Consider the following 50,955-nt stretch of genomic DNA (forward strand, 5'->3'; position numbering starts at 1 on the left):
GAAAGAAATCTTAGCTCACCCAATCAATTACACACGCACAAAACAAAAAAGAGAACGGGAAGAGAAGTTGAACATACTTGAGGTAGTGACAGAGGAGGAGGAACGATGGTGAACACGAGGAAGAACTCATAGCTGTGGAGGAAGGAAACAGCAATAGGCACACCAACGACGGCGATGACAACTCACACGAGCAATGGACAACTAGTGGTTGAGAAGGAGGATAGCAGAGATCAATGAGAGACAGGGCAAACGTTTGGTGCAAAACTCTTAGCTCTCTCTCAGCTCCAGAAAACTCAAAGAAGACAAGAATAAAAGAGAGGAAAAAAATTTGATTGGGATAAGGGTAATTTAATAATTTCATAAAAAGGCATAAAAGTAAAAACTCCCTATGGCCCTATCCAGATTCAAACTTGGGCTTGATGGTTGGGTTACATGCATTTTCCACTACACCAACACTCCATATTATCACATTTAACCTAAGAATTAATATAATTACTATTAAACACAAACTTATAATTTTTTATTTTATTTAAAATTTTGGGTCTCTCTCTCTCTCTCCCCAAGAGACATAAAGTTAACCATGTAAGCGAGTCGAAAATGACGTGGTCATTTTGGGCTTCGTGTAAAATGCATGGAGCGATGTCATATAGAAATTAAGGGACTAATATAAAAAGGAATAAACTTAAATATATGCCAGTTTTTTGAGTTTTTCTCATGCAGAAAAAATTGAAGGTTAATAGATTTTGAAGTTGCTCAATTTGACATAATTGATCATTTTTGCTTGTTGCAGATTCAGATTGAAGGATCATTTTCCAACGATTATGGGTTTTTTCATGCTTGAAGAGTATGAAACAAATCCTGAAGGACTAATCTTACAAGATGGAACATGGAATTACAAAATCCCTTCATTAGACACTATACCAAAACAGCTTAATGTTGAAATTGTCAATAGCGGACATCACAAGCATCGTGTTCTCTCTTCGAAAGGTATGATAGTTTTATGTTTTGTAGATTAGTTATTAACACCAAGGTTCGTAGTGGAAAATGGGGTAAAATGGATATACAAATTATTTTACCTTTTAATTTGTTTCTTTACTTAGAATTTTTGCTAACGTATGCTGAACCATGTATGAACGAATATATCGTGGTGTTGGATTTGACACTTGAATTTTGCTTTAGAATTTGATTCCTGGACACATGAATGCTAAAATGGTAGAGAAAAGTTCCTCTAAGTTGAAGTTTTGTGAAATTAAACATAAATTGACAGTAAAAAATAGATAGCATATTCAATTCATTATATCAACTTTAGTTTCACACTACCAATAGGCATTGATCTTAGTGAAATGGGTTGTGGTGTTTTTTAAGCACAAGGTCTCAAATTTGAGCCCGTGTAAAATGTAGAAAATGCTTTTAGAAAAAGCACCCCTAATTAGGTAACCATATTAAAAAAGAAAAACATTCAGCTTCATGGATTCTATACTTAAAGGATTCGAGTTCAAGTTGTTTGTCATCAATTGTTAAATGAACAAATTATTATCAGAAAATGTATACATTAAGATTAAATGATGAACACCATAGTTCCATAGAATATACCCCCTCTGATTTATTTATAGAGTAGAGAGAAAAAAAAGTTTTTGTCCTATTTTTAGACATGTGATAAATTTTCATCATAAATTTTTTTCTTTTACCTTTCATTGAATGTTAGAAAGAGAAAATATATTATTAAAAATATATATATATATATATATATATTTAATAAAGGTAAGGTTGATAACTTATTAAATTTTTAGATAAAGTTAATAATTTTAAAATTTTTTTAATACTGCTAAAATATATTATAAATAATTTATAAATAAATTAAGAGAGGTGAGATGTCTAGTGATTTGACAGTGCATATTGTAAAGTGGCCTGACTGCCGTGAGACTTCCTTAACAGTGTTTTTAATAAGCCGCTCGTGCCTTGTCATTTCGGGAAAATAAAAATAATCTGTTAAGAAAAATAATGCTTCTCTCTTCCAAGGGTGAGACCATAAAATTGATTGTAACAGAGTTAGTTATGCCATGCACATAATGTCTTTTAGTTCTCTCTCTCTAGTTTTTGATGAGTTTTGAATAGTGAACATTGTAATCAAACTCTCTTCAAGAATTTAATTAATAAAACAAGACCTGAGTCAAGCTTCTCTTCAAGTTTTTGGGTCTAGGCTTGTTGTTCAAGTAAATACAATGTTGTCCTCCTCTGTGTGTGCTTGACATGTCTAGATCATTTCACCTGGACTCCAAACCTGAGAGGTACTTAATGGTTGATATACAAGGATTTACTTTACTTTCCTAGTTATCATTGCAATTTTATCATTTTCTCTTTAACCCTAAATTCTAGCAAAGGAGAATTCTTATATTAAAAGACACTTCAAATCTTGTTTTTGCAGCTTCCGGTGAGCCGCCGCTGCTTCTAGCAACTACGGTTCATTGTGCCATTAGAGCAGCTATCAAGGAAGCCAGAAAACAGCTTCATTCATGGAGAAACTCAAAAGAAATTGATAAACCATTCCAATTGGATGTGCCAGCAACCATGCCTGTTGTAAAGGAACTTTGTGGATTTGACATTGTGGAAACATACTTGAAATGGAAAATGGGCCAAGTGTGAAGGTTCTCAAAATATTGGGAAATAAATTAGTGTGCATTCTTGTTTGGATATGAGGAGGAATATGTACTGGTTTTTCGAAGTGTTTTTATATTTTATATTCCTTTTTAATTATATTGGAAACAATATTTTGCTCTCCATGTGTTTTCAAATTGTTTTCATATCTACAAATATTAATTTAGTAGAACTATCAAAGGGAGATAATGAAAGTAATATGGGTAGGCTAACTCCCAACTAAATTAGAACATACATAAATATTGAAATTCGAACATCTAATAACTTATTTAAGTGATAAGTGTATCTATGACTCATGCTTAGAAGAAAACTTCCCTCCCAAGTTAAAAGGGCCAATTTTTAAAAATTAATTAAATTTTAAAATATTTTTATAACAAATAATTTATAGAATAAAAATAAATTAAATAATAAATTATGTATAATTACATAAAATGTTAAAAAACTAAAAACCTAAAAACCTTAGAAAAAAATAATTCGTCTTGGTCCTTCATAACACGCTCTCTCTCACGCTAACTTCTCGGTGAAGAGGGCAAGGTTGGCCCCCCTCTCTGGTTAATATTATTTTTTATTATATATTATTTTGTCTAAAAATTAAACATTCATTTTTATTATTATACAAATTTATTTATTTTAAAATATAATTATTCATGATCGGTTGCACCACAATCCAGGATCACAGTTCACTGCTATAATCAAGAGTCCTATTGCAATACAATGAAAATTGTGAAAACCATATTTTTTGGTTTATTTGAATAGAAATAAAGATAAAATAATAACAATAACAAAAAAAAAAAGTAAGCGATGAAAAAATTTAGAGGGTCAAAACTTCTTTAAAGATTATTCTGCACGCTTAAATTTTTAAGTGGATAAAACAAAATCTATATATCTGTAATAAATTATCCTCTGAAAAATTCAAAAGAAATTAAAGGAGTTAGGAAAATGATAAAAATCACTATATCATTGAATTATCTTAAAATATCTCCACCGCTGATGAACTAAAGAAATAAACAATATCCCAATTAATATTATCTCAAGATATTAAATAAATAATATCTTTATTAAGATCAAGATTTCTGGTTAAAAAAATCAAGATCAAGATTTAACTATTCTCATTGTTAGATTTTCGAAATACCTTATCTCAAAAGTCAAAAAAACCCTCTAGCTTCTATAAATAGAGGTCAAGAAAGCGATGAAAGGCAAGGAGTACGTGAACAATTGAAAGAAGATCGGTTTGACGAAGATATCATTATTAGATGCAAATGGCTCTGAACAAGAAGAATCTTGATGGTGCTGATGCTGTAATTGTGAGTGGTCTTCCTGACTACATTACAGAAACACAGATGAGGGAATTTCTTGAGACTTTTGGTCCAATTCGGGGCTTTGAATTGGTGAAAGCTAGAGATACTCGAAATTCAGAAAGTTATGCATGCTGTATATATCAAGATCCTGCAGTTACAGATATTGTTTGTGCTGCTCTGAATGGAATAAAATCTGGAGATAAGACTCTTACTGTTAGACGACCTAATCAAGGTGAAAACCAGACAAAACCTGCACTAAAGGTATTCGATGATATTCTCTTATCAAATATATTATTGGTTTGTGTTTTTTTATCATATCCTAACTGATTGATGTTCATTGAATTCCTTAGAGAGTTATGTTTCAGCAAGAATTAGCAGCAACGAAGTCGAAGATCGCCAGTTCAAGCCTGGCTATATCTGCTGCTGATGGACTTGATGGTCCTGATTGTTTATTTGTGGGTGGTCTTCCTGATTACTTGAGAGAAACAGAGGTCAGGGCACTTGTAGAGACTTTTGGTCAACTTCGGGGCTTTGAATTGGTGAAAGATAGAGATACAGGAATTTCAAAGGGCTATGCATTCTGTGCTTATCAACATCCTGTGGTAACAGATATTGCTTGTGCTGCTTTGAATGGAATAAAATCTGGAGATAAGACTCTTATACTTAGAAGAGCGCCAAAACCTAAGCAAGAAAGCAGATTAACTCATGGACTTCAGGTACGTATTTGATGTTATTGAATTTACTGCTATAAGTATATCCATTATCAAATATTGTATTTGCTTGTACTTTTTCATATTCTAAACTGATTGGTGTTTATTAAATTCCACAGAGGGCAACGAAGGTTGTTTGTCTAAGTCAGGCTATATCTGCTGCTGATCTGAAAGATGATAAGGACTATGAAGAGATTGTAGATGATATGAGAAGAGAGGGATCCAAATATGGTAACGTCTGGTTTAGTTTGCTTGTCTCTCTTTAATTCTGCAGGCTATCATATTCATATATAGTAATATTTTTATTTTCTATTTCTTTGTTTTACAGCTACAATTGTATTCACGCATCATGACATCAGGCCTCACACATAAAGACAGAAGCCTCCATCTTCCACCAATAATCTTCAATCTTACTTGATTTCACGGGATATATTTAGTAATTTTTTTTTCTCTGTACGTAATTAACCACTTCTTATTTATCATCTGCAGGTACATTGGTTAATGTTGTGATACCTCGGCCCCGACCAAATTGGGAACCATCACCACTTGGCGTTGGAAAGGTATGTTCAATAGATCTATTCATTATTCAATGCGTTATTCTATAAGCAGATGGACTTAAGTTTTGTCTGTTTTATTAACAATGGTAGTCTATTGGTACTGATTAGTACTAATTCTAGCATTTGAATGTCCTTCACATCACATATATATCTATAAAATGTTTGCATGATATAATTATATCAACACTATGCAAATCAATGTTACGTGCTGCCTTTTAGAAACTCAGCTTTACAATGCATAAACTCAAGGACAGATCTGCGTACCTAAAAATTTTCAATTGCCCCCATCCTAAAAAAGTCATTTGTCTCCCTAAAATTTTCCACTCCTTAAAATTCATCTGAGAACTTATCTATTTTATAATAAACTTAATAAAATAGTTTAGAATCTACGGGAACATAATTTAAAAAATATCTTTCTCTAATTGTTTGAATAAAAAATTTTATCTAAAAAAATTATATATTATACAAAGGCAAGTAGATAAATTTTATTTAATAAAAAATAAAATTAAAGGCAGTATTATTTTCTAATATTTATGAAAAGTTTGGTTGTATAAAGACATTAATATTTTTATAATTTTATGTTTTATGAATTTCTAATAAATTTTATCTATAATTTAATTGAATACATATTTAAAATATTATTTTAAAAATATATTAATATTTATTTTAAGTACAGATTTTGCCCCCACTGACTGCATAAACTTCTTGGGTGTGTTTGTTTTTATTGGTGTTGTGAGTTATGATACACATTAATTAATGGCAAAGCACGTGTCTAGATGGATTGGTTCAAACATATATAAGCTTGAGTTTTTCAAATGTGAAACCAAACAAGCACTATAAGATGTGCCTTCCTGGTTGGCAAATGTAGAAACCCCAAGATATTAATAGAGTTTGATTATTGGTGTTTTGGTTTTTCCTTCTTTTTCGTATCGCCTGTAAATTATTAACGCAGCCTATATATTTATATATGTACATGCAGGTGTTTTTGGAGTATGCTGACATGGATGGTGCAACAATAGCACGAGCTCAGTTGAGTGGACGAACTTATGGTGGGAATCCAACAGTGGCAGCATTTTATGCTGAGAATGAATTTGCTGACTTGATTATAAAGCCTGGCTGTTTGTCATTGCCACTTAGCTTGGATTGATATCTCTTCCATTTTTGTAATTTCTAGGCTTAGTTGAACAGTAGAATATGAATATACATTTTATTAGGTGGGACCTTCTAGCTAGCCTAATGTTATAGAGCTAGCCGGTTCATAGTTTTTTTTTTCCCCATTGTCATCACATGGATCCATCAATTTCCAGTTGAGTGATTTTTTTGATTAATTCTCTCAGTACAGTGTGATTGGGTTTTAAATTTATTATCGATGTGTGCAATAATCAATTAAACCACAAGTGTTCAATTAAATAACCTATTTTATTTTTTGAGTTCTTAATATTTATTATCAACTTAATAAGCTATTAACTATATACCGACACGAAAGATCATTGTCAGGTAGCATAGTTCTTTTAAGCTTGGTATCTCTCCATTCATTTTAGACTCGTAAGAATATTTAAACTTGGTTGTGTTTTTTAACTAAAGATGGGTCAAACCTGTGAGACTAGAGAGCTACTCACCTCCGCCACCATTCTTTTGGTTAGTTTTTAGAGAACCACTATACTCGAGAATAAGCTTTTCCAAATTTGAAAGGTTGCCAAATGGACAAGGTATTTCTCCTATAAAAATATTCCATGAGAGGTCAAGATGTTGCAATTGTAAGAGACTTTTAAGTTGGTAAGGTAATCACCCCTACAAGTTGATTAGATGAGAGATCAAGATGTTGCAAGCGTGGGAGATACTTAAGTTGATGAGGTATTTTTCTTCTAGCATAATTTTTGAGAGATCAAGATACTGCAATCACGAAGATTTCTGAGTTGACTTGGAATATTTCCATTCCAAATATAGTAGTTTCTTTTGATTTTAATATCATTGTGATATAATTATTCTATTATAGAATTTCAAATATATGTAAAACTATTTCAATTAAACTTATGGCAAATTTCTCCTAGAATCGAATTATTATCACAAATTTGCTAACATTTTAAAAATTTGTTTATTTTATTTTATGATTTTATCAAATTATCTTGCCATGTAAAAAAAAATATGACTGTATATTTCAATTTTTTATGCTTGTTCTAATGTAAACTTATTAGTCAAAGTCATGTCCCTCTAAACAAGGCAAAGAAAAGTACAGTGTTTCACTTCTGCCCCCAAGTTTTATGAAAAATTATTATTTTCATTTTAATTTATAAGATGATCAATGATGAGCATGCGATACTCATCCAAAGTATTGAAAACTAAATTAATCATGAAATCGATTGAAGTGGTAATTAAAAGTTAGTAGTCCAATCAAGGCCGTTAACCTTGAATCAGATCGTTCATAATCAAAATAATAAAATTTAATTTAAATATATAAAATATTCATATTTTCCTAAGAAAAGTAGTAATATGTAAGTAAAAAAGTCTTTAATTTCTGAAAAAAAAATAAAAAAATTCTTTAATTCTTAAGTAAATGAAAAAAACCATCCATAAAATCTTATACATGTCCTATACAAATATTAATTATAAGTTTTTCACAATAATAAAATACAACAATATTAAAAATATTAATTAAGGAATTTAAATTAGATTTAGAGTTCAATATTAAAAAAGAAAGGTGCAAAAAAAAAAACCAGGTCAAACATAAGTTGATCAGGTTTTCTTGAGTTGAAGCTAAGTTGACTAGGCTAAAATTAGGCCACAAAGTGACTGGTTTGGTCAATCAATCAGATCAACCAGGTGATCGGCTCACTAGCCAACTCGGCAGTTATTAGTGGAGGTCCATTAGGTGGTTTTCTCATTAAATGGCAACAACTTGTTTCTGTTACGAAAAAAGTAAAAGTCCCAGCACGGCCAAATTTTTCAAACACTAAGGCAGCACCCTACATTACGAGGAGATCACAGGTGGTAATTAATTATTTGATTACAAGGGGAAAAGTCCATGGAGATGCTCAAACCATTCTATTACGAACTAGGTTGCTGCTTGCGTGGCAAATTAACCATATCTAGAGGTGAGTTGTTTAATTATTTAATCCCAATTCGGGCCTCTTCTCATTTTGTCCAATTCATCAAGGGTGTAATCCAACATTAAGAAATGATCTCCATTGTCTATGATTTATAAATAGTCCAATTCGTGTTATATGTTTTGTTATATAAATTGATATAATGATATCATTCTAATGTTCTACAAAATCGTAAAATTAAAATTAAGAACATCTTTCACACACACACAAACACACACACAGAGGGAGGGAGGGAGGGAGGGAGGGATCAACCTATATGCAAATAGGGTTTGTTTGTTTGTTTCAAGGAACAAAATGGTTGGCATTTATTCTGATGCAACTATTTGTGAGAAGAAAAAATTTGCTTCTTGAGAACATACTCAAAATGGCAAAACACACACACACACACACACACAATGATTGCAATATCACAATGAAAGAAATAGCAAAGAACAGGACATATATAGAATTTCAAAGCTCAGCAACATGCAAGCTTTATTGTGCGGTTCATGTCATATATCTAGCACGTCATGTATTCCATCCCACCTTAATCTTTGAGGTCTTCACCCTAGTTTCTCCTGCAAAATGAAAGGGGGAAAATAGTAATTGTATTTTTTTAAAAACATATATAGATAAACATTAAGTGTGTATTTAATTTTCAGTTTATCAAAAGTTAGTTTGATGAAAGCTCATTTGACAAAAGTCAGTTGTTGTAACGAAATTTATATTTAGATACATTTTTTAAAAAGTCAGTTTGGCAAACTAAAAGTCATTTGGATTAATAAAAATTTGTGTCTTTAAAATGTACTTTTTAATATGCAATGACAAAAAAGGACATTGATTTGTGATAATTTATAATTTTTATTATACAAATATAATATATTAGAAATGTTCACAAAATGGATTTATTCTTGTTTTTATAGATAATACAATTGTTAAAAAATTTATATTGTTTAAAATTAAACACATAAAATCAAAATTCAATTTAAAACAATTATAAAAATGAATGGTTAAATGACTGTATAGTTAATTATTGGGAGTATTGAAAATAAAAAAATAATTCATTTTATTAGAAAAAAGTAGTCATCCCATACTGGCCTCAACTGCTTCAGCTCTTGCCATGACAAATTGTTTGACCCTCTTCCGTCGCCTGCGCCAACTTCCCCTCTGATGAGCCCCAGGCTTTTTCTTATCTCAACTTGCTGAGTCAATCTTTCCCTTGCATCCCCGATATCTTCCAAAATTTAGTGCACCGATACTATCCTTCTCGTGAACCCTCCAACTCAGTGAACTTGACCAACAAAGTCACAAGGCCCTGTACGGTGGCGAGCCACCTTGTACCTGTAATCGTTGACCATGTTTTCACCATGTTGCTCGTGTTTTTATGAGCGATGGAGGAAAGATGGTGGAGTGACGAAGGAGCGATGGACAAGCGACAGAGGAGTGACGGATGATAGTGATGAGAAGCAGCAAAATAAGAGAGAGGCCAGCTTCGATTGCACGAGAAAAAGGAAAAATATGAGGGTATCATGGTTATTTATAATATTAGGTACCAATCACCATGCCAGATTTGCGTTTGAAAAGCTACCAAAAGGAGCTTTCCGTTTTTCCCGTTTTAGACCCATTTAAAAGTCCTTTTCTAAATCACATTCCACCTAAAAAAACATCTCAAATAACATTTCACATTTCAAAAGTTAAAAGGCATATTTAAAATGTGAAACGTGAGCCACCCAAACGCAAAGATGATGAAACTTTTAAACCCTTAAATTTGTTTTATAATTTGATCCCTCAAATTTAATTTTTATCAATTTAATTCTTTATATCTTCATAAATTATCATGTTAGTTATTTAAATTTAAAAAAAACATGATAATTTAGTATTTTTTGAAAACCAAATACTTGTATATATAAAATTTGTTTGATTTATGACAATTCTTTTGTTTGCTAGTGTGTGTGTGTGTATATTTAGTACAAATATTCTGATTGGAATCGAATTATTATCTCAATTTGGTTGACATTGAAGAAAATTGTTTATAATATTTTTATGATTTTATGAAGTTATCTTGTAATGGAAAAACCTTAAAAGTATGACTGTATATTTCATCATATATTTTATTTATGCTTGTTCTAATGTGAACTAACTAGTCAAAAGTCATGTCCCTTAAAACAAGGCAAAGAAAAGTGCAGTGCTTCACTTTTGGACCAAGTTTCACGGCCCATTATCATTTTGATTCTAATTTCTGAGAAGATAATCAAGGATGAGCATGTGGCACTAATCAGTCATCAATGGAGTCCCTTTGGTAGTTTTCTCAATAGATAGCATAAATTTAAGATGTTGTATGAACAGTAAATGAACAGAGTTCTACCCAAAATGCCCCCAATTTTTCCCTATTTTTTGTCTTGTAAGCACAGATCGGGATCCAATTTTTCATTTTTTTAAAATTTGTTACGGATGGGTAACGTTATCTTCTTTCTTTGTTTTTTTTTTTTCAAATTTTATGGATGGGTACGGTACATTCGACTTTTTTTCTTTTTTCTTTTTATTTGTTAATTTTTTTAATATGGTATAATAAATAAAAAAAGAATTATGTAGTTCATGTAATAAAAGATGTATATGTGGGATTTGTAAAAAAATAAATTGTTGATACAAAACTTATACTTAAAAATGAGAAAAATATTTTGTATATTTTTATCTTAATTAATGATACATCTCTTCTATTTTTTAAAATTTATATAAACATTTTTTTAGTATGGATTGTTATAAAATAGAAGCTATTTTTTTAAAATTTTATTTTCATCCACCTGACTATTAATTAACCGTTAAGTCACATATACTAAACTAAAATACCCCTGTTTAAATATAAATGTTATCCAAAAATTATTTAAATTACCAAAATTAACTTTTATTATTTAAATGTATTTATTTTGTAACTTTTTAAAAAATTAAATATATAAACTGGCCAAAAAAAGGTATTCAAAGATGCAGTATATGGATTCAATAAAGAGAAAAGTAAAATAAAATAATTTTTAATAAAGATAAGTAACTTCTTTATTGAGGTGAGATTCAGTTAAAAATGACTTATATTTTTTAAAAAATAAGTATGTATTTAATTTTAAAAAATACTAAATAACTTAATTTGTGTGACTAATAAATTTAAAATATAAATAAAAATTTAAAAAATATATCAAGAATAGTAACTGTTAGTTAATGATTACATGAGTGAAAATGAAAACTTCAAAATATAAAGCATATTTGTATTTTGTAACCCTTAATTATTGATTTTAAAAAGGATTCATATAAATTTTAAAAATAAAAAAAATTTATAATTAAAGATAAAATAAATAAAAATATATTTTACTTTAAAGATATTAACAATATTTTTTTATTGTTTATTTTTTTTTATTCTTAAAAAATTAAATTATTTTCGTGCATTGTATGGAGCATAAATCTAGTTTTGATTCTAATTTTTGAGAAGATAATAAAGGATGAGCATGTGGCACTAATCAATCATCAATGGAGTCCCTTGGGTAGTTTTCTCAATAAATAGCAGCAATTTGTTTGCGTTATAGGAAAAGTAAGATTCCAGCCGATTCAGACTAGGAGCTTTTAATATACCAAGATTCCGGCGGATTCAGACTAGGAGCTTTTAATATATCTTTTTTTAATATTCCTTATAATGTCTCAATTTCCCAATTTCTTTTTTTTTATTTTTTTAAATTATTGATTTCTATATAAAATAAAATATATTATTGAAAAATTAAATTCTTGAAATGGTGAATTTTTATATTTTTTTATGATTTTTAAAGATAAAAGGGTGTAGTTATGATTGTCGCACCCGGAAATGCGACGCGAACGGTGCGAGAGCGGAGGTTCCGGCCTTCGGAAGGGAGACTGGAGAAATGGAAGCCACCACCAAAATTTTGAGAAAAATCTCAAAAAACCGTTTGAAAGTGAATAAGGGTGGTCTGTGAAAACAGAAAATAGGTTCGGGAGTCGGTTGAGTGTGGGAAAGGTGTTAGGCATCCCACAACACCCATTCGCGAAAGTTTGTTGTGCTATATTAATATGGTTTTAAACTTATTTTAATTATCCCTTTTATATTCATGTGTTTGATATAAAAATGATAATAATTAAGCGAGAAATATTTATTTATTTACGGGGAGGACTTGATTCAGAATCTGGCTTTGAGGCCTACGTACCTTGTGATAAGGATCAAAGTCCACGTAGTTCGGGCTTTATAAGTTGTTGGTAAAAATATTTTTGAAGAGAAATTAATTAGAAATAATTTACCATTTTGCAAACAAAACAATTTCTGAAATTTTGGTATGTGTGTTTTAAATTGTAAAAAGTGATTTAATTTCAATCATTTTCTCAATTTTTGATTTTTTTGAAATAAAGAAAAGAGTTTTAAAATTATTTTTTATTTCTATTTTTTGATTAAACATTTAATTATTATATCTGCAGAGCCTTATTGGCTCACACAATAATACAATTATTTTAAATATCTGCGGAGATTTTAAAGTCTCTCACAATAAAAGAATTAAATTTATTTATATGTTAGTAATAATTTATTCAAGCATGCATATATATGTTTTTAGAGAATTTTAATCATCATACCTGTAAAGCCTTATTGACTTTTACGGTAATACGATTATTCTAAATATCTGCTGAGATTCAAGATCCTCACACCATAAAAGATTAAATATTATATATTTTATTAAAAATATTTTAATATGTAATTATATAATTTTCATTTTTAAACATAGCAATCTTAATCGCTATGCCTGCGAAGTCATATTGACTTTCACGGTAAGATGATTATTTTAGAGGTCTATAGACATTTAAAAATATCATATGATCAAATGATATAATTGGTAAATATAATTATGATCTAAATTCATTAATTTAATTAATTAAAATTATAAAATTTTTTTATTTTATTTACAAAATTCATCTATTTATTTACCATATAAATTGTGAATCACGATATATCTATGGATTTATTATCCTACACAATAAGGTGATTAATTTTAAGTCTCTATGAAGATTCTTAAAATCTCTCACGAAACTTAAATATTTAGTATAAAAAAAAAGAATTGATTTTAATAATGGGCAATATATACAAATTAATAATCGTGACATCTGCGACAACAAGCAAGAAGAAATTATGCAAGGCATGTAGAAGAAAAAATCAGAACACTGTAATATAATAAACGTAAATAGTCACAATGAAATTATGACTATAACAAAACAAAACTCTGGGGCCACAAGTAGTAAAAACTATTAGTGCAATTATAATTGTTTATCACAATCAATGGGACATAAAATAAATTAACAATTGCAGAGACGTTGGAAATAATAATTTGTGACTCAGAATCATGAAGTGCATTATTGGAGAACTTCAAAATAAAATGACACTGAAAAATTATTAATCTAAACCATCATGAATAATCAATTACAGTTCATTAAACTATGAAATCAACACGAAATCACTTTTAATTTTTATATTCAATTTCTAAAGTAAAAGTGAAAGAATAACAAGTTAGCCAAACTTTCACAGATAACAGAATCTCACTTGAGGATGAAGCCATAGCAGAAGGTTTGAATTCTTCTTCCTCTCAAGACAACGCTTTCATCACCTCAACCTCAAGTTTTAAACATGTTTCCGGTTCTTGATTTCTTGTAAACCATCTAGATCTCGTGTGATTGGGGGAAGAAGAAAATGATGATCTCATTCAGTCCGAAAGCCCACGTGCGCATGTATGCTGCTGTTCATGCGTGTTTTTCTTTTCCATCTCTCGGTTCCAGTCTCGACTTTCTCTCTTCGTCTCTAGCTCTGTCTCTCTCTTAGTTTCACTTCCCTCTCATTTTTTTCGCGTCTCCGAGCTCTTCTCTCAGTCTCATTCCTTTTTTTTCTCTCCTCCTCCTTGCTGCGTCTATTCTTTGTCCAGCTTCCCTCTATCAGTTTCTGTTTTTGTTCTGCTCTGTTTTTCCATTTTTCTCATCGTCTCCCACTCTCCGTCTCTCTGCTGTTGTTTTTCCTCTTTGTTTCGTCTGGTATTTTTCTCCTGTGCCTCTCCTCTCCTGTTTTCCTCATCCGTTCTCCATCTCTCCCTCGTTTCTAGCTTTCTCTTTTTCAGTTTTTCCATGCTCTGTTTTTTTTCTGTACAGCTGTATTCCCTCCTTTTCGTTTCTGCCATCTCCTCCAGTTTTCGTTCCTGTTTCGTGCTCTCTCTCATTTCTAGCTCTCTTTTTTTAGTCGTCTTCCAGCTTCTCAGCTCTCCTTCTTCAGGTTTTTCTCTGTCTCTTCCTTGCCATTTTCTTGCTCTATTTTGAATGCTGTCATGCTCTGTTTTTTTCTTCATTTTTCTGTCTCTCCAGTTTCGGTCTCTCCTTTTCTTTCTTGCTGGTTTTCTACATTTGCTCTTTTCTCTCGGTCCCCCTCCGTTCTCGGTCTCCTGCTCTGTTTATCCTCCGTTTTTGGATCCCTCCCCGTAGCTTTCTTTACTCTGCTCAATCCTCCTTCTCGTGACTGGCGCAGAGAAGAGTGTGTCTTCATTTTCGTCTGCTCCTCCTCCCTTTTTATGCTTCCTTTATTCCTCAGTTTTGTGCTCTGCATGCTGCTGTTTCCTTTTTTTCTGCTAGCCGAAAGTGTGTACGTATGTTGGTTACTTACTGCTCCTTCTGCTTTGTTTTGCTGTGCATGCATGCGTCTGGCTCAAAGTGTTTTCCTGTCTGTGTGGCTATGTGTTTACGTGCTTCCTTTTGCTTTCTTTCTCTGCTGCGTGTGGCTTTGGTTCTTTCTTTCTTTTTTTTTTTTGGTGTGTTTCATGTGTGATCTGTGCATGCTTGGTTCTTCTAGCTTTTCCTTTTCCTTCTCCTGTCTACATCTAACCGAGTGGAGAGATCTTGGAAGGTTGAGATTTAATCCCCTTTTTTTTATTTTGTTAAATTATTATATTTTTAAAATATAATCTTAAAAAAGGATTAAATTTTATTTTTATATTTGTTGGTTATTTTTAATAAACCAAAAAAAATAAGATCCTAACTAATAAAGATTATCTAGAAAAGTTAAATTTTGTTATTTTTTTTTAAAATATAATCCTAAAAAGAATTAAATTTTATTTTTATATTTTTAATTATTTATTATTAAATAAAAAATGCCCGAATAAAATACGGTGTTCACAATGATATATTTTAAAAAAAAATCATTAAAAAACACAAAACCTCACCATTTTAGGAATACAAGAAATCAAAATATCTCTAATTTTATATAGAAGCTAATGATTTAAAAAAAAAAGAAAAAAATTAAAAAGTTAGAATATCATAGAAAGACATATTAGAGGCCCTAATCTGATTCTTAGCAAGGCCACTTCGTACCAAAGCTGAGACAACACCCAACAAAGGAGAATATCACATATAGTCATTAATTAATTAATCTATGCTCAATTAATTGAGAATATATTTCACGCTGGTTTGTCCAAGTTCTGTAGATATGAGTATGACAGTACCATTCATAGGCACATAAGTGGCCACCCTGTGGGTTAACCAAGGGGTATGGCTACATGTTAACCTAAAATCATTAGTTTCAGCCAAGGCACAAATAAACCAATTTTGCAGATGAGTTATGTTTAATGGACAAACCAAAGTTTGTAATCAAATTTGAGATTACTTTATATTACTTTGTGCAAGGGAAACCAATATAATCAAACGAGCGGTTATGTACATTACTCAAGTGGGAAGACAGTTATCTAACTATCTAGAAAGTCAATTTAGATGTAAGGGAAAGAAATTTCAATTTATCCAAAAAAAAAAACAAAGAAGAAAGTGAAATTAATTTGTCAATGACTTTAGTTCAGTTATATATGAATCTTATAATAATTAATTTTTTTTAATAAGAATCCAATGTAATTTTTCTTTTTTTTTATTGCCAATTGGATTGATATCTTTTGCTTCTTTTTTGGAAGAAATATCTTCTGCATTTTTATAGGCTCAGTGGAATATAAATATATATTTTTTGGTGGGACCTTCTAGGTTCTAGCTAGCCAAGTAATGTTGAATAATTGCATATTATTTTTCAATATTGTCACTCGGACCCATCAATTTCCAATTGAGTGATTTTTTTTATTAATTTTCTCAGTACAGTGTGATTGGGTTTTAAATTTGTTATCAACGTATCCAATAATCAATTAAACCACGAGTGCTCAATCAAACAAACTGTTTTAGTTTACGAGTTTTAAAAATTTATCACCAGCTTAATAAGCCATTAACTATGATGTGGACTTTATTCATTCTAGTCCTACAAAGTTAAATGCCATATGTTGTCAAGCAACTATTTAAATTTGGGAGAAATTTATATACATACTTAAGGTGCTTATTTTTAATTAAACTTATATACTTAATTAACCTTTACATTTTTAATGGATATAATTTTTCTATATTTTCTCCTAATTTAATAGAGTGTCTCTTTTGAAAATGAAGGTTTGATTGACTTATTTGTTCATAATATTTTTGAAAAAAAAAACCTCATCAATTACACATTAAAAAATAAAAAATATCTTAGGGCATATTTGGTTTTTGTTTTAAAAAATAGTTACGTGTTTTTAAAAAAATATTAAAAAAATGGATAAGCGTGTTTTCAATTCAATTATTTCCAAAATCATTCTCATTTTTTAATTTTAAAAAGAAAAATGAAAGCATCTTAAACTTGTTTTTGTTTTATATATTTTTCTTGATTTCAAAATACATTACATTTGATGATGGAAAACAACATTCACTTTAATCAATCACTATTATAAGCGACCCTTATTAACCACCGGTGGCGGTCATCATCGGCTGATTTTTTATTATTATTTTTAAATTAACACAATCAAACATATTTTTTTAAAAAAATAATTTTAAAAGTTGTATTACAAAACAATTTTTACAAGCAAAAAAATTAAAATACAAACAAACAAGGGTTTATATTTTTTAATATATAACCTAAAAAAATGCCTACATTAGTTAGGTCATAAAGAGTTCATGTCATAAGTAATTGCATTCATTGAGGTTTCATCAGAAATTAAACATATCATAAATCACCCCATAAGTGGAATATCAACCATAATAGTTAGTTGTTTAATTTAAGCTTTATTTATTAAAAAGCAAATAATTTTATATTTTAAAATTGTATTTGAATTATGATCTGATGCTTTTTTTTTTTTTTACTCGCTAGTATGTTTTGTGAAAATATATCAATCTACGCATATTATTATAATTTTAGTTTTAGTACAATTATTATTTTTAAAAATTATTAATTTTTAAATTAAATTTACTTGCATTCCTGACTTTCAAGTCATGGTTCCACTATTGCCTATTTGTTAAAGTGATATGTCCGTCAAGATACGGTAAGGAAAAGTATAGTCCTTCAATTTTGCCCCAAGCTTCACTGCCAGTTATCACTTTCATTCTATTTTTCTGAGAAAATAATAATGTAACCAAAAAACAAGGCAAAGAATTTAAAAGCATAGTCTTCCACTTTTGTCACAAGCAATTCACAGCCAATTATAAATTATCATCTTCGTTCCAATCTTCTTTGTATCTTGTGAATGTGGTCCCTGCATATGGTTGCCGTAGAATTACGGTAACTATGGGCCACAACAATTCTTTGGTCCTTGCTTGGATTTCTTCTCCCAAATTAAACCGACGCGTTGGAATGAATGCCAACCATTTTGAAATCCATTAAAGAAAGTTGCTTCCTAGGAACGTACGGCAAAACAAATACATAAATAATGGTTGCAATGTTACATGCCTATCTCCACGTTTGGTTAAAAAACTTGAAGGGCTCAGATTTAATAATTTTATAAAACAATCATCATAATATTATATTAAAAAATAAATAAATAATTTTAAATTGTTAAAATTTAATTTGCATAATTTATCATTACAATAAAATAACTAAAAATTAATTTATAAAAAAATTAATAACGATATACAATTGTAAAATGTGCAGGTCAAATTTTAATAGTTTAAATTCATTTTTATTTTTATATGATAATTACTTTATAAAAAAAATAAATCTGGACAACTCATTTTATTGTTTAAGGGTGGAGATGAGGATGAGGAGAAGAAAATGAGAGAAAGGGATGAGGAGAGGATCCAGACCCAGGTTGGTTTGTTAAGCTTAAGAAATGATTTTGATAAGTCAAGCAAGAAACAATCAACATTTTAGATTCCTGGTCCAAAAAAAAAACATCATTTTACATTGGTTTAACGTATTTTAGTAAGGTATAAAATAGCTTGTTTAAGAAAGTGACTATTTTCACTCAACTTGGTAACTCTTAATTAGTCATTATATTTTAGTTGTTAGATAAAAAAAATAGTTTTTCCTCAAGTTTCTGGAGAAAAATCACCTCTCTTTAAGCATTCTAATATATAAAATTTTTATTTTAAAAAAAAGAATTACCAATCCAAACAGCTAGAAAAATGCAAAAGAAAAAACCAAAATCAACCGAAGAGGGAAAGAGGATTGATAGGCTTATTTTTTTTTAATAAAAAATGATTAATTAATAGAAACTTTGAATGTTTCCGAGCAACTAAATTCTGGGCCGGCATTACGTAATCAACTCTCTGCTTGATAATGTAATGTGAAGAAAAAGAGAGGCAGCTTGGACATGATATGTATATACATATATACGTATATATGTAATGACTCAGACAAATAATTGTTAGAAGAATATCAATAATCATATCTTTCATTTGTTTCATAGTGAAAGAAGTGATTACAATTGTTTATGTCCAACAAAACAAATAATTGGTAGAAGAACCAATTCAAATCTGTCCCAACCATACTGAAAGGACTGACTGTAATTGTTTATTTTGAAGGTTGAGTTGTTATTTGTTTTAAAATTGCTTTGTAATAATCAAATGCCCTCTCAAAGGAAACAACATGTGTGTGTATGTGTGTGTGTGTGTGTGTGTGATGTAAGCTAAAGAAGGTAGAAGGGCTTCATTGTGGGGTTTTTCCTTAGGAGGAGTGACAAGTACTAAGAACCTCATGAGAAATTTTTTTTTTTTTAAAATCAGTATTGAGATGCAAGAGAAACAATACTAAATTTTGAAACTTTAATCATAAAGAGATCCCAAATTAATATTAATTAAATTTTTTTAATGATATCCTTATTTATCATTGCCTTTTTCTTTATTGTTCATTCCCTTGCTATTTCAATTTTAACTTTTCTTTTGCCGGATTCCAAAGCCCACGTGTGTAAAAGAAAACGGAATGAAGGGATGTGAGGATCAAAAGACTAAAATACCTTCTCACATGCAATGGCTTGCGTTGGGTGGAAGAGTGCTATAAATTCTTTCCTGGGGCAGTTTCGTCCTTTCATTCTATTCCCCCTCTAGTACACTTTCCCTGCCACGTTTCCTTCAACTTTGATGCTCTATTATCGTAACTACCACTTATTTTGTTTTAATTCCTAAATTTTTAAAATTCCTCTTGCGAGCTCTAAAGTTACCAAGTCTATTTAGTTTTCATTAAACTTTGACTGGCCAACATCATGGAGCATGACTCTTTACTATTGGGCTGGATCAGGCCCACTGCCATTGGACTACAAGATCTTAATAATAAGAGAGACCTGTGTGAATTTTGAAAAAGATCATCTATAATATAATTTTGAAAATTCAAGATGGGAAGTTTATAGAATTTATTTGATAGACGAAAGTTAGTTAGATTGCTTTTCATTTTTTTTTATTGTTGTGAAATGACAAGGTACATATCGGGGGACGTGAGAGGCCTGTAATAAGCTAGCTGAACAGGCAATGATTTGTGCAGTGTCCAATAAATAAGGCGTTTTAAGCGTTTGGATTCGTGATGTGAAAGCTAAGGCACGTATTGGTTTTGCTTTTGCATTAGTTTCAGTTGGTTTACTTCCCCCACGATGCTTGATCAAGCACTAACATCTAGATGGATATAATGATATCATTCTAATGTTGTAGAAAGCGTAGAATTAAAAGTAAGACATTTTTCACGCACACACGCTCACGCTTATGTAGAGGGAGGGAGCATCTAATGGATTTCAAAATGGCTGGCATTCATTCCAATGCGTTGGTTTAATTTGTGATAAGAAAAAAAGTTGTTTCTTAGAAACCTTCGTACTCAAAATGACAAAACAAATACATAAATAATAGTTGTAATATTACATAACACATCAAATAGCATAAAATAGAACATAGTATTTAAAAGCTCAGCAACATGCATGCTTTAATATTCGGCTCATATCAAATATCCAGCATAGCATGCAACCCATCCCATCTTTAACTTGGAGGTCTTCACCCTAGTCTCTCCTGCAAAATGAAAGGGGAAAAATAATTGTTGTATTTTTTAAAAAATATAGATAAACTTTAAATAGAAAATTAAGAGAAAAGATGCATATACTATTGATTACCGAGTAGCCTTTGAGCCACCGATTGCATCTAGTCATATTTATCATGGTTAGAACAACCACAGTGTCTATCAAATTGTTTAGAAATCTGAAGTAAGCATGTCTCCACGAGCGATTAAAAAGAATCGAGCCAAAAATTCCCCAGAATCCTGTAATAAATCCCAATGACATGCTCCAATAGAACTCCTTGGAGAGAATTGATTCATGCTCATCTTCTTTGAACTTAGTTGGCTCTTGATGTTTCTCCTCCTCGGGGCATATTTTTTCAAGTGGTTTTCCACAAAGGTCAAGATTTCCTTCATAGCTTGAGCTATTGAAACTTTGCAATTGCATGCCAATTGGAATTTTTTCAGAAAGGTTGTTATATGACAAATCCAACACTGAGAGACGATCAATCTGAGAAAGGCTCGAAGGAATTGGGCCAGAGAAATGATTTCTTGATAAATCAAGATAGTCTAGTGATGTTAATCGTCCAATCTCCGAAGGAATTTCTCCATCTAATTGATTTTTTGATAAATTCAGAGATACTATTTGAACTAAACTTCCTAATTCGTTTGGAATCCCTCCCATGAATTGATTGCTTGAAAGATCAATGCCTTTTAGAAAAAAAATCCTCAAAGGTTCGTTCCATACCTTTCTATATCAGCAACGCATTTGCCTCAAATGAATATTCCACATAACTACCAATGACTAATGACATAAAAAAAGGATATGAATAACTGTTTAAAGCCATTTGCGTAAAGTTTCCGAAGCATCTAAGTATCTTTCCTGAAAGATTGTTCAATGAGAGATCTAAGAAATTAAGGCTTGATAGATAACAAAGATGAATTGGTAACTTTCTAGAGAAGTTATTTTTTCGAAGTGATAAAATTTCTAACTCATGTAAACGAATTCCAATCCATGAAGGTATATGTCCAAAGAAATTGTTTTCCCCTACATCTAGAAGTGCTAAATATGAGCAACTCCCCAAGGAAATAGGCAACTGTCCAGTAAACTTATTGTTTCTCAATATCAGACTTTCAAGGCTCTCTAAAGAATTGATAGAAGAAGGAAGTTCTCCTGAAAATTTGTTATCACTTAAGTTCAAAATGATTAATGATTTGAACTGACCCCAACAATTAGGAAGCTCTCCAAATAGTTTATTATTAGAAAGATCCAACACCTCCATCTTAGTTGCCATTGTTGAATATAAAAAATGGTGAACATCTGAAAAATTATTATTCGATGCAATAAGGACACTTGCTTTATGTAGAAATTATGGAATTTCACCCTTAAAATGATTGGAGGCCACAAATATCAAAGCACTAGTAATAACCTTCAAGGGAACATTTGGTATTGTACCAGTAAAGTTATTGCATGAAATATTCAAGTAATATAGATTTGGTGTCAACAATGTCCAAAACCACTCTGGAATAGGAGCTAAAATTCCAGCATTGGAAATATCAAGTTCAATGAAACTTTTTTGAGTTTGCAACCATTGTGGAAAATGAGGACCCAACTTAAAAGATCCCACATGTATAGCTTGCAATTGAAATGGTGGAACCCAATTATGGCTAAAGTCCAAAGCCAATGCATTGAAAGATAGGACCAAATCCTTTAAGTTAGGCATATTAGCAAAATGGTATTCAGTGAAAGCACCTTTCAAAGAGTTGGAATGAATATCCAAAGACTATAATGAAGAGGGAAATTGAAGATCTTTAGGTATTGACCCATTTAGCAAATTCCTTGCAATGTCAAATGTCTCTAAAGATGGGAATGTGGAAAGGTTAACTAGTGTACCACTGATTTGGTTTCTATTTAGGTTCAAGTCTTGCAAAGAATATCTAGCACATCCAGAAAGAGCTTGAAGGATTGTCGAAAGGTCTTCACTCAAATAGTTAAAGTCTAGGTGTAATGAACATAAGGTACATATATTCCCTAAGGATTTAAGCCCACCCTTTATATGATTAAAACTAAGATCTAGATTCACAAGAGAATCCATGACGCTACCAAATTCATGTGGTATCGGACCCTCCAAGATGTTGGATCCAAGATCTAGCTCAACAAGGTTGGAGCTAACATTTGAGATCCAATGGAATATTGCAGATGACATGAAATTATTGGAAGATAGATCAATTAAATGAAGAGAAGAGGAATTAAATTTTAAAGAAGATAATGAAAGGATGTAGTGATCTGAAAAATCATTTTCACTTAGCATCAATTCTTTCAAACTCGGTAGCTCTCCAATCATTTTTAGCCAATTGTAAGAATATTTGAGATTGGTTATGTTTTCCAACATAAGATGACTCAAAGTTATGAGACTAGAGAACCACTCACCTCCACCCCCATTCTTTCGGTCAAGTTTGAGTGCACCACTAAGGAAAAGCTTTTGCAAGTTGGAAAGGTTTCTGTCACGCCCCAAAAATCGGACATATTCGGCACAAAATATAAGGATAATACCCATATCCCAATAGTCTTTGTGCATAAAACCCTAATGTATAAGACACAAAAATATTTGATAATAAATTAAGCCATCCTCAATACAAATCATACTAACAAAAGGTTTAATATTAAGAACAAAAATTTGACTGAATCTCTTCTTAAAATAAATCTCTCAAAAACAAATTTACAAATATTTTACAAAACAAAAGTAGCAGCAAGGAACTCTTTTCCAATCAGCAAATAACAAAGTGTGAATCATAAGGATGAGGACCCTAACTATAGCTTATGTGGAGCACCTGACATAAGAAATTTACTTTAAAGAAGTTTGATTTCAGCTTTTCCTCTCAACTGAATATTACAGCCCTTTTAGGATTTACGGAAGACATAACCTCGGCTGACATATCTGAGACCAAAATAATAATTTTCAGTGAATAACGTCCCAACAATAAATAATAGAGCTTGAATAAAAAGAAAAAAAATTTAAAATAATTGTATGAGTCAAAGAGACAACAGTTTTTATAAAAATGTAATAAACTTTAAAATAGAATATCTCTATAAAATTTTAAAATTTAGTCTCAGATCATTAAACTATCATGGCAAATGTCAATAGGACTTGATTTCAAGAAAACACGTAAATGAAATAAATATTTATAAACAAATTACTGAATAACATCAATGGAATATAAAATCCTCAAATAATTGGATTCATAATTATAGGGACTTATCAGAACAATTTACAAACGTGGACACACAGTCCACGAAGGTAACTAACCAAACGCGGCTTATGCCACGAAAACAAACGTGGACACACAGTCCACGAGGATATGTAACCAAACGCAGCCGAAGCCACGGAACAAACGTGGACACAGAGTCCACGAAGGTCATACTAACCAAACGCGGCTTGAAGCCACGAAATCAAACGCGGGTACAAAGCCCACGAATAACCATCCCTCCGTTCCACGTGCGTTGGCCATCGCACGGGGCTAGCACCTCCTATAAACACCCTGCTAGCTAGGTGTACCATGGCGCGCCAAGGGCTAACGGAACTGCCGTTAACAACCAGTGTTCTATATAAAGTCCCTTTTTAAAACCATTTTCAAACATGCGAGAAAATCATCACTTCCAAGATACAGTTCTCATTCTCAAAATCAAACTCGCATGAATACTCGTAAGCATTAAAACTTGCCAGAATAACATTTCATATCAAATGCTTATGCTTGCATTTATCAAATAATCAAAAATTTTCGAAGTTGAACTCGCAAGAATCATTGTCCGTATCAATTCAATAAATTTCAGAATGAAAATTCCATAATTAAAATCCAAACTTGTATTTAGTGATAAAATAAAATTATCAAATCTGGTGAGGATAACTTCACAAAAATAAAATACTTTAATCAACAAAATATCCAATAATCACATTGTTGCTGTAAAAAGTATTTGTATAAAAATGTAGTATTTCAGTAAAAATTTTATTGGAATATCAGTTGGGACGCTATCCACTTACCTGTAACAGTTTCAACCTCAAAACTCTTTTCTTTCAGCTCCAATCAAGTTACCCTGCTCACGATTACCCTATAATATATAATAAAATCTTCATGAACCTTGCTTTTGAATTAACAAGTCCTATTTTTAAGAGAGTCCACTCAACTAGAATTAATAAAATGATAATATACCTTATAAATCATCAACCATTTAACTCTTAATAATTTAAAACTTCAAATAAAATTTTGACAGCTTCTTAAATACATCCCTTGTTAAAGCCTAATTGAGATATACAAATACTAATATCTAGGCCAAATCATCTTCCTTAAGAAACTATCACTATTAGATACCAAAACAAACAATCTCTACCAATGGACATTTCATCAAACATCTGCCATGCGTGAATCCTCCAACCAAAATCCCCCTTCCTTTTTAATAAATTTTATTTCCCAAATAATATCACATTCATATTTGAGATAACTCAGCTTGCCTTTTAATTTTTAGTCCAACAAAAATCAAATTTATTACTCAAAGAAATCAAATCCCCAACATCTCATTACTCATGCACAGCAGAAAAATGGGGAACAATTCACAATTCTGATCCAGCCATATACGCACAACACGAGAGAGTTAATGGTCAAAGCTTCTTACCTTAAATCACCATCATCACAAAAGAGAAGAAGAGGAAACTTGGACGCTGAACAGGGGAAGCAAACGTCCAACAGTGATGCTTTATGGGAAATAAAAAGGATCTGCGACTTTGTCAAGCTCCTACTAGATGCAAAGAAACAGAGATTTCCAACAGCGAAAATAATAAACACACAAGCTGAACACCTTACAAAACTGAACCAGCTGTGACTCAAAACAGGGGAGTCATCTGGCACAGTACACGGGGAAGGAAAGAAATGACTTCAACCGTACCAGATCAAGCAGGAAAATCTCACGATCAGCACCAGCATTACCAACGGATTGATTTCTCTCGCCCATCCGTGACGTGAACGAAGACAGCAGCAGACGAGAAAAACAGAGACAGGAAGCACAACTGAGGACCTGGCTTCGTTCGGGAGTAACGAGCTCCCATTTCGCCGGTGGTAAGGGTAGGATAACAGAGAGAGATGGAGTCAGATAACACGTGACGAAAAAGTCCAGAGTTTTGATCTCAACCCTCTCTGCAACTCAGAACGTGATTGAAGAAAGAGAAGGAGGAGAGACAAAACTCGAAGCCTGGCCAGAACTCACTCACACACTCTCTCTCTCTCACACCTCAAGTAGTTGGAGATGGCAGGGGAGAAGGAGAAGACCAAAGAAATGGGGAGAGTTTTCTAGACTTCTCTCATCTTCGAACATCATCCGGAAGAGACGAGGAAAATAGAAAAAAAATCGTGAGCTCTCCCTCTCTCTTCTGCCTGCTTCACCGACTTAGAAGGTCAAAGGAAGTCAAATAATATCTCATGGGGAAATTTATAAAATAAGATCCGAAATTTATTGGAAAAATTTCAAAAGAAGGCCCTATCAACTTTTGTTATTATAACATTTTTTATAAAAAAAAATAAGGACTTTTTAGTACTTTTTCATAAAAATAAACTAGCATTTGGCTACAATAAAATTTGTACTCTAGACCTTTATATAAATATCCAGTATAAATTTTAATATACCATTGCTTTTTCTTTATCATAATAGGAAAATTAATTAATTATCAATTGGAAGGAAATTTATTTAATTTAAAATTTAGAGTCATTACAGTTTCCAAGTTAAAAAGGTATTACTCCTCTAAGATTGTTATATGAGAGATCAAGATGTTACAATTGTGAAAGATTTCCAAGTTGATTAGGTATTACTCCTACAAGTTGATTGGATGAGAGATCAAGATGTTGCAATTGTGAAAGATTCCCAAGTTGATTAGGTATTACTCCTACAAGTTGATTGGATGAGAGATCAAGGTACTGCAATCATGAGAGACTTCCAAGTTGATAAGGTATGGCTCCTTCAAGTCCATTAGATGAGAGATCAAGATGTTGCAATCGTGAGAGATTCTCAAGTTGAGAAGGTATTTCTCCTTTAGAAAAATAATTTCCCCCAAGATCAAGGTACTGCAATTGTGAGAGATTCTCTAGTTGACTTAGAATATTTCCCCACCTTAAACGACATCCTCGAAGATCAAGGTACTTTAGGTTGCTTAGAGAGGTAAAGAATTCATGGATATAGCTATCTTCAAAGTAATTGAAACTAAGGTTGAAATACATCAAGTATTGCAACTCCATCAACGATGCACTGATGTTACCTTTCAAAAACGGTTGGCCTGAATCATCATCACCAGCAAGGTGGAGCATCAATACATGGCTAGTTTGGTTGCTACAGTAAACTCCTTCCCATTGATAGCAATCTTTCTTGTGCTTTTGACTACCCCATGAAGACCATGCGTAAATGCCTTGGCTACTCTTAAGGCCATCCTTGAAATGAAGCAAGGCTTGCCTCTCTATCTCTATGCATTGAACCCCTGTGCTTGTTGCTCTCCACGAATTAGGAGCAAGGACCCTATACTCAAGCACTAGCATTGCTACCAGTATGACTTTGAGAAAACCAATGAATATCCTCATTGTTCTTTTCGTTTGCCAAGTGAATCTATCAAATGGTGGTGCAAGTGTAGGGACTTGTGATGAATCTATTTATAGAGATTACACCGTAGACTTAGAGTATGTTATTTTACACGCTTTACTGAGCCAGCTTCTCTTTATGCATGAATCGTTGGTGACGCTAGTTATTTAAAAACTTATTATCACAGAAAAATATTATTAGCAGTGAAGTTTTTCTAATTAACGACCAGTTATAATGAAATGAAAATATGGTGATTTGAGTATTTATTATTTCCAATAATATTTTTCTTGAGATATATAACAAAAACAGGTAACAATACATGAACGATACCATTAGTTTCTTACGGTTTTATTATTGCTATACTATAATTATTTCGTAATAAAAATTGAAATATAAGTAGAACTATTTCGATATAAACGTGTGGTAAATCACGCCATGAGTGGAATATCAACCATAATAGTAAGTTATTTTTAATAATATTTTTATTTATTAAAAAAATAAATAAATATATTTGAAAATTTTATTTGACTTGTGATAGATATTATGGTCTTGTACCAGCTAGTATTATGATTGCAATTAAATGGCCATCTCAAATTGGTTTACACGCGTTATTGAAAAATTATTTTGTTCATAATATTTCGTTATTTATCAAATTATTTTGTAAAATTATAAACTTGAAAATGTTTAGTTATATGTTTTATTCTTGTTCTATTATGAAATTTATTAGTCGAAGTCAAGACTCGTGTCCCTCAAAACAAGTGCTATTTTTATGTCCAACGTCTGAAGGCTGTGAGAAAAATGGAAAAGAAAACCTTATCCAAAAAAAATTGGCAAAGGAAAGAATAATCTATCATTTAAATTTCACCGTAAGTATCGTTTTCACACTAAATTCAAAATTTCAAATTATCGTGGGGATAACTCAAAATTATAACATACTTTTAAAAAAAATTACACATACCAATAAAATTTATTAAATACATTTTACACTTTATGTTTTTTAAAATAAAAATGTAAAATTTTAAAAATATTCTCAATTTAATACTCCACTTATGAAAGAATTTTTTTAAAAAAAATATAATGAAAAGGATAATATTAAAAAAGTATTATTAATAATTTTTTTAATTAAAATATCTTATATTTTGAGATATCAAATTTTTTTTGAAAATATATTATAATTTAAAATTGAAAGTAGTATCGTTTTTATTCCAACCTCAAAAAGCTGTCAGAAAAATGGGAAAGAAAACCTTATCAAAAAAATAAAAAAAGACAAAGGAAAGGATAATGTATCATTTAAATTTCACCGTAAGTGTCGTTTTCATACTAAATTCAAATTAACGTAGAGGCGACTTGGAACTCTTCATGGAAGAAAATTCTGCCAAAGGAAAATGAAAGGATTGATATAGCAACTCACTGCGTATTCCTCACAATAATTTTAATTTTGGGTATGCTTTAAATCCCAAATCAAAATTGATATAATCATATAAATTCCAAAAAAAAAAAAAATTCTTAACTCCCTAACGTTCCACCGACTTTAATTTTGTTTCTTCCTCGAATATATAACATGTTTACTTTATTTTTTTTAAAAAAATGCACTCAACTATTCAATATATATTATATAGAGATTACTACTTAGAGTATGTTATTATTTATATAAAAAATGAACCACTCCTGTGCTCATTCGAACATATGTAATATTTTATTTCATATAGACCAGGTGAGAATGTCCCTTAAAACAAGGCCAAAAGCAATTTAATCTAATTTCTATCATTTTCACTTTTCAATCTAATTTCTAAAAGCATTTAGAAAAATGGCGAACAATTGAAAGCAACTCAGCATGATTCCTAGCAATTCCTGGATGAATAATCAATTATGGCTAAGATTATGTTATTTTTCTACAATTGAAATAAAATACATATTCTAACATGTGCAATATTTTCTTTCAAAATTGAGAATATTAGTTTCTTAAAATTCAGCTTCGCATAATTAGCTAGGCTGCTTATTTTATCCTTTCTTACGTTTAAAGTTTCAGTTAAAAACTTCTTAGCAAAGAACTGCGAAATATCGCCCACGTTTAGTTCTGATTAAACAAACAAGTTTGATGCAAGTTTTTTTCGTGTGATATAATTTTTTTTATTATCTCAATATTCAGCACAAAATTACAATATTCTGATTAAAATCAAATAATTATTATCTCAAATTAGTTGACATTTAAAAATGTTTTGTTTATAATATTTTATGATTTATTAAATTATCTCGTAATATAAAAAACTTCAAAATGTGACTGTATATTTTAATATACTCGTATGCATGTTTTACGGTCGTTTTATTGTAAAATTATTAGTCAACGTCATGTACCCTCAAGACAAGGCAAAGAATTTAAAAGTACAGTCTTTCACTTTTGTCACAAGTTTCACGGTCAATTATCATTTTCATTCTAATATTTGTATCTTGTAAATGGGGTCCATGGTTGCTGTAACTACAGTAACCATGGCCACAACACTTCTTCTGTTTCTTTATTTTTAATTTTTTGTATAATTGGATGATGATGAAAAATATAGGCTCAGAGTGGGGGGGAAAAAGTAAACGTGGAACAATAATAAAAAATGATTGATAAAATAGGTATAAGGGCTCCAAGATTAAAAGGATAATGAAACTTTTAAACTTTTAAATTTGTCTTAGTTATGATTTAATCCTTCAAATTTAATTTTTATCAATTTAATTCTTTATATCTTCATAAATTATTATGTTAGTTATTAAAATTTAAAAAAAAACATGATAATTTAGTATTTGTTGAAAACCAAATACTTGTATATATAAAATTTATTTGATTTATGACAATTATTTTGTTTGCTAGTATATATATATTTAGTACAAATATTCTGATTGGAATCGAATTATTATCTCAATTTGGTTGACATTTAAAAAAAATTGTTTATAATATTGTTATGATTTGATCAAGTTATCTTGTAATGGAAAAACCATAAAAGTGTGACTGTATATTTCATTATATATTTTATGTATGTTCTAATGTGAACTTATTTGTCAAAAGTCATATCCCTTAAAACAAGGCGAAGAAAAGTGCAGTGCTTCCCTTTTGGACTAAGTTTCACGGCCTATTTTCATTTTGATTCTAATTTCTGAGAAGATAATCAAGGATGAGCATGTGGCACTAATCAATCATCAATGGAGTCCCTTAGGTAGTTTTCTCAATAGATAGCAGCAATTTGTTTGTGTCATGGGAAAAGTAAGATTCCGGCCGATTCAGAGTAGGAGCTTCTAATATATATATTTTTTAATATTCCTCATAATGTCTCAATTCCCCAATTTCTTTTTTTTTTTTTGAATTGTTGGTTTCTATATAAAATAAGATATATTGTTGATATATTAAATTTTAGAAATGGTGAATTTTTATATTTTTTTTCCAATTTTTAAAGATAAAAAGGTGTAATTATGATATATTTTAAAAAAAATCATTAAAAACACACAAAACCTCACCATTTTAGGAATATAAGAAATCAAAATGCCTCTAATTTTATATAAAAGCTAATGATTCAAAGAAAAAAGAAAAAGAAAATTGAGAAGTTGGAATATCATAGAAAGACATATTAGAGGTTCTTAATCCGACTCTTAGCAAGGCCACTTCATACCAAAGCTGAGACAGCACCCAACAAACGAGGATATCACATATGGTAATTAATTAATTAATCTATGCCCAATTAATTGAGAATATATTTCACGCTGGTTTGTCTAAGTCCTGTAGATATGAGTATGACAGTACCATTTACAGGCACATAAGTGGCCACCCTGTCGGTTAACGAAGAGGTCTGGCTACATGTTAACCAAAAATCATTAGTTTCAGCCAGGGAACCGATTTTGCAGGTGAGTTGTTCAATGGACAAACCGAAGTTTGTAATCAAATTTGAGATTACTTTATACTCACTTCGTTCAAAAATATAAAATATTTTTTGAGAAGTTGGATATTAAAAAATATAATACATTTTTAATCTTTTAAGATATAATTATTACCTTATTTCCAAAAGTGTCTCTATTAATAATGACTTTATATTTATTATAAGGTGTTTCATAGGAGTAAATATGAAAAGATGTGGTTAATTTAAAAGTAGATAATTACTTTATTAAAGAGTGATATTTAATTAAAAATATTTTATATTTTTAAGCAAAAGGAGTATTACTTTGTGCAAGGGAGACCAATATATTCAAACCAGCGATTATGCACATTACTCAAGTGGGAAGAAAGTTACTTAACTGTCTAGGAAGTCAATCTAGATATAAAGGAAAGAAACTTTAATTTACCCAAAAAAAGGAAGGGACAATTATATTAAAGTCTCACATAAGAGAATTAATTACTATAAAGTCTATTGACAATTAAACTAAACTATATTGACAACTAACAGTTTAGTTCAGTTATCAATGGACCTTACTTAGTTGTCAATGTAGTTTAATTCAGTTGTTAATGAACCTTATAATAATTAATTTCCTTATATAGGATATAACTGTAATTCTCCAAAAAAAAACAAAGAAAGATGTGAAATTTATTTGTCAATGGTCTTAATTCAACTGTCAATAAATTTTATAATAATTATTTTTTTTGTGTGAGATTTTAATATAATTTTTTCTTTTTTTTTAGTACCATTTGGATTGATATCTTTTGCTTTTTTTTTAACGAAATATCTTCTGCATTTTTGTAATTCCGTAGGCTTAGTATAATATATATATATATATATATTTGGTGGGACCTTCTAGGTTCTAGCTAGCCAAGGAATGTTGGATATTTGCAAACTATTTTCAATTTCAATATTGTCACTTGGACTTATCAATTTTCAATTGAGTGATTTTTTTTAATTAATTTTCTCAGTACAGTGTGATTGGGTTTTAAATTTGTTATCAGCGTATCCGATAATCAATTAAACCACGAGTGCTCAATTAAACAACTTGTTTTATTTTGCGAGTTTTAAATATTTATTATCAGCTTAATAAGCCATTAACTACGATGTGGACTTTATTCATTATAGTCCTACAAGTTAAATGCCATATGTTTTCAAGCAACTATTTACATTTGGGAGAAATTTATATACTTAAGGTGCTTAATTTTAATTAAACTTATATACTTAACCCTTACAATTTTAATTGATATAATCTTTCTATGTTTGCCCCTAATTTAATGGGGTGTCTTTTTTAAAAATGAAAGCTTGATTGACTTATTTATTCATAATATTTTTGATAAAAAAATTCTCATTAATTACACATTAAAAAACTAAAAATACCTTAGTGCATGTTTGGTTTCTGTTTTTAAAAATAGTCATATGTCTTTAAAAAAATATAAAAAAATTTGGATAAGCGTGTTTTGAATCCAATTATTTTCAAAATCGTTCTTATTTTTTGTTTTGAAAAATAAAAATAAAATCATCATTAATTGTTTTTGTTTTATATATTTTTCTTGTTTTAAAAATACATTACTGATGATGGAAAACTACATTCACTTTAATCAATCACTATTATAAGCTACCCATATTAACGGCCAGTGACTATTATCGTTAGCTTATTTTTTAATCTATTTTTAAATTGACACAATCAAACATATTTTTTAAAAAAATACGTTTGATTGTGTCAATTTAAATTTTAAAAAAATAATTTTAAAAGTTCTATTGCAAAACAATTTTTAAAAGAAAAAATAAAAATAAAACAAACAAGGCTTTATATTTTTTAACATTTAACATAAAAAAATGCCTACATTAAGTCATAAAGAGTCCATGTCATAAGTAATTGCATTCATTGAGGTTTCATCCGAATTTAAACATATCGTAAATCACTCCATAAGTGGAATATCAACCATAATAGTTATTTGTTTAATTTAAGTTTTATTTATTGAAAAACAAATAATTTTATATTTTAAAATTAGATTTCACTTATGATATGATGCTTTTGTTTACTAGCTAGTATGTTTAGTGAAAATATTGTGATTGCAATTAAATTATTATCTCAAGTTGGTTAACAGGCGTTTGAAAAATTATTTTGTTCATAATATTTTGTTATTTATCAAATTATATTGTAAAATTATAAACTTGAAAATATTAAAGTATATGTTTTTATACTTGTTCAGATCTGTTAATGTGAAATTACATTAGTCAAAGTCATGACTCGGAAGTCTTCATGGAAGAAAATTTAATTTTCTCTCAAGAGATCCAAAAGAGAGATTCTTTTCGTGCTTAATTTGATGATCAAGATTTTGACATAGAGAGCATTTCCTTAAAAAAAAAAAAAGGCTATAACAACTTATTCAATATAATTTTTTAAAAAAGAAAAATCAGAATCAAGCAACATACTTATATTATTATAACTTTAATCCTAGTATAATCATCATTTTTTAAAAAGTTAAGATAATTTTTGAGGAGTTGAATGTTAAAAAATATAAGGTATTTTTAGTCTTTCAAGATATAATTATTGCCTTTCTTTCAAAAGTGCTCCTATTGATAATGACTTTTATATTTATTGTAAAGTGTTTAATAAAGATAAATATGAAAAGATAGAGTTATAATTTGAAAGTAGGTAACTATTTTATTGAGGAGTGAGATTCAATTAAAAATACTTTATATTTTTAAATAGAAGGAATATTAATTTTTAAATTAAATTATCTTACATAGTTGGCTCCTTCTATGCTTCTGTTGACAAATTTTTAGTCAAAGTCATGTCCCTCAAAACAAGGCGAAGAATTTAGAAGTATAGTCTTCCACATTTGTCACAAGCATTTCACAGCCAATTATCAATTATCATTTTTATTCTAATCGTCTTTGTATCTTGTGAATGTGGTTCATGCATGGTTACTGTAGAACTACGGTAACCATGGGCAACAACAATTCTTTTAATTTTTTTTTAAGTTTTGTTTTTTGTTTTAAAATTTTTGTATAATTGGAACGTGGTGAAAAATATAGGCTCAGAGTGAAAAAAAAAAAAAGTAAACGTGGAACCATAATAAAATTGATTGGTAAGATAAGTATGAGCTCCGAGATAAAATTGATATAGTCATATAAATTTCAAAAATATATTATTAAAGTAACCCATACTAGCTATCCAATCTTAGTTTTGATCAAAATATAACATACTTAATATTAAACAATTCACACGATAATATTTCAAGAAACAAATCGGTACACATAAATCAACTCTCTCTGCACATGAATTCAATCGCATGTATGTGGACAAATTAATACAAGTTGCGAAAAGTGTTCATAACTACTCTAGTAGTTTGATTTACAGCAATGCCTGGTTTAGCCATTTTTTCTTTTAATATTCTCTCTTCCTTAATTTTCTTTCCATCTAATGGTGGCCTAACAATTTTCTTATGCTATCTCTATCCATCATTAGTTCCTTACGATTTCATTATCACTAAAATAATTATTTTGTGTCAATAACATTTGAAATATAATTAAAACTATCTCAACTAATTTATAGTAAACTACTCCAATAAGAAATAGTAGATTGTAAATACAAAAATTACGATTGAAATTGATTCAATTAATATCTTCAAATTTGTTACATTAATAATTTTCTTAATTATTTATGTATTTTATTTAATTTATAGTATTTCATTATTCTATCAAATGATGTTGTAATTTTCTAAACTGAAAATATAATTGTGACCATTTTTTATATATGTTTTATGCTTCTTATATTTCAAAATTATTTTTCAAAGTCATATCTATTAAAACATTGCGAAGAAAATAGCATAACCTATCAAAGTTTCCCCAAGCCACAAATTTGTTGCATTAAGAATTTTCTTAATTATTTATGTATTTTATTGAAAAAATTAATCTTTTAATCCCTCAACTTTTAACTCACTTGTAACTCAGTCCCTCAACTATGACTCGCTGCGATTCAGGTCCTCAATTATAACTTGCTGCGACTCAATCTCTCAACTTTTGATTCACCTATAATTTGGTCCTTATTTTTTATTTTTTTTTAAAAAAATTTCTTATCAAATAAGAGAGATTAAAAAATGCTCATATATTATTCTAAAATACCCTCCTCTTGCTCATTAATGTGAAATCTAAGCTAACATGAAAAAAAAATTAGCAAAAGTTGAGGGACTAAATTGTAAGTGATTCAAAAGTTGAGAGACTGAGTCATAGGTGAGTCATAGTTGAGGGATTGAATTACAAGTGAATTAAAAGTTAGAGGAGTAAAAGATTAATTTTTCTTATTTTATTTATACTATTTCATTATTTTATCAAATGAACTTGCAATTTTCTAAACTGAAAATATAATTTTGACTATTTTGTTATATACGTCTTATGCTTCTTGTATTTCAAAATTATTTTTCAAAGTCATATCTATTAAAACATTGCGAAGAAAATAGTATAGCCTATCAAAGTTGCCCCAAGCCTTGTGGTAAGGATATGGATTATTATATTCTAAGGTCCCAAGTCCTCTCACCTAGTGAGTATCCACAGATTGTAGCCATATGATTTTATCAACGCTTGAAATTCATGCTTGACTAAAAATAAAAGGAACAATAAATTAGAGGACAGTTTTATGATGACATATTTCAACCATTTCTTTGTAGTCATATGATTTGGTGTTCTCTCTATGTGCCAACATCGATCTCTAGTACCATCCGATTGAATCAAAGATCTTTATAATGCCATGTGTGATCGATATTTCTAAAGGGATTTGATACACTCATCGAATCCGGATTTCGTTTTTAATTTTTGCTCTTATTTCTAAAAGCATTTGGAAAAATGGCAAAGAAGAAAAGTCATCCGAAGGAGCAAAACATATTTTTATTTTTATTTTTTTAAAAAGGATTGATAGCAACTCTTCATATTTATTATATATACACTCACCAAGTCAAACATCTTTATAATGCCATGTGTGATCAATATTTACTACGAAGATTTGATACACTCACCGAATCCGGATTTCGTTTTCAATTTTTGCTCTTATTTCTAAAAGCATTTGGAAAAATGGCAAAGAAGAAAAGTCATCCAAAGGAGCAAAACATATTTTTATTTTACGGTCAACAACTATCATGGGCATATTTTACACCCGAATTTCACGGTCAACAACTATCATTTTCAATATAGTTTCAAAAAGCAGTTAGACAAATGTCAAAAGAAGTGAAATGTATCTGTAATTTGAGAAGAAAAAAAAATACAAAAAAGTAGGAGACCATACTATTAAGAATTATTATGTACTGATATTAAATATATATGTAGCATCAAACAATAAGATTCATATTATAAATTAGGTTTATAAGCTCTCAATTAATCAGTATCTAATCTTGATTTCAATAAAACAAAATATAATGCATGGAAGTCTTCATAAAATTGTTTCATTAGCCATTATCTTCCTCAAGATAATGCAAATGCCAGTGACATTTATATTCCTCCAAGCATAATATATCAATGGCTCTTAACCAGAATCTTGATATGGTGCTGATGGTATATATTTGTGGGTGATCTTCCTAATTACTTCACAGAAATAGATATTCGGGAACTTCTACAGTGTTTTGGTTCACTTCGGAGAGATACAGGAAACTCACAGGGTTACGCGTTCTGTGTTTATCAATATCAATTGCACACCGAACGTTGTTGTCTTGTTAAGTGTTTTTTTTATAAAAAAAACTATGTGGCTAGCTTTTCCTTATATTTCAGTCTCTGATGATCACATCTTCTACATGGCCTTCCTCACTCGCGTGCTTCTCCCTCTGCCATCCGCTGGGCTTGCTGCCTCTTAGCCCGTTGCATTCATTGGATCCCCAGTGTCTTCTTTTTTGGGCCCAGCTCCATGAGTGACAGTGGCAGAGGATTAAAATCCATGAAGATACTCAACTATTCTACTGTTACAAACTAATTAATCTGCGGTTTAAATGGCAAATTCTTTAGAAGGCCACTTTTCTTGGAAAAGCAGTTCGAGAAATGTCAACCAAAGCAGCCTTGAAGGTTGAAGCCATAAGGCTCATGCATGGAAATCTCTGACAAAACCTTTATGTTAAGATGGATATTCTCCTTCATCAGCCCCTGCATGAAGTTCCCATAGTTGACCTGGTTCATAAATCCAAGGAGACAAGTGACCAAAGCAACCAAGCAAACGATCAAGCCATGATGTTGGTGGCAAGCCATTTGGAAAGATCTATGTTAGAAAGAAATCAAGAATAAGGAAAAAGAGACCACAACATACAGTGAGGTGAGAAATGCATAAAGGGTTGGTGGGTTATTATCTGAGAGGCCTCTAAGCCTTGGAATTAAGCAGGTAGAATCATGCTAATTCTGGTTTTCTAAGTTGTATTTTCTTTCAGATTTTTTAAACTAAAAAAATTGTGTTGTCTTCATTCTATTACTAGCTAAGGGAAAGAGACTCTGTTTCTGTTATTAAATAATAGCAGAGTTGAATGGCTTTATCAGATCCTCAAGTAAGTTAAAACGCCTAATTAAAGGACAATGTGAACCCACCCTAAACCACGTATTAAGTAATATCTGGTTAAAACAGCTACACATTCGTATCCCTAATTCTCTGATTCTCTTCCTCTCATTCTGTGCTTTCTCCACTATCAGTAGCAAATAGGGAGGCATGCCTTGGGAAGTTTTATAAAATATTTCATTGCAAACACTTTCAACCCCGTTTTCTACTCAAGATAATGCAAATGTTAATGATAAGTAATTAACTAAATTTACTTTCTCCATACATAATGAAAGCTGCAGTCACCAGATGTATTGTATGATAAGTAAGTCACTAAAAATATTATTCATTACATTTTCCTCAAATTGTACAGAAATCAAAATGGCTATGAGTTACCAGAGCTCATCCAACTTCCACAACATGGTAATGATAGCAAAATTGTTTACATAGGATTGCAATTTTTAAATTTTAATTAACTTCATAAATTTAGTGTTATTGTTGTACGGAAAGAAGATAAAGGAGGATAGGATAGGCTTTCACTAAAAAATAGGTGGCCAAAACTTGTGAAATAGAAACAATGATAGTAAAAATAGGCAAGACAAATAACTTCAGTAAAAAATGGTTAAATGGTTTTCCATAATCTTTTTGATGAGTAAGACAAGAACATACAAAGTGATACAAACATAGCACCACCCGAACACAAATATTCAATTAATGAAGAAAAGAAAAAATGGATGCTAAAAGGCAGATATCAATAAAATCAAATAATTCAGAACAATGTATGATTCATCATATAATGACCGCATGCAAGCAAGACCATTTCAACTGCTAAAAGTGACACACAACTCAAATTCCTTCTGAGCCAACCATATTTTTGTTCCAAGATCCACAAATTCATTTTGGTTTGGACCTCCTTATTCTGCTATATCCTCCTCTTGACTTCCTTAAGAACTTTAAACCCACCAATGGAAAATTCTTTATTGTTAAACAATAGAAATAGATGATCATATTATCTATAATAAAAAGCATACTGCAAATGAAGATCCCCTCTTATCATTTTTTGACAGAAATGCATGTGTCACATGTATATCCCCTGTTATTATTTATATATTTTCAAGAAACTGTGGTAACAGATATCATGCTTGTGCTGCTATGAAGATGAAATTTGGTGATAAGACTCTTCCAGTAGACGAGCGCCAAAACCTAAACAAGAAAGCAGATTAACTCATACACTACAGGTACGTATTTGATGGCATTGAATTCACTACTATAATCAAATATATCTATTATGTTTGTGTTTTATCGTATTCTAAGTAACTGGTGTCTATTATTATATTCCTCAGAGACTCACACTTCAGCCAGAGTCTGTGGCAACGAAGTTTGTTTGTATAAGTCAGGCTATATCTGCTGCTGATCGAAAAGATGAAAGGACTATGAAGAGATTGTTGATGATATGAGAAGAGAGGGATCCAGATATGGTAATGTTTTTAGTTTGCTTGTCTCTTTAATTCTGCAGGTGCTATTATATGCAAATATAGTAATACTTTATTTTTTTCTTTCTATTTATTTGTTTTATAGCTACAATTGTATTCACACATCATTACAATCGGGCCTAATACATGAAGACAGAAGCCTCCATCTTCTATCAATAATCTTCAAATTTACTTGATTTCACAGAATATATTTAGTAATTTTGTTTTTCTCTGTATAAACATAATTGACCACTTTTTATCATCTGAAGGTACCTTGGTTAATGTTGTGATACCTCAGCCTCGACCAAATTGGGAATCATCACCACCTAGAGCTGGAAAGGTACGTTTATGATCTCTTCCAATAGATCTATTCATTATTCAGTGCGTTATTCTTTAAGCAAATATTTAATGGACCTGAGTTTTGTCTGTTTTATAAACAATGGGGTGCTGATTAGTACTAATACTAGCATTTAAATGTCCTTCACATATATCTGTAGAATGCTTGTGTTGTATAATTATATCAAGTGCCCTATGCAAGTTAATGTTACTTGCTGGCTTCTAGAAACTCAGGTTTACTTTGCATAAACTGCTTGGGTGTGTTTGTTTTATTGGTGTTATGGGTTCTGATACTCATTAATTAATGGAAAAGGCATGTGTTATTGGTGTTATGAGTTTTGATACTCATTAATTAATGGAAAAGGCATGTGTCTAGATGGATTGGTTTAATTGGTTAAACACAAGTTTTTGTTTTTCATCAACAAGCACTAAAAGATGTGACTTGCTGGTTGGCAACCACAAGTTAATAAATTGAGTCTGGTTGATGTTTTGTTTTTCCTTGTATAAATTATTAACGCAGCCTATATATATAGTATTGGAGTATGCTGACGTGGATAGTGCAACAATAGCACGACCTCAGTTGACTGGACGAACTTATGGTGGGAATCCAATAGTGGTAGAGTTTTATCCTGAGAATGAATTTGCTAGCTTGATTATGAAGCCTAACTGTTTGTTATTGCCACTTAGCTTGGATTCATATCTTTTGCATTTGCAATTCCTAGGCTCAGTTGATCGTTAATACTAATAGTGTTTGGTCAATACGGGTATATAGTATCTAGAAAATAGGAAATTCTGAACACTAGAAGAAGTGCCAGGACACTAGAGGCAGTGACAGTACCGTTATTAAGACACTAATAATATTAGTGTCAAGAACATTCATATTACGACTGGTAGTAGAACCTTACCACCCAAAGTAACAAAATAAGGGAAGAAATAAGCCTGTAAGAGAGTATATGTCAACTTCTAAAGGTCATAATGCTTTGATTTTAAATCAAAGTTCAGCAATATAATTAGATAAATATGATTAGAATAGTGAGCAAAGGTCGAGAATATTTTTTTGCATGCAGTTTTAGAACCTTCAATAGCTAACTTTGAATACTCATGACTCCTTTATATAAAATCTATTTTGAATGAATTAGAGTTCCTTAAAAAGCCTTACAAGTCTATTTTTAAATGAAAGAAGTTTTGTCAACAAATGGCTTTGTATATTAAAAAAATAGAGAAAATATTAATTAAAGGTAAAAACTAAATATCTCCAACCTCTTAACTCAAAATATAAATTTCAAGTGTTAATAACATAACTCCACTTTGACTAAATATAACTTTTAAGAAACATTATAGAGTTAATTTCTAAATCTTTATGAGAAAAAATTTTTAAATCTTGTGAGACATAAATGATTAAAAATAAGATTAAGAAGGCTATATCTCACTTTTTTATTTTAGAACCAAAATACATGTTATGATTTAAAATAAATGTATATTAAACAACAAGTTTAACATAAAGATTAGAAAGTCTAAAGATGTTATAATTATCAAAAGCAAGGCTATGATGGATTTAAACTAATATGTCTTCATTCACTTAAACTTTTTTTGAATCGTCTTTTTCTTTAGCTTTATGTTTTTCATTCTTGAGTGAACCATACTAATGATAACTGTAATGACTTCCTCTTCATTTTCACTTTCATTTCTACTTTAGACAACTGTCACACTCTGATACAAAGAGTATGACTGGTATGAAATTTGAGATAAACTTACATTTCATAAGCTTTATTTAATTAGAGATTAAACTAAATTATTGATATATAATTTATAAAGTTCATAAGGTATTAAATATTTTGTAGAAATTTCGACAAAGTCTTTTTTGTAATTCAAAGCTCCTGAAATTTTCTACAATAGCAAACTTGTCAAACAATCTAACAAAGGAGATTAGCTCCACACTAGCAGATTTATATCAATGAAATAAAACTATGACTTAACTATGGTATTCGTGGAGCACTAAGTTACAATTATATAATACAATACATATTTGCATTAATAAAATGACTAACTGTGCTTTTGCAATCCAAAAAAAAAAAAACAATAGAGCCCTCAATGATCAGTAGGATTCGTAAGGTCATCTTCAATATCTGAGATCAGAGAAAATCTTAAGATAAGTGACGTCCCAATTGAGATTATAAAGTAAAGGAGGATAACATGTATGAATCCCATAAGAAAATTAAATATTAACATACTAAAATTCATTTCATTTTTTAAAAACAATCATATACGAATACATAAATCAAGAATGTGTGCATGTGTGTGTATATTCAATTACAAATAATGGATAAATCAAGTTCAACAATTCAAGCCACAATCTTTATTTTTTAAACAATTGGTTATATAATTTTATATAAAATTATATACCATCAAATAACAGTGTGTTTAATAAAATAAATCTAAAAATAATAGGTTTTCAAAAATTTCTTTTTTTATTGAGACTTTATCAGAATGAATTAAGGGGTAAGTACCATATTTGGCCAATTAACAAGTCACAAACAATAGGCGTGAATTATTTCCACGAAACTACATCCTCTATTCCACGGGTGTTAACCGCACACGAGGCTAATACCTCTAATGCACCCTACTAGCTATGTATACCATGGCGCTCCAAGAGCTAACAAAACTATCATTAGCATCCAGTATTCTAAACTCAATTCTCTTAATTAAATCAAGCGTATATGGAGTTAAAATATTCATTTAAAATTATTTCCTTCAAAATAGAATAATATTCAGTTATCAAACTTTCTTTTTAATTTTTTTTCATGATGAATCATCATGTTAACCAATATCATATGAGTTATAAAATTTAAACAATAAAAATACTTAGAATAAATAATCAATTAATAATGTAATAGATTCAAATATTCCTTAACAATAATATAATTCTTAATGAAAATAAAGCAGATTCTATAATGAACCAATTAATTTAAAAGTGAGATAAGAAGAATTGTATAAATCATAAAAATAGAATTAAAAAGAATATTTATACAACTTATAAAGAAATAATATAAAAATTTAAATAAAATTTTTTATAAATATTTCACAAAAAATTATTTGAAACACTACCCATCAAGTTTTTCAATAATTCTAAAACTCACCTCACTTCAATTTCGCACTCAAGGGTGCCATTAATTTTTCACATACACCCAACTGACCAACTTCCAGCAGTTGGGAAGGAAAAGAAATTGAAGCTCACACACTCACAAACCATACTCGCTGACATTGAAGTAAGAGAAAAGCATAAATAATGAAATAGGGACAAGTAAGAATAGAAAATCCGGTAACCCCACTTCACTGAGGCAGATTGATGCTGACGGGAGAAGGGTGGCAGATGACCAACGACGGCAAAAAGGGCAGTCGACAGTGAGAAACAAAAATGCAGATCGACGGTGAAGAATTAAAGGAGCTTACATCGATGAAGGGAAGGAAAAGGAAAAGCTAAAACGGAACTTTGTTTCACACAGCAAGTATAAAAATTCATGTCCACATTGCTCATCAGTGCTAGGAATAATTTGGCCCTTCATTTCAGTCTTATTTGATTCCTATTGTTCGTTTAAATTAATTTTTTAAATATTTTTAATATTATATTTATTAAAATAAAAAATATAAAAATTTTAATATTAAATCTGAACTATTTAAAGTACATTTAAATTGTTAATTTATAAAATTTATAATCTTTAATATTAAATTAGGTCATATAAATTATACATGAATTATACAGAGTCTATCTGTATAGTCAATTGTAAAATTATAATTTATTTAAAATTAAATTAGACTACTAGATTAAATCTATACTGATTAAATTGATAATAAATAGATATATTAAAATTTTAAAATTTTTTATATTTTTTATATTAATAAATATAATACTTAAAATATTTAAAAATAATTTAAATAAATAATAAGAATTAAATAAAATTAAAATAGAGGGCCAAGATCGCTCTTGGCTTGATGAGCACGTTGTGCGCTCATCACAAACAATGAGCAACAAATACAATTCCATAAAAATTCTGAACAAAGGACAAAATTGAAAAAACTACAAAAAACGATACAAAAAAATTATAAGAAAGGACGCAAAGTTTTCTTATAATTAAAAAAATAAAATTAAAATTTTACATAAGTTTCTCTAAATTATTACTCTTCATTTACTATAAACTAATTTAAATAAATTCAGTTGAAAAAAATAATTTAACTTAAATTTAAAATTTAAGATCATTATAATAATATTCAATAACATGTCATGAATGAAGTAGTTAATCCAAGTATCAATATATATGAGAACAAATATAACAGTTATTATATTACGCATGCATATGAAAAGTCTTATGTATTGTAAATATTCAAGTTATGAAAAATAACACTTTAAATACTTTTAGATATATAACCATTTTATGAAATAGGAAAAAATATGATAGTCAATAGGATAAAATAACTTTTATGCATATTAACCATATTTTCAAATCTCATATAATATGAAAAGATATATGTAAAAATACTTCAATGCCCTTATTCCATAGTTATAATTAACTATTATGTGTGTATGTGTGTGTTAAAACAACTAATAATATATTTATCATTATCAAAATTCAAACTAAACACAATATCATAAATAATTATGTCCAATAAAATTTAAGGGGTAATTTTCTCATTTACCATATATATATATATATATATATATGTTTTTTTTATGAAAATGATGGAATATTGGTGGATTTTTTTATTATATATTATTTTGTTTAAAAATTAAACATTCACTTTTATTAGATTGGCTAAAGTATTTTTAATATTTTAACTTTACATAAAATTTTATTTTAGTTTCTTAATTTTAAAAACTCCATTTTTCATCCTTCAATTCTAATACCGTTTGTTTCATCACAAAAAAAAAAAATTTAAATTTAAATTTTAAATATTAAAAAAATTTAAACATTAATTTATTAAGTTTAATTTTTTTAAAAAGAACAATAATTAGCACAAAAATATAGATTTTGAGATTAAAAGACTAAAAATATATTTTATAAAATTAAAGGATCAAAATAAAATTTTATGTAAAATTAAAAGACCAAAAGTTTATTTTAGCTTATTATGATACATATTTATTTATTTTTATTTATAAAAACAAATAGTACCATAGATGTTGAATTCATTTATTATACAATTTTTGCCTTTAACTTTTAAAAATAATGCAATATAGCTCAGCCAACTTTAACTTTTAGTTTAACAAGAAAGTGAAAGTACCTCAAAAATTATAGAAAATGATTCAAAAAACTACAATAAATGACCTAAAAAATTACATAAAAGGACAGTAAAATTTTAGTCATTTTTTTATAACTTTTAATGAACTTTTCTATTATTTTATAATCAACTAACGGTTAAATTTAACTTTGATTAATGTCAAAGATTAAATTATACTATTTTAAAAGTTGGGTAAATATTTGTATAATAAATAAGTTTAGGATCTATGGTGCTTTTAGACTTAAAGTTAAAGAGGTAATCAATTTGTTCATTTACCCTAAGAATATATTTTTGTGTGAAAATGATGGAATATTGGTGGGTATTTTTTTATATATTTTTTTGTTTAAATTCAATATTCATATTTTTATTATTATACATATTTATTTATTTTTATATTAAACATATATTACTTAAAATATAATTATTCATGATCATTTAGATCTATCACAGGCCATAATGCGACCATTTACAATGTGAACTTTGTGTCTTCACCAGTTTAATGGCCGCTCCGATTTTCTTAACATTGATAAAAAAATGTACTTTAATCTAGTACACAAAAAAATGTACTTTGACTCAAATAATAATATGACATCAAACACCTAGATTTAAAACCCAATTTAATCTTGAGAGAGACATCACTTTTACTAGCATCCAAGATATTCTCAATGATCTATGTCTTCAATCTAAAATCAATTTTTTAAACCAACAGGGCAATAGAACAAATGCTAAATGGTTATGTCCTAAAGATGGATGGATTAGACTTGATATCGATAGCTCAATTAATAATCAAGGTGCTACTTCCTGCGGTGGGCTCATAAGAGCTGAACATGGGAATTGGATCAAAGGATTCTCCAAATATCTTGGTTACCATCTGTATACAGGAGCTGAGCTTTTGGGAATATTGGAAGGACTAAACATTTGTTGGAAGAAGAAGATAAACAAAGTTCATGTCTATTCTAACTCCATGGAAGCCCTTACATTAATACATAACGAATTCTCTACTAATCACCCATTAATTGTTATTATCAATAAAATCAAAGATTTCATTATGAGAGACTAGACAGTCACTTTTGATCATGTCTATAAGGATGCAAACAAATGCGCAGACTGGTTGACTCATCAAGCTCCTATTGAAAATTTTAATGTTCAAATCTTTGATACTCCTCCCTTAGGATGTAGGAATTTTTTGTACACTAACATAACATAACATGTCTGCACGATATTCTCATGGCCTTTTTATTAAAAAAAAAACCCAATTCTATCCCTAATTTTTGTGGCATAAAATCATAAGAAGCTAATGATTTTCAGATCACTGAATTGTAAGAATCCTCCTACAATGCTCCCAGCCTAATTCACTTTTATACGTTAACAGATAAATTCACTCTCATGTGGGATTTGATAACATATTTTTTTTTTAAGACAATGAAAATTGTGAAAACCGTATTCTGTTTATTTAATTATTTAAATAAAAATAAAGATAAAAAATAATAAATAACAAAAAAGCAAGCGATGAGAAAAAAAATAGAGGGTCAAAACTTCTTTAAATCTGTATGCTTGAATTTTTAAGTGGATATGAGGGGACTATTTGTGAAGATTATTCCTATGAAATTGAGTTTTTAAAAGAAACAAAATCCATATATCTATAATCAATTATCCTCTACAAAATTGAAAAAGAAATTGAAGGAGTTAGGAAAATAATAAAAATCACTGTATCATTGACTGATCTTAAAATATATCTTCATCTCCAATAAACTAAAGAAATAACGAGGTCTCAATATCCCAATATTATCTCAAGATATTAAGTAAATAATATCTTTATCAAGATCAAGATTTCTGGTAAAAAAAAAATCAAGGTCAAGATTTAGCTAATCTCATTATTAGATTTTCTAAATATCTTATCTCAAAAGTCAAAACAACCATTTGAAAGTACCCTTGGTATTGGAATTTGAAAGTCCACCAGGTTTAATTGCTCTGCACGAAACTTGAAGAAGGTGCAAACGCTTTTTTTTTTTTTTTTAAATCTTCTCAATGTGCTTTGGAAGAAGAAAATTGAAATGATTTAATGATAAATTAGTCTTACACTAACACTATTAAAATGAATATTAAAAAATATATTATAACCATTTCTTAAGATAAAAATTAATATACAATTTTAAAATTTATAACTGTTTTTTCTTTATATTTTTTATTAATATTATTAAATTTACCTATTTTTATGTAATATCTTAATTTATGTAAATAAAAGATAATACATATATATAATCATTTAATTATAACAGTTCAATTACGGTTTAATTACGGTAAGGGGCAGAGTCAGAATTTAAAAATAAGGGAAACTAAAATTTAAAAATATATACCATAAAATTTTTATAAATTTTAAGAGAATTAAAAATATATAACACTTATATAATATAAAAAAATTAAAAAAAAAATGGAAAGGTCACGGCACCTACTAATCTCCCTCCGTCCACCACTAATTAATTATAGTTGACTTATTGAACAATGAACTGATGTCTCAATATTTTAATGATTTTTAAAACTTTGATAATAAAAGACAGAGAACGGTACCCTTGGTATTGGAATTTCAAAGTCCAACAGGTTTAATTGCTCTACACGAAACTTGAAGAAGGTGCAGATGATTTTTTCTCTTTTCAATGTGCTTTCGAAGAAGAAAATCGACATGATTTAATGATAGAATTACTCTTACACCATCACTATTAAAATGCATCTTAAAAAATATATATTATAACCATTTTTTAAGATAAAAATTAATATAGAATTTTAAATATTTATAATTATTTTTTATTTATATTTCTTTCATTACTATTATTAAATTTATTTATTTTTATGTAATATCTTAATTTATGTAAATAAAAGATAATACATATATATAATTATTTAATTATAACAGCTTAACTATGTTTTGATTACGGTTGAACTATTACACCATGAATCAATATCTTAACTAATTTAATATTTGATCTGATTTTTAAAACTTTGATAATAAAATACAGGGGAATGTAGCCTTGGTTTTTGGAATTTCATAGTCCAACAGGTTTAATTGTTCTACACGAAACTACTGAATAAGGTTTTTTTTCTTTTCTTTTTTGACCAATGAAACTTGAATAAGGTTCAGATGGTTTTTTATTTCTCAACGTGCTTTGGAAGAAGAAAATTGAAATCACTTAAACGATAAAATTAGGCTACGCTAGCACCATTAAAATGCATATTAAAAAAATACATCATAACCAATTTTTAAGATAAAATTTAATATACAATTTTAAACATTTATCACTATTTTTACATTTCATTTTACTTCTATTATTAAATTTATTTATTTTTATGTAATATCTTAATATATGTAAATAAAAGATAATATAATGTGTGTCTATATATATAATTATTTAATTACAACAGTTCAACCATGGTTTGATTATGGTTGAACTATTAAACCGTGAATTAATATTTTAATCAATTCAATGATCGATCTAATTTTTAAAACTTTGATAATACATGCAACATTGAGATTTAAAATCAAATTCCATCCCTACTTTTTGTGAAACAAAATTATAAGAAACTGATGATTTCATATCACTGGATTGTAAGAATCCTCCTACAATACAATGAAGATTGTGAAAATCGTATTTTGTTTATTTATTTGGATAAAATAAAGATAAAAATAATAAAAATAACAAATAACCAAAAAAAAGAGCAAGCAATGAAAAAATTTGGAGTGTCAAATCTTCTTTAAAGATTATTGTGTATACTTGAATTTTTAAGAGGAAATTAGGGGACTACGACTATTTGTGAAGATTATTCTCTTTAAATTGAGTTTTTTAAATAAAACAAAATTTATATCTATAATCAATTATCCTCAAGAAAATTCAAAAGAAATTAAAGGAGTTAGAAAATAATAGAAGTCACTATATCATTGAATTATCTTAAAATATATCTTTATCTTCAAAAATAAACTAGAGAAATAACAGGATCCCAATATCCCAATATTATCTCAAGAAATTAAATAAATAATATATTTATCAAGATCAAGATTTAACTAATCTCATTATTAGATTTTCTAAATATCTTATATCAAAAGGCAAAACAACCCTCTAGCCTTTATAAATAGAGGTTAGGAAAGCGATTAAAGTCAAGAAGCGTACGTGAGCAAATTGAAAGAAGATCTGGTTGACGAAGATCTCATTATCAGATGCAAATGGCTCTCAATAAGAATCTTGATGGTGCTGATGCTATACTTGTGGGTGGTCTACCTGATTACATGACAGAAACACAGATCAGGGAATTTCTTGAGACTTTTGGTCCACTTCGTGGCTTTGAATTGGTGAAAGATAGAGATACTCGAGCATGCTGTGTATATCAAGATCCTGCAGTTACAGATATTGTTTGTGTTGCTCTGAATGGAATAAAATCTGGAGATAAGACTCTTACTGTTAGACGAGCTTGTCAAGCTGAAAACCAGTCAAAACCTGCACTACAGGTATTCGATGATATTCTCTTGTCAAATATATTCTTGGTTTGTGTTTTTTGATCATATCCTAACTGATTGATGTTTCTTAAATTCCTTAGAGAGTCATGTTTCCACAAGAATTAGCGGCAACGAAGGTTAAGGTTGCTAGTTTAAGCCAGGCTATATCTGCTGCTGCTGATGGACTTGATGGTCCTGATCGTTTATTTGTGGGTGGTATTCCTGATTACTTTAGAGAAGCAGAGATCAGGACACTTCTAGAGACTTTTGGTCCACTTCGGGGCTTCGAATTGGTGAAAGATAGAGATACAGGAATTTCAAAGGGTTATGCATTCTGTGCTTATCAAGATCCTGTGGTAACAGATATTGCTTGTGCTGCTATAAATGGAATAAAATTTGAAGACAAGACGCTCATACTTAGACGAGCGCCAAAACCTGAGCAAGAAGGCAGATTAAGTCATGCACTACAGGTACGTATTTGATGGTATTGAATTCACTGCTATAATCAAATATATCTTTTATGTATGTGTGTTTTATCGTATTCTAACTGACTGATCTCTATTATATTCCTCAGAGACTCACGCTTCAGCCAGAATCAGTGGCAACGAAGGTTGTTCGTATAAGTCAGGCTATATCTACTACTGATCTGAAAGATGATAAGGACTGTGAAGATATTGTAAGATGATATGAGAAGAGAGGGATCCAAATATGGTAACGTCTGGTTTAGTTTGCTTGTCTCTCTTTAATTCTGCAGGCTGTTATATGCATATATAGTAATTTTTTTTTTTTTTGTTTATTTGTTTTACAGCTACAATTGTATTCACACATCATCACCATCAGCCCTAGCACATAACTAAAGACAGAAGCCTCCATCTTCCATCAATAATCTTCAATTTTACTTGATTTGACGGAATAAATTTAGTAATTTTGTTTTTCTCTGTACGTAATTGACCACTTTTTATCATCTGCAGGTACTTTGGTTAATGTTGTGATACCTCGGCCCCGACCAAATTGGGAACCATCACCACCTGGAGTTGGAAGGTATGTTCATGATCTTTTAAAATAGTCCCTTGGTGCTGATTAGTACTAATTCTAGCCTCTGAATGTCCTTACATATATTTTATTTGTCAACGGTTAGTTATCTTAGCAGCAATACTGCTTCCTTTGCTGGAAGAGATCCTGAGTGTGCATGTGTGTGTCCCCTTTTAAAAAGAAAAAATTAATGTTACATGATGGCCTTTTTTGTTTTTTGGCCAAATACATGCTGGTTTCTTGAAGCCAAGGTTTAGTATGCGTAAACTGCTTTGGTGTGTTTGGTTTATGGTGTTGAGTTCTGATACACATTAATTAATTATTAATTAATTAATGGAAAAGCATGTGTCTAGATGGATTGGTTGCAAACAAGTTTATGATTTCAAGCGTGAAACCAAACAAGCACTAAAAGATGTGACTTGTTGGCTGGCAACCCAATAAAGAGTTTGATTGATGTTTTGTTTTTTCCTTGTACAAGTTATTAACGCAGCCTATGTATGTATGTATGTACCTGTAGGTGTTTTTGGAGTATGCTGATGTGGGTGGTGCAACAATGGCACAAGCTCAGTTGAGTGGACGAAATTATGCAGGGAATCCAATAGTGGGCGGAGTTTTATGCTGAGAAAGAATTTGCTAACTTGATTATGAAGCCTAAATTATGAAGCCCAGCTGTTTGTTTATTGCCATTTAGCTTGGATTCACATCTTAAATTTGTATTT

At 29.7% G+C, this 50,955-nt stretch overlaps 3 protein-coding genes and 1 long non-coding RNA gene across 6 annotated transcripts; 3 read left to right on the plus strand and 1 right to left on the minus strand.

Annotated features, from left to right (window-relative positions):
* Positions 1 to 790: 790 nt before the first annotated feature.
* Positions 791 to 2,770, plus strand: LOC129297057 (indole-3-acetaldehyde oxidase-like; the record flags this gene model as incomplete). The annotated part of the gene is made up of 2 exons (XM_054935431.1): positions 791 to 987; positions 2,426 to 2,770. Coding segments are annotated over 2 exons (415 nt in total), but the record flags the coding sequence as incomplete, so codon positions are not given.
* Positions 2,771 to 3,870: 1,100 nt separating this feature from the next.
* On the plus strand, positions 3,871 to 6,431 carry LOC129297058 (splicing factor U2af large subunit A-like). Of its 2 annotated transcripts, XM_054935432.1 has the most exons (5): positions 3,871 to 4,214; positions 4,304 to 4,669; positions 4,783 to 4,894; positions 5,153 to 5,223; positions 6,200 to 6,431. In XM_054935432.1, the coding sequence occupies exons 1-5, from the start codon at positions 3,909 to 3,911 to the stop codon at positions 6,365 to 6,367; spliced, it is 1,023 nt and encodes a 340-aa protein (XP_054791407.1). In that variant the 5' UTR covers positions 3,871 to 3,908; the 3' UTR covers positions 6,368 to 6,431. The 2 variants fall into 2 exon arrangements, with proteins under 2 accessions (XP_054791407.1, XP_054791408.1); XM_054935433.1 differs by lacking the exons at positions 5,153 to 5,223; positions 6,200 to 6,431 and adding an exon at positions 4,992 to 5,112.
* A 16,878-nt stretch (positions 6,432 to 23,309) lies between these two features.
* On the minus strand, positions 23,310 to 25,928 carry LOC129297060 (uncharacterized). The gene is made up of 3 exons (XR_008590102.1): positions 25,553 to 25,928; positions 25,283 to 25,402; positions 23,310 to 23,552 (listed from the first exon to the last, which is right to left on the minus strand). It is a non-coding gene; the product is annotated as an uncharacterized LOC129297060 (long non-coding RNA).
* A 22,939-nt stretch (positions 25,929 to 48,867) lies between these two features.
* LOC129297059 (splicing factor U2af large subunit B-like) lies at positions 48,868 to 50,244 on the plus strand. Of its 2 annotated transcripts, none has more exons than XM_054935435.1 (4): positions 48,868 to 49,216; positions 49,306 to 49,674; positions 49,779 to 49,915; positions 50,176 to 50,244. In XM_054935435.1, the coding sequence occupies exons 1-3, from the start codon at positions 48,929 to 48,931 to the stop codon at positions 49,887 to 49,889; spliced, it is 768 nt and encodes a 255-aa protein (XP_054791410.1). In that variant the 5' UTR covers positions 48,868 to 48,928; the 3' UTR covers positions 49,890 to 49,915; positions 50,176 to 50,244. The 2 variants fall into 2 exon arrangements, with proteins under 2 accessions (XP_054791410.1, XP_054791409.1); XM_054935434.1 differs by having other exon boundaries at positions 50,013 to 50,238.
* Positions 50,245 to 50,955: the final 711 nt, after the last annotated feature.

Source organism: Prosopis cineraria, unplaced genomic scaffold (genome assembly GCF_029017545.1).
Source record: "Prosopis cineraria cultivar Desert tree isolate PC_DT_omini unplaced genomic scaffold, ASM2901754v1 PC429, whole genome shotgun sequence".
In the NCBI taxonomy this organism is placed as follows: Eukaryota; Viridiplantae; Streptophyta; class Magnoliopsida; order Fabales; family Fabaceae; genus Prosopis; species Prosopis cineraria.

Coding starts and splice junctions, on each gene's coding strand:
- LOC129297058 (XM_054935432.1), top strand. CDS start 3,909: ATGCAAATGGCTCTGAACAAGAAGAATCTTGATGGTGCTGATGCTGTA. Junction 4,670..4,782: donor GATTAACTCATGGACTTCAG/GTACGTATTTGA, acceptor TAAATTCCACAG/AGGGCAACGAAGGTTGTTTG. Junction 5,224..6,199: donor CACCACTTGGCGTTGGAAAG/GTATGTTCAATA, acceptor ATGTACATGCAG/GTGTTTTTGGAGTATGCTGA.
- LOC129297059 (XM_054935435.1), top strand. CDS start 48,929: ATGCAAATGGCTCTCAATAAGAATCTTGATGGTGCTGATGCTATACTT. Junction 49,217..49,305: donor AGTCAAAACCTGCACTACAG/GTATTCGATGAT, acceptor TAAATTCCTTAG/AGAGTCATGTTTCCACAAGA. Junction 49,675..49,778: donor GATTAAGTCATGCACTACAG/GTACGTATTTGA, acceptor TATATTCCTCAG/AGACTCACGCTTCAGCCAGA.